The sequence below is a fragment of the Helianthus annuus genome, chromosome 1 (assembly GCF_002127325.2).
Source record: "Helianthus annuus cultivar XRQ/B chromosome 1, HanXRQr2.0-SUNRISE, whole genome shotgun sequence".
NCBI lineage: Eukaryota > Viridiplantae > Streptophyta > Magnoliopsida > Asterales > Asteraceae > Helianthus > Helianthus annuus.
In genome coordinates this window covers 126670425-126742513 of record NC_035433.2, presented here as the reverse complement: position 1 = coordinate 126742513, position 72089 = coordinate 126670425, and the positions used below count along the sequence as shown (strand labels likewise).

Below are 72089 nucleotides of genomic sequence, written 5' to 3'. Positions count from 1 at the left end.
TTTAAAGTGGATAAAGTATATTTGCAATCGCAGCTAACGCAAGCCTTGGTTTTAATTAATTATACCTATAATTTTCGACCCAAGTGAATATTTATCTCCGATTCCGTTGCATAATTCTTTTTCGGGGACGAAAAAAGAGTAAGTGTGGGGATGTTTGATGTACTGCAAAGTACATATGTTTATAGTGTATATTTCGGTCAGTTTTCAGTCGTTTAGAGTCTAGTTTAGGTTAGAACTGCGATACTGCTGACGTTAAGCTTTGATTTCAGGTCCCGTAGCTTAAAGTGTTGAAAAACGAGTAAAACCGAGCAGTTTGGAAGAAAATCCTGTAGCTTAAAGCGTCAGGAAGTCTGGAAATCAGATTAGAATAAAAAAATAATAAAAATCAGCTAGGGAGGCGCCGCGTCACGCGACCCCCCCTAGACGTCACGCGACGGGTTGTAATCTCCGGGAAAATTAGGGTTTTGATGTTTTGATTTCCAAGAAACTGAACACAACTCTGAATACGAATCAAGAAACCCTAGGACGAATTTCGGAGGTGATTTTGAGCATTCTGGAGTATTTTGCCGAACGGGAATCATCCGGTTGAAGCTTGGATCGTGAGAGTGAAGATCTTTCGGGTTTTATCTCCCGGTTTTCCTTATTTTCGCGTTTTCAATACTCTATGATGAATTCTTGTTTTAGACTTGTTTTGTTTGTTTTGAACATCATGATTCTTGGCTAAATTTTAGATACTACCTAGATTTGATGATGGTTTAATTTATGTTTGGATCTTTTAACGGTTTTTATTGAATTGATTATGGATTGACTTTGAAAGTAACGTGTTCTAGATTTTCTGATTTGGTGCGTGTACGTATTTACTTTTGATTGTGGATTGTTTACTGTTTCACATAGATTTTGGTGGATGTCTTTCACATAATAGATCTGTGTTGATTATTTGCATCCTTGCGGGTTCGGGTGATCTTTGGGTAAATCGGCCGATAGCCTTAGAAACAGTAATTAAAACGTAATTAGAAGTAAATAATCTGCTTAACTTGTCGCTGAGAGGCTCGAGTTAGTTATTAGGTCGTGGTGCAGTATATAGCTAATTTAGATTTTGAGAGAAGTCGACGTTAGTTCCCTAATTGCATTTGTGTCTAGTAAACCAAGTTAGAACATAGAACTGCCTTAGATTGTCGCGCTGAGAGGTAGATAGTCGTATTAGGGCACTTTTAGAGTCGTTAGAGGATTGAGAGGAAATCTAACAGTCGGTAATCATAACAGCCTTGTAGGGTTTCCTAGGTTTCTTCCTGAGAAGGGTCGGGAAGTCTTAGCATTGAAATACCTTAAGGTTTAGTATTTAACGATCCCGGCTCCATACAACAATAAAACCGTTAGAAGTCCATTCATAGGTAAACTGGATTCAAGTCTAGGTAGTCCTTAATCTCATCTGAAGTAAAACCCTAGTTTTCGTTCGTGTCTTAGTATAATTTCAATTTAATCACAATTTTAGGATTTTAGTAACCCCCCCCCAAACACAATATTTGTTTAGTCATGTCAGTGTCTAGTCTAAGTTTAGTCGTTAACGTAATTCATTAGAGTCCTTGTGGGTTCGACATCCGGACTTACTTTTCTGTGCTAGAGTCGACCGGTACACTTGCCGGTGAGTAGTTTAGTCAGGTTGAAGAGTCTAGATTTTTATTACTTGAGTCTTAATTTAGGGTAATTTAGTTTATTTAGTTGAACTACTTTTTCCACATCAGTCCACCTGACTTTCCATGTGTCAAACCTCCGAAAATGCCTAGCTGATCATGATCTGATTGTACCCCTCGACGATCTTCAGGTCAACGAAATGCTACACTTCGTAGAAAAGCCTGTCGAAATCATGATCGCCATACCAAGCAACTCAGACGCTCACGCATCCCTATCGTGAACGTCCGATGGGAAGGCAAACGAGGCGCAGAGTTTACTTGGGAACTCGAAAGCGACATGAAGGCTAAGTACCCACAGTTGTTCAAATGAAGATCTGAAGCGTGAAATTGGTAATCATGCACGGTGCTGTGCAGCTTCGAGCCTAATTTCGGGACAAAATTCCCTAAACAAGGGGAGGCTGTAACACTCCGTGTTTTCGAATGTCAAAGTCAAAGTCAAAGTCCAAGTCAACTTTGACTTCTTTGACTGTAAATAGTCTATTTTGTGTTTTATTTGTATTATGTGGAGTAAGTGTTGTCAATATAAGAAATCGAAGTAATCGAATGTTTAATCGACGCGAACCGACTTACGACTGTGAATAGTAGGAAGTAACAATGCGATAAAGTTAACCAATCATAATCAAGCTAATCGAATCATCAATCGAACTCGAGACTTGAACTATACGAATTTGGTGTTATATTACTTGTGTGTGTGCCTTGTGTGTTACCTGTGCGTGTTTACTTTATGCCTTGTGTGGAAATCAATCAAATCAAGCGAAACTCGAATCGAAACTTGAAACTCAAATCGAATGCAGTCGAAATCGAATTATGACGAATGGTAACGTAAGGATAGTGTGAAATATAGATGATTGTATGTTAGATATAGTGATTGGGACTAAAAGTAATTTGGATAGGAAACTCTATCGTACTCGTATCATCTTCAATCGAAATCGAAATATCGAAAATCGTTGCACCGAACACTCGAAACAGGCTGTTGATCGATCAGGCTGTCAGCCGATCGAACAGCCCAGCCGATCGGACGGACTGTCCGATCGAGCAGGCTGTCCGATCGGGATGCCTGGCCGATCGGCCAGCCCTTTCCTCTTTTGGAGCCTATATATAGGGGCTGTCATTATCATTCTTTCCACTTTTGGAAACTCTCTGACCGACCAGCTCGTGCTCCTCACCTTTTCTCAGATTTCTTCCGATTCCGGTAAGTTTTCATCCTAAATCTTATACTTTCTTGATCATTACATGCTCCTACACCTTTCTATCTTTCAAATCTTGATTTCTAACCGTAAAATCATCAAGATCTAAGCATTCTAGGATGATGTCATCATGGTGTTCTTCAAGAACATCATGTTTTAGCCTTAATCTACCATGAATAGCTCGGATCTAACTGATTTCCACATAAACAAGCTAAGATCTATCGCGGATCTAAACATTTACATGATGTAAAGGATTGAAAGGAGGATTTCCAACTTTCTTTACACTCAATGCCTTTAAACCGGTAGAAACGGAGCTTGAGTCAACTCACCAAACATTCTAGTGGATGAGTAGTTCAAGATTCGGATTCTATCGACGAGGTTCATCGATTTCGGGTAAACGTTGAGCTAACCGTTCCCAACAGTTCACCGGCCGGACTTGGGTGATTCCTGTCCGAGCAGGGGAAGCAAGTAAGAACGAAAGCTCCATGGTTCAGCTCGTTGTCAAACTACCTCAATATAACGTCAAATAATCAAAACAGCCAAGTGTTAGACGAACAGGCCGACCAGGTCGGGATGCTGGCCGAACGGTTAGGCTGTCCGAACGGACAACCCAACCGATCGGACGTGTCAGCCGATCGACCAGGCCAGCCGATCGGCTAGCATGTGGCCCCACACTTGACAATTTCATGAAGTATAGTATTGAACGAGGTGATGTCCGATTGAACGAGCTGTTTGATAACATTACTCATCGGATTATGAGATACTATGCTTCAACCCTTAATCGATTTTCAATTCGTTCGACGTATTGGAATGCCACCCGATCGAGCATGCTGTTCGATCTAGTGACATCCTACTGAGGACTACTACTGAAGTTCCTAACCGATCGGATAAGCCGGCCGATCGAACAGACCGTTCGATCGATCGACCTGAAAGGTAAGAACACTTCAGTGTTCTCAAATACTACAACGAAAACTTCAAAAGGTCAAACCATCATACACAAACACATCCTACTTAAAAGAAGAAACAATCCACTCGAACAGTCAGCCAATCGAGCCTACCGGCCGATCGAACAGACTGTCCGAACGGATTGTCTAGCCGAACGAACGACCCGTTCGATCGAACCTGCTGTTCGATCGACCAGGCTGTTCGACCCTCCATCACTTGTTTCCATTCTACGTGTATTCATCATTATGCTATCGAACTGTTCAGGCTAACCCTACTCTCAAGCGCTCCCTTCAATCCATCAACCAATCGCTGTGAGTATACTCGATCCCTTTTTGCTTTTAGCACTTTTGGGTGTTACATACGTTACTTATCAAAATCACAATCGAACACACTACTCAATTATTTGAACGCTGACCGATTATGCATGTATTACGTGACTAAATGAATGCTTGTTGATTGTGTTTACACGTGGAATGCTGTCTACCTGCCTTAACGACGTAGTACTATAGTTTGGACTCAGCACCCGTTCACACGGGGGTTGTTAAGGACAATTACTTGCATGGATTACGGTGGTAATCATGTATTGCAAACTGTCTCGGACAGTCAACCCGCAGTCATTGGTATCGATAGATCCATGTCGATAATTAACATGCTTCGTTTTCCTCTGTGTACGTGCTGGTTATACGTAAACTATTTCGAACTCTATATGCTGTTATCAAACTTGTTTGCTCACCTTTACATTATATGTATTGACTTTATTTTAACGTATGTGATAGGTGTTTAAGATGTTTGCTTGCTAGGAAAGCGAGGCTAGAATAAAGCTCTAGAGGCCCCCAACAAATAGTTGTCTGTCAGGAACGAGCAACTAGAGCATAGTTGTCTGTAGATCTTGTCAGGCTGGGTCTTTAGGAGCATTTGAACAATATCTATTTGTTTTAATTTAAATCTGAGTTGTCGGAACAAAATATTTGCCTAGTTGTTATCTGTAATAATATATTTTATTATTTGGGATACGGTATGGGACGTATCATTTAACTGAATAGTATTAATAGTTGTTGTGGAAACTTCTGGACAATCTGTTTCGCTCAGTGCCATGCTCCGATGATTCCGCCATCGGTTGGGGTGTGACACATTCAAACTCGCTCGATGAGCGGGATCGTTAAACCTAAGCAGCTATTTAATCTCCACACCACCACCATTGCACCCATACCCTGAAACCCACAAGTTGCCTTGTCCATTCCCGAATGGAACCTTGCCATTACCGATGAGCTTAGTGCACTTCTTAAAAACAAGACCTAGGAGTTAGTGCCTCAGAAACCGAACATGAATATTATACGTAGCATGTGCCTGTTTAAACATAAATTCAATTCTGACGGCAGTTTGGCGCGCTACAAGGCTCGTCTCGTGTGTGATGGTCGTCGCCAACAACCTGGCATAGACTGCGGGGAGACATTTAGTCCGGTTGTCAAACCGGCTACCATTCGGTTGGTCTTATCATTGGCATTGGCACAATCATGGACTGTTAATCAAAATGGATGTCACTAATGCGTTTCTTCATGGAAATTTGAATGAAACTGTCTACATGTATCAACCAATGGGATTTCGTAGTCCTGACTATCCGGACCATGTTTGTCTTATAAAGAAATCCTTATATGGCCTCAAACAGGCGCCTCGTGTATGGTACCAACGCTTCATTGATTTTGTGGTTTTACAAGGGTTCAAGCAAAGTAAATCCGGCATCTCTTTGTTTGTTTATCGCCATGGTCGTGACATTGCCTACTTACTGATTTACGTCGACGATATTATTCTCACCACTTCACCAGATGGCCTTCGTATGCGCCTCATGCATTATCTGGCGGGAGAGTTTGCCATGAAAGACTTGGGATCTTTATCATATTTTCTGGGTATTCAGGTCACACGTACCGGTAACAACATGTTTCTTTCTCAATCTGCCTATGCGAAAGACATCATTCATCGTGATGGAATGGACTCATGCAAGCCCGTTGCGATGCCAGTAGATATACAGTCCAAAATCAGTGCTGATTCAGGTCCTCTTCACGATGATCCTACCACCTATCGCAGTTTTGCGGGTGCTCTTCAGTACTTGACTTTCACCCGTCCAGACATTTCCTATGTCGTTCAACAAATCTGCATGCATATGCACTCTCCAACAGCGGCTCATTGGAATGCATTAAAAGAATTATTCGCTATATACAGGGCACAGTTGACTTGGGACTTCATCTTGGTGCAACTAACACGTCTTCCTTGCGGGCTTACACTGATGCTGACTGGGCGGGTTGCCCAGACACTACACGATCTACGTCTGGTTACTGTGTCTATCTTGGGGACAATCTGATTTCTTGGTCGTCTAAACGACAGTCTACTATCTCTCGTTCTAGTGCTGAAGCCGAGTATCGCGGAGTCGCGAATGTCGTTGCTGAAATCTGCTGGCTTCGAAATCTTCTGCTAGAGTTATGTCATCCTCTATCATGCGCTACTCTGATTTATTGCGACAACGTTAGTGCTATATATTTGTCTGGTAATCCGGTTCAGCATCAACGCACGGAGCATATCGAACTCGACATTCATTTTGTTCATGAGCAAGTACAGAAGGGTAATTGTAGGTCCCTCGGAGGTTGAGGTTTAACCTATTCCTTGTTATGTTCAACACTCTAGCAAGTGCGGAATCCAAGCTAGAGTGCAACCGGAGTTTAGATGAAAGCAAAGATTACAAAGAGAAAGATAGACACGCAAGATATCAAAGTTTTCTCTTGTATTTCAGTGGACACGGTTACAGACCTTGACCAAACTGAAATGCTCTCTATTACAGACCTGGGTTTCACACACAAAAGCTCTCTACACCTTGAACAACCTTACACAGAACTTGTAGAACTTAGTTGTAAAGTGAAACCCTCATGGGTATATATATACCCATACTAGACTGACATGCACGAAGGATAAATGTTCTGGTCGAAGGATCATCTATCGACCAGAAGTATCTTCGAAAGACTTCGAAGGATCTCAACATACCTCGAAGGATAGTATATCCTTCGAGGTCCATCAATATCCATCGAACCATAATCTTTCGAGGACATCTAGGTCATCGAAGGATACTATTCAACCTTCGATGACATCCTTCGAAGCATGACATCTTTCAAACACTAAGTGTTGAACTTAAAACACTAAGTGTTGATGTTTGGCCAAGTCAAACCAGGAGGATGGTTGACTTGGTCAAACACATATTACAACACATAAACAACATACAAAAGACGTAAACACAACCGACAAAAGACATCGTTTTATACATTACAAAACATAGACAAAGTACAGACACAAAGTGCACCAACAAACTCCCCCTTGGCTGTAGCTTTGTCTTGGTCTTCATGTCTTAAGTCTCTAACGCCCTTTCCACGGCTAAATGATGCGACGACCATGCACTTCCTGCGTTGATTAACAAGTTGAAGCAGTATCGTGCCATCCTTTGAAACTTCATGGCTTGATCTCGATCTTGAACTAAGTAATTGATTTCATGATCCTTCAAAATAATAATATCCGATCTGGACATATTTGTAATCTACATCGGATCGATTATCCTGAAGTTCTCCGAATTGTCTCTGAACAAGATCACAGCTTCACCGGTATCCGCATCATAAACCCAGCAGCGGAAATTTACAAGAAAGTCGGTCTTCATTTTCAGTAACGGAATCTTCTTCATCACCCTAGGAGGATCGTATACCAAGCGATAACGAGCGGTGTTAGTCTCTGGATCAAGAGTGAACTTGATTTGCTCGTATCTTGGGAATTGAGGCTTGTACAGAGGATCCTTCCAACCCAATCTCCTCTCTAACCTGATTTTCTTCGCAAAGAGATCCACCATGTGTTCTTTAGCTCGATTGATCACATCAAGCTGCGCCAACACTGCCACATCATAGTATGGAAGTGTGAGAATACTAAGGAGAGTCCTGAAGTATTGAAGACCAGATTCTCTCTTCACAACCATGCAATGTAAATCTTTCACAAACATCCAGCTGATGATGCGACCCCTAGCTTGATTTTTCTCCAACAACATGTAGTTAGCCTGTTCCAATGGGGCAAGCGGAGGAGGATTCCTAGCAAGGAAATCCGCTCGCCATTCATTAATAGTTCTCTCACGGCTTTCCTGAGCTGAAGGCGAATCAGAAGACAGATTTTCAAACTCTGCGGTCTTTTCAGCAACAAAGTTATCATCCAGAGCATTCATTTTAGCATCGTCCTCTCGAACATATACAGGACGTTCAGGATCAGAACTGATGAAGATTTCATCAATTGAGGAGAAATCAGTCTGATCCTGTACCAGTGGAGTGGCATCAATCAAGCATTCAGCAACGTCATCCAACTCAGTCAACCTTGATATCTGTTCATCTGTCATCTCAGATACAAACTCTCCCTCTTCCAGTAGTTCACCCGTGATAGGATGAAACTTTTGAGCACTTGAGGATTCAGGAGGATCTTCAGTAAAAGTTTCTGGTTCTAGGCTGATCTGTGAAGGATCTACAGACATTTCCAATGTTTCAGTCTGTTCAGTTGGACCAGTAGAGGCTGTAGGAGGAGCAGACGGAGTCTCTTGAGAAGTGCCAGATCCGCCTGCAGCACCGGATGCAGCTGCACCGGAGCCTGAGGCTGTTGTTTGATCTGGATTTGCAGTATCATCATCCTGATCATCCTCACGTCTTGGAAGAACTATCCCATGGGCTTTGCACCTTTCTTCCCTTTCCTTCCATAATATACCAACCTGTTTATGAACCCTACCGAAGTTTGTCTGCATTGGCTTAAAAGCATTCACTAGCCTTTCATCACGACTGCTAACCATTTCCCTTAATGCTTTAGCTGAAGTTTCCAAATTTGTACTATGCTTCTTCATAATCTCCACCTCCCTATCTCTTGCCCTGTTCGCCTCTTTTAACTTTTCTATTTCCTCAGCTTGTTCTTTGATCTTCATACTTTGAGCATTTACAATAGAACACAGCTTATTGTGAGCCTCTGCATCCTTCACCCTTTGTACACGATGTTCTTCAATCATCCTGGTGTTCCGACTAACGATAGAACCTAATTCACTGATTTGTCCAATCAGGAATTGGATCTTTTCAGCATCAGTTAGGCCAGAAAGAGTTTCTGCCAGTGTCGGTAGAGATGGTTCTGGTCCGGATGACCCAGATTGACCAGTAGCTCCTGTAGGACCGGAAATAACAAGAAGAGGTCTAGGATGAGTACCTGAGGCAGGAGTTGCAGGTGTCTGTTGATCAACAGACACCGTGCGTGTCCCAGAAGACCTTGGCGGAGAAGACATGAGATCCATCGTCTCAGAAGCAGTCAGCTGATCGCCAATTGGAGGTAACTGTTGCTCTTGCTCAGTAGAAGGTTGTACTGACACTGGAATAGAAGAATCAACAGCAGCCTTCTTCGATGCACGTATAGTTTGCTTCTTTGCCTTCCTCTTCTTAAGAAATCCAGGAGAAGTGAGCGTATAATCCTCATCATGGTCGGATTCTTCATCATCACCTGTCTTCTTTATCTTTACAAACCGGGGATTCCCGCGTTTGTCAAAGACTTTCTTCAACCCTGGAGGAGGAGGATTATCATCATCAGAGGATGAACCATCACCATCAGGACCTTCTTCCTCTTCAGAAGATGAACTGCTTTCATCTATTAAGTTCCTCGCCTCATCGATCTTGCCTTTACCCTTGTCAGTCGCCACAGAAGCAGACTGACCAGCTACATCACCAGTACCACCAGCACCAACACCAGGATCTATAGACACATCCTGAATCTCTTCAGCAGCAACGTTTATATCAACTTCAGCACTTGCTGCAGCAGCAGAACTACCAGCAGACCTTCTAGTTGCCTTGATTCCATGTTTAGCTGTGAGTTGTTCATCAGCCATAGCAATTAAAGCTGGTTCTTCATTATCAGAAACACTTCCTTCACGACGCCATCTGTGATTCTGCGGAGCCTCATAATCAGGAGCATTAAGATGACCGATCAGTTTCCTATCCGGATCCGATCCCATGTAAACCCCCATAGACTTGACGATTAGCAGTGTGCGTTCGTTCATCGGATTCACAGGAAACACATCTGCCGTAGCTTTAGCAAGATCAGGAATCTGATCATCTATCATCATTTGTAGAAACCGAGGGTATAACCAAAACTTGGTGTTAGTTCGCTGTGTATCTGACGGAAGTGGCCTCCGAGTGTTCTCCTTCAGATTATTGAAGATATACCGAGAAATGTTGAACGGCTTGTTCAGAATCAGCGCCGTAAACAATCCCGTCAAGTCAATAGGAGACAAATCATACCCAGAGCGCTTGTTGCTTAGGCAATGAATGAGAATGTGCAGAAGGAACTTATATCGAAGCGGTAGGAACTTCTTGTTGATTTGATTGGTAAGAACGTTCTCGCTGTACTTAATCCTTAACAATAACCCTCGCTGACACTGTAGCTCTATAGACGTTGGGTCTTCAGATTTATCACCAAGCTGCAAACGTTGTCTGATAGAGTTTTCAGTAATGACCACGGGCTTTTCAGCGACTACTGCCCTGATTATTTCCTGATTATCCACCGTTTCAACTACAGCTGTATTCCAGAATGCCTTGATGTATGACTGATAGGCGACATGCTGAGTTGTGATAGCGTAGTTGATTCGCGACCGATGTAGATACTCCATGATTCCATCAAACTCTGCACTGACACTTCCTTCAGGTTGTAAATACGCCACCATGTTATGTCTAGGCTCAGACATAGCTTCCAGCTCTGATTTCACCTTCTTTGTTGGCTTTGCCCGCTCCTTTTTAACCTTTGGTGCCATCTCTGTGCATCAAAAACGACACGTAATAAGAACAGGTCAAACAGTCAACATTGAGTTTCATACTTAGAAAAATTTTCAATTTCTTGAAAATTTCCTAAGTGTTGAAACTATCGAAGGATACACTGTATCCATCGAAGGATGAAATGTGGCACGAAGGATGATAATCTGCTCGAAAGATGTTAAACAGGCTCGAAAGATGTCACTTTTCTTGAAGGATACAGCCTTATCGAAAGATCATCTTTCGGAAGATCAAGAATTTGAAAGATGTCTTGATCCTTCGAAGGATTGATCAATCGAAGGATGATCCTTCGAGATGTCTAACCTGTTTCGAGATATCTAATATCTTTCGAGACTCACCTCGAAGGATGTTGTTCAACACATCTATCGAGGTGATGACTCATCATCATCATCCTTCTTCCGGCACTGTTCATCGGCGTATTTCCGGTGGGGTTTCAAGTTTTTCCGGTGAATGTTTAAACTGGATTCAAGTGTGTTTTTATATCAAACATAAACAACATTTCAATCCATTTCATAACATCAATATTTTAACCCCAAACCGAATCATGAACACACCCAAACATTTAACCTTATCAAAAACCCAAACAACCCCTGTTTTAATCAACCCAAACATTCAGTCGACAATGTTCAATCTAAACAACATAACATCCACAAACAGATACAGTAGCATCACATAATCACAACATCACTGACTCATAACCTAGACATTCAAAATCTTACATGAATAAAACAAGAACATTAAAGAATGAATCATGATCAATGATATGTTTATGAAGTTTTGTTTTGATGTTTGTTAATAGATTAGAGCATAAACATCCTACCAAGATAATGTTATCAAATCCTGATGAACGAACAAGTGATTTTGAAATTTTTGGCAGAGTTTCGAGAGGATTTTGAGGGTTTTTGAAAAACTGATAATGACAATGATGAAGAAGACACCTTTTTATACTCCACCTCGAAAGTCGAACCGCCTCGAAGAACTCAAACCGTTCGAAAGATGAACAGTTTTCTCGAAGGATTACTTTTTGTTCGAAAGATCCATATATGGTTCGAAGGATCCAGATATTTGAAGGATCTGGATCGAAGGATGCCAGATATTTTTGGATCCTTCGAAAGATATCCTTCGAATTACATCATCTTTCAAAGGGTCTGGTCAAACTCGAAGGATCAATTGGTCAAATCCTTCGTTGACCAGGTATCTTTCGACTGAAGCTGTTGACTTTCATTGACTTTCTTTGACCATCTGATCTTTCGAGGGCCATTGCTTCCTCGAAGGATCAGATTTCCCACCAACACTTGGATTTTTAGGGAAATTTCAATTTCCACCTTTCAAATTTTGAGGTTTTTCATGAAAGACCATTTTGAAAAGTTGTCCATTATGAAGTTCAGCAAGGTTAATTTTATGAAGTATCTCGGCTTGTCAGGTATCGGTTCGAGCACCAACATCAGTTAATCAAAAATAATGTTAAATTGAAAATCTTTTTGGATTTTGTGGTTTGATAAAATAAAAGGTAACAATTTTAAAATCCTTTGAATGTTATCAAACGACATCACCGCTAATGTCGTGCTGATATGCACCAAATGACAAAAACTGTTTAAAAATAAAGCAGTAAATAAATATATACAAACACAACAATATTTTTGCGAGTTTCTGGCGAAGAGAATCATATCAGCTTGCGGTCTTTTGTCAAAACACACTTCCTTTTAAAATTCTTTTACAGAAGCGGATAAGTATTCTACCACAATTACCGATATTGTTGTCCACTTAAACTCAACGATCAGGTGTAATCATAATACAATGAGATACGTTTAAGGTATGATTTATACTTACCGACCGGTGTTCATCCACTCACGACACATTCCCGTATCAAGGTATGCACGAGAATTCATCATACTGGGGAGTATACCGTTTATCATCCGTTTTTGACGTATATATATACAATGTGAACAAGTCACTTATTTGAGTTTGAAAACAAGCCCTATGTGATAGAATCACTTATTGATGAGGAACTTGATTTTCGATGCATGAGGGCACAGGAGCAAGTCCGTGAACAGGTCAGTACTTCCGTACAGCAGAGAGACGAACTTGACTCCCGGATAAATGTGATATTTTATCACTTATTTGATTTGGACATGTGATTGTTGATCACTTATTGAGGTCGAATGCAGTATGAGATATGTACACGTATGTATGGTATCATGGAAGAACTTAGACTTTGTCTTTTATAGAAACAACCATGATACCCAGATGATAAATAGCATAAACCCCGAATATCTCAGAACCTCGGCAATCTATCAAACGAAATTTCGGTACCAAGACCATATGCCAATGAACGGTTCCCACGCGGTTTTCAGTCTGTTATGTTTATATCTCCTGCATACTTTAAAATGATCGTGAGTCTACCGGTACATCATTAGTAGAGCTACTTATCATTTTCTTTTTCTTTTGATTTTTGGAAACATGTTTCAACCGACCTCTGATGTAATATCACTTTCTCTTATATTGCCAAGAAACTCATTTTGTTTTTTTATTGTTTTTGTGTTTTTCTGAATTTTCTCCCCCTTAAATGCAGAAAGTAAATAAATTAAAGACATATTTTTGTATTTTTGTGGTTTTTCAATGTTTTTGTATTTTTCTTGAAACTTTCTCCCCCTAAAATTCAAAAATAAAGAAAATGAAAAATATTTTTGGATTTTTGGTTTTTAGAAAAATATTTACAAAAACGATTTCCTGATGTCGGTTACTCTTGCTTCACCTTAATGCCGTTTACCAAAAGTAAATAATCAAATCTTGATTTATCAAATGCTTTGGTAAAAAGGTCGGCACGTTGGTGGTCGGTATGAATATGAACCACATCGATAAGTCTCTTTTCAAAGCAATCACGTATGAAGTGATATTTAATATCGATGTGCTTCGTTTTCGAGTGCTGTACAGGATTTCTAGTGATCTGTAAGGCAGCCTCATTATCAACATAAATAGGAGTAGTTAGGAATTCAAAACCGTAGTCCCGCATCTGTTGTTGGATCCATAGAACCTGGGAGCAGCAACTAGACGCAGCAATGTATTCTGCTTCACATGTAGACGTAGCCACACATGTCTGCTTCTTGCATTGCCAAGTGACTAGGCGATTGCCTAAGAACTGACATCCTGCTGTAGTTGATTTTCCATCTTTCTTGCAGCCGCCGAAATCAGAATCACTGAAAGCTTTAAGATCGAAGTTATCATCCTTAGGATACCATAACCCGGTGTCAGGGTAAGTCTTCAGATAACGAAAGATCCTTTTGACAGCAGCATAGTGAGAGACCTTCGGATTCGCTTGATACCTAGCGAGAAGACAAGTTGGATACATAATGTCGGGTCTTGATGCGGTGAGATACATTAAAGATCCAATCATAGCACGATAGAGCGAAGAATCCACAGCATCTCCTTCGTCATCCGGAGTAATTCCATGATTCTAAGGAAGAGGAGTAGAAATTGGCTTCGAATCGGACATCTGGAACCGGCTCAAGATGTCCCCGACGTACTTGGTTTGATGAATAAAAATTCCAGATTCGGATTGATTTACTTGCAAACCCAAGAAAAACGTCATTTCACCCATCGCACTCATCTCGAATCGATCTTGCATCACCTTTTCAAATTCTTTACACAACTTATCATCGGTAGAACCAAAGATAATGTCGTCGACATACACTTGTACCAACAGAAGATCTTCACCATTCTCTTTGATGAAGAGGGTACAGTCGATCAAACCCCGTCTAAAACCATTGCTGAGCAGATAGGTAGACAACGTTTCATACCAAGCCCGAGGTGCTTGATGAAGACCATATAACGCCTTGTTTAGAAGTAAAACCCTGTCAGGATGTAATGGATCTTCAAACCCCGGTGGTTGCTCGACATATACTTCCTCCTCGACTACTCCGTGTAGAAAAGCACTTTTGACATCCATCTGGTACACCTTAAATTTCTTGAAAGATGCATAGGCTAGAAAGATTCTAATAGCCTCCAGACGAGCAACAGGAGCATACACTTCATTGTAGTCAATGCCTTCAATCTGACTAAAGCCTTGGACAACCAACCTTGCTTTGTTTCGGACAACAATCCCACGGTCGTCCTTTTTGCACTTGAACACCCAGCGAGTTCCGATCTTTTTGTAGTTATCGGGCCTATCAACCAATTTCCATACGCCCAATTTCTCAAACTGCTGAAGTTCTTCTTGCATTGCCTCCACCCAGGAATCATCCTTCAATGCCTCTTTCCAAGATTTAGGTTCTTCTTGGCTAACGTAGCAGGCAAAGGACCATTGATTCTGTTGTCCCGATTCTCGTATCTCAGCATACAAGCCAGCATTTTCGTTGTTTCTGATTTGATTTCTTGTCCTTACACCACTGAGAACATCACCTATTATATTCTGCTGAGGATGAATGTTATGAATTCGGGTTTCAGTAACTTGAGGAACTTCAACATTTGACCTCAAGTTAGTGATATTTAAATTCCCGATATCATTCTGAAGCTGGTGAGTTGTAGAAGATGATGCATTTTCTTCTTGGATAATTGGCGCAGACACTGGATCCGTTGCTTCTGAAGTACCTTGAACCGGACGCAGTGCTTCATCATCATTTGCATCAACATACTCCTCATCTTCCGATGACAAATTGTAATCGACATCATCATTAAACACCTCATTTGAAACGAGATTGTTGACAGAAGAAGACGCTTGTGAGTCAACAATGATTGGATGAGCTAACTGAGAGCCAGTCGCATTCTCGCTTTCAGACAACATTTGAGCAATTGCATTATCATCATCAAATGTAGGCAGATTGAATGAGTCGAAAAGACCATCATAATCGAACATCCATGGTTCACCAGAAGGCTTCGGAGGATTAGAATATCTTTGGACTCTTACTTCACCCCATTCTTCAATCCTTTTGGTAGTCAGGTTCCATACTCGCAGATTAGGAGTAGCATACCCAAGGAAATAACCTTCGATAGCTTTGGCACCAAACTTCCCATCAGGCTCAATCATGGTACATGGTGCACCAAAAGGTTCTAGATATTCCAAGTCAGGAGTCTTCTTGTGTAGGAGTTCGAAGCACGTTTTTCCATGTCTTTTCACTGTGAGAACCCTGTTTAACGTGTAGCAAGCCGAGGCAACAGCTTCAGTCCAGAATCGAACTGGAAGCTGAGACTCAACCAACATGGTTCTTGCAGTCTCTATTAAGGTTCTGTTCTTTCTTTCAGCGACTCCATTTTGTTGTGGCGTGTACCGAGAGCTGTATTCATGAAGGATTCCTTTTGCAGTGCAAAACTCATCCATAACCCTGTTTTTGAACTCGGTACCGTTGTCGCTTCGAATTCGCCTCACCTTTAGAATATACAGATTTTCCAACAGGGTGATCAAATTCTTCAGAATTTCTGGAGTCTCGCTCTTGTGGACCATGAAGTCAACCCATGAAAATCTTGAGTAGTCATCAGTAACTACCAAGCAGAAAACTTCTCCGTGCACACTCTTGTGTTTGACAGGGCCGAAAAGATCCATATGCAAACGCTCGAGTGGCATGTTGACAGTGTTAACCTTCTTCAATGGATGAGATTTCTTGGTCTGCTTTCCCTTTTGACACGGCACACAGACATCTTGAAGTTGAAAGTGTTTCACATTGACACCTCTCACCAAGTTGTTTTTGACAAGGTGATTCATTTTTCTGAGGTGAATATGACCCATTCGTCTGTGCCAAGAGATTGTCTCCTTTTCAGTGGCTTTTGAAACAAAGCAAGTAACTTGTTTGGAATTCGTTACTGCTTGGCTCATATCAAGGACATACAAATCATTCACCCTTGGAGCTGATAAGAGAATCCATTCTGGGGGGATCTTGAAACCTGGCTTCAGCACATAACAACCGGCATCATCAAAATGCACAGTGAACTTCTTGTCGCAGATTTGAGAAACACTCAAGAGATTGTGATCCAATTGCTTCACATAATTGATCTTGTCGAAACTCACAATCCCATTAGAGATCATTCCCTCGCCGGTGATATAACCTCCCTTATCTCCCGCAAACGCAACATATCCTCCTCTTATACTTCGCACATCGAAAAGAAGACGATAGTCGCCAGTCATGTGCCTGGAAGCCCCACTATCAACAATCCAATGACTATTAATAGTTCCTCCTGGAGCCGCCTGCACATGCAATTAACACATCAGTTTGAGAGGGGGACCCAAGCCTTTGTTGACTTGGGTCGTCCTTGATCATCAAGGAAAGTGATCTCAATCACTTGATGATTAGGAAATAAAATTTCTGGTGCTCCCCCTGACTTAATTACCTGTTTTTGTTTCCAAGCTTGTTTTTGTTTACCAGTATTTGAATTAATTGATTTTGTATTTACTGGTTTTGCATTTGTAGGTTTAGCTTGAACAGGTTTCTCATTCTTGACCTCCGATTTTAAGGCCTTCTCAATTACCTTTTTGTTCTTTTGTTTTTCTTTCTTTTCCCTTTCTTTCAAGACACGTGGGTCTTGTTTCGGGGAAACCGATTGTTTTTGGTAATTGGTTTCTTGAGGAGCACTTGTTTTTCCTTTCAATTTTTGCAAGTATGGGCAGTATCTTACAATGTGCCCAATTGTTCCACATTCAAAACACATTCTCCGCTCTACAAACCTCGGAGAAACGTGTTGATGACCAGACGAAGAACCAGATACTGAAGTTTGTGATCTAGATGTGCTTGGACCTAAGTCACATCCGTTTGTGTGTTGGGTATAATTGTTTTGCTCATTTCGTTTCAAAATTCTAACTTGTTTTACAAATTCATTGTTAGATTTGTTTTGAAATGTTTCAAGTTTGTCCGTACCCGTTGATTCAACAAACTTCACTATCGGTTTTTGTTTCTTAACAGGGGCTTTCCTGTTTTGCACCTTTTGAACCTTAGGTTGCTCAACCTTAGATTGTGGAACTTTAGGTTGTGCAACCTTAGGTTGTGGAGCCTTAGACTGTTCAACTTTAGGTTGTTGAACCCTTGGTTGTTCAGTCTTAGGCGACTGAGCTTTTGGTGCTTGAACATTCTTGTTCTGAGCCCTCTTTTCTTGTACCTGGCTCTTGCCTTTTCCAGAATTCACTTGTTGTTTTCGCTCAACTGGCAGTTTTTGGTTCCCATGTTGTTTTCTAATTTGTTCACGTGGAACTGGTTCACATTGAGTGACAGTGACTTTGTTACCTTTGTTTCCCAAAAACTTATCAGTTCGTCCTTCAAAAATTTTCTCAATTAAATCTTGATTTACATTTTTGATTGGAAAATCTCTGTCAGAATAAATTTTGCTGTCTCCCTTGAGCGTATACAACAAGTTATTCATTTCACTGCTAGGTACACTGGGCTTCATTGCCTTTGGTGTTTCAGCCTTACTCGGTTTCACTGGTGGATCACACAAGATGTGATTCTCAATTGGAATGTCTGGTGTAACCGAGTTAGACTGTGGCTTCACAATTTCTTCAGATTCATCGTCTGAAGAGTCAGCATCCTCAATGATGGGAGGACTCTGTTCCTTTTCACACGATGAATTTTCCACATTCTCAGAAGCTGATTGTTCCGAGGAAGATGTACCAGTTTTGAACCCGAGGCCTGCAGCAAAGTCATCTCGCGCAAGTGGCACAGTAGGTTCAAAACGGGGCATATCCTCGTCATCAGGCAGTTTTGAATAATTGTGGCTCATTGAGGGAGGACATTTTTTGTATCCAATACACTTGGCGTCCCCCTTTTTCTTTTGAACACTGATGATGTGATCCAAAACAAAGCGGGAATTGGAATAACTGTCCAATTTCTGCTTAATTGCATCACATTCGCATCGAGCTGTAGCTAACTCCACCATTTGTTTCTCAATTGTGTCAATTAAATTATTATTAGCATGTTGTTTTCTCAAAACAGCCTTTTGTAATTCAGAAACATCATGTTTTAATGACTTAATTGTTTCTTTAAATTCCTTTTCATTTTTGGTTAAAAAGAAGTTAGCTTCAGATGCTTTAGCAAGATCAACAATCAATTCTTGATTGTGTTTTTGTGTGATTTCAAACAGACTTTCCTTTTCTGCATATTCTAGACATTTAGCACATTCAACAACAGCAGAAACAGAGTCAGGTTTAGAATCACATACCTGTGAGGTTTGTCCTTCAACATGAGCCATGAAGGCTGTAAGAAAAGAGAAAGATCCATCTTCAGAGAAAAATTGAGAAAGCTTCTCAGAAGTTACAGCAGCTTTCTGGCACAGAATAGACTTTCTCTTGCATAAAGCTTCAGCATCAGCCAATAATTCATCAACCTCCAGATCTAAAGCCTCACTTGATATATCACCAGTATCAAGTGATTCACCATCAACACTTCCACTGTAACCCGAGCTATCTTCATCTTCAGAAGATTCACCAGCAGACACGGGTTCTTCAACCTTTTCAACTACTTTGGCATAACAAGCTGTGCCACCATTACCTCCATTACCTCCTTCTCCAAGCTGAACACTCCAGTTACAAATCTCATCAGCTTGAACAACTAATCCTCTGTGGGGATTAGAGTTTGAGGATCCAGAAGTATTTCCTCCCACGGGAACTAATTGTCTGTCAGAATTGTTCTGTTGTTGCTGAGGCTGTCTTTGATTCCTGAAAGGATTCTGATTGCCTTGCTTGGGTGGCTTCTGACATTCCCGTTTGAAATGACCCTTTTCACCACAGTTGAAGCAGGTGACAGCATTTTTATCAAAACCATACTTGGTGTTGTTATTGCTTTCCAAGCTGGTTCTCCCCGTTCTTTCCATAAACTCTTTAGCTCTACGGATAGCACTAGCAAGAGCCCACTTTATATCCATCATCTCAAACTCTTCTTTATCAACCTGCTGATAATCTTCGTTGGTTAGGTTGATATTTCCAATCTGACCCGCAACCAACCCACAGTAGGCGCTAACCAAGGTGTTCAACATTTCCATATGTTCCTTGGCTATCTCAACACTGACTTTTGAAAAATTGGAAGTATCCAATCTGACAGTGTTCGGATTAGAAGTAGCTTGAAAGCTTGAAGAACTTCCATAAAATCCCTGCTGTTGTGGTTGTTGCTGTTGAGCTCTGTTAGGATCCAGGAAAGGCGGTGGAGTGAATTGTTGAGCTGTCTGCTGTTGTTGTTGTTGTTGTTGTTGAGATGAAGAATCTGGTCTTGAATACATCATTGTGTATGCCGAAGGATCAAATTGATTTGCTGTTGGAGGTCCGGTGTTGGAGATGAACGCTGTTTGAAGCTTAGCATGCTGAGAAGCTGGCTTTTCTCCAGTAATACCACCTGCAATCCCAAAATACATCTCGGGATTCTGAGGAGTGGTTGTTCTTTTCGCCTTGAGCTTTTCTTCAACATCTTTGTTTTCCAATTTCTGGATTAGCTCATAAATGGTAATTGTATCCAGAACACCGTTTTCCTTGAGAATCTCAAGATAACTGCTCCACTTTGCTGGTAAGGCATCAGCAAATCTCCTCACCATATCTTGTGGAGTGGCAGAGACTTTGAAGGCAAACATTTCACTCAACAGATGGTGATATCTTGTAGACAATTCTGATAGACCTTCATTCTCCATGCAGGTAAAACCTTCAAACTCTTTCTTTAGCAACTCCTGCTTGATCTTTCTTGATTGAGCATTTCCTTCACACCTTAACGTGAGCATATCCCACAAACTTTTGGTAGTCGTACAGTAGACGAATTGGTGGTATATATCTCTGTGAAGAGCCTGCGTGAGAATCATAAATGCTTTCTTTTCCAATTCAAACTTCTTCTTATCTTCATCAGACAGTGTGCTGTAAGTTTCTGGATTTGATCCTGCAACTTCCAACTCATTTTCAAACGAAGTGAAGAAACACATCCATAAGTCTTGACCTTGCCCCTGAACATAAGTTCTCAACCTTTCTTTCCACCATCCCCAATCATTGATGTGATTAAGCTTTGGCGGTTTCGTGCTTGTACCAGTTTCACTATCGTTCTGCATCATTGCTTGAATGCTGTTGCTTTGATTAGTGACCAATGCCCATTGATTTGCCGTTATCATTGCAGCTTGAGTTGGGGCAATAGCCTGCATCCATGCAGTTTTGTTGAACTCTGGCGCAGATTGCGTGGTTGATGATTGCGTAGATGATGACTGTGGAGTCAAAGTTGTCGTAGTCCACGCAGAAGGATCCCATTGACCATTTGTTCCCATTTTATAATTAATATATTAGGTGAAAATAAATTTAGAAAATTGATTTTCACAAACTATATTAAAACTTGAAAAATGACAACAGCCGAAGGATAAGGATCGAAAGACCTGAAATCACAAACTGTTAAATTCAAACAGATAAGACTCGAAAGATGGCCCGAAAGATAACACTGTTCGAAAGATCAACAGTATTCGAAAGACTACTGTTGAGTTTTCGAACAAAAACTTCGAAAGATTCCCCTACTCGAAGGATCCTTATCTTTCGAAGACAAACACTAACTCGAATGATGGATCTTTCGAGAAGATTCCTTGACTCGAAAGATGGCACACTGACTTCGAAGGATTGTTCGAAGGATAGTTATCTTTCGAATCTCCTGAATCGAAAGATGATCTGTCGAGCTCGAAAGATATCTTTCGAACACACTCTGACACACTGACACAAGGTTGACTGAAAAGTGACAGGTTGATGTGGTTGGTGAACCACCTTTCGGTAGAAAGGATGTTCTGCACAAACTTTTCACCAACTTTCACCAACTTTGAAAATTTTGCCAAAAAGGGAAGCTTCTTATCCACACCTAGCAACCGGAATATGACCGGAATATTTGCCGGAAAATAGCAAACCTTTCAAGACAAAATTTTAAGTTACCCAATCCTTCCCACACAACACCCGGTTAGTTTAAAACACGTTTTTTTTTAAGGCTAGAAAGTCCAGAAACACACTAAAAACGGGAGTTAAACCAAGAAAACTTTTGTCCAAAACACAAACCAAAGTCTTGCACAAACCCGGTTTTAACAAGGAAAAGAACCTTGCTCTGATACCACTTGTAGGTCCCTCGGAGGTTGAGGTTTAACCTATTCCTTGTTATGTTCAACACTCTAGCAAGTGCGGAATCCAAGCTAGAGTGCAACCGGAGTTTAGATGAAAGCAAAGATTACAAAGAGAAAGATAGACACGCAAGATATCAAAGTTTTCTCTTGTATTTCAGTGGACACGGTTACAGACCTTGACCAAACTGAAATGCTCTCTATTACAGACCTGGGTTTCACACACAAAAGCTCTCTACACCTTGAACAACCTTACACAGAACTTGTAGAACTAGTTGTAAAGTGAAACCCTCATGGGTATATATATACCCATACTAGACTGACATGCACGAAGGATAAATGTTCTGGTCGAAGGATCATCTATCGACCAGAAGTATCTTCGAAAGACTTCGAAGGATCTCAACATACCTCGAAGGATAGTATATCCTTCGAGGTCCATCAATATCCATCGAACCATAATCTTTCGAGGACATCTAGGTCATCGAAGGATACTATTCAACCTTCGATGACATCCTTCGAAGCATGACATCTTTCAAACACTAAGTGTTGAACTTAAAACACTAAGTGTTGATGTTTGGCCAAGTCAAACCAGGAGGATGGTTGACTTGGTCAAACACATATTACAACACATAAACAACATACAAAAGACGTAAACACAACCGACAAAAGACATCGTTTTATACATTACAAAACATAGACAAAGTACAGACACAAAGTGCACCAACAGTAATGTTCGCGTACTGCATGTTTCGTCTCGACATCAGATTGCAGATATCTTTACTAAAGGGCTGCCACGTGTCTTATTTGATTATTTTTGATCCAGTCTCAGCATTCGGCCACCCTTCGCTTCGAGTGCGGGGGTGTAATAGAATATTTATAGATTAGGAATTGATTGTAAATAATTATCATAGGATATCTCCTTATCAATAGGAGATTCTGTTTGTACTATATATATTAATGTTGTTCATTGAGAGAAGGCAATGAAATATTAATTCCTATAGAGACAATTGTTTTCGGTCGCGCAGCTGGCCTCTTGGTAATCGCCGCTGCAATTTAGAAAAAAGGTCAACAAACAAAGGGAAAAGGAAGTAAGAAAAAACAAGTGTAAGAATATTTACCAGGCGACACTTCAGTGTATAAGGTTCGTAGGCTCCTTTTTTTCCCGATAACAGGTTTACTACCAGCAATCTTCTTAGCATCAGGGGAAGCCTCGGATTTTGTCTCTTCACGAGATCTCTTGGAAGCATTCTTCCGGATTAACTTCTCAGGATCCGATTCTTCTTCGGCCTCTTCAGCATGAGCAGACGTCGGGGTCGCGCCAGATTCAGGGCCCTTAGAGCCCGCGCTCCCAGAGCTCCGCGCGCCTACCGCCACACTGCCTGGTGGTTTTCCACCTATGGCGTACAATTCCTCAAAGGAATCAGCTACATACACAAAGTCTTCTAGTCTACTTTGTCGAAATTGAGGAGTACCTTTCTGCGACGCAGCATCTGATGTCGCGCTGGCCACCTCTGTCTTTTTCACGGCCACGCCCCCAGCAGCAGTTGTTTTCTTCTTCGAGGCCCTCTTTGGTTTCTTCTCTTCAGGGTCAACACCCAGATTGCGCAACACACCTGCAAACAGGTCATGTGAAGGATTTAACTCATGTTCGGATGAGCTACCGACTCCTCGCTGGAAAGATAGACAATCTTTTTCCCAGCAGGAGTTATAGCCCTACATGGCCTAAGATTCCCCGAGCATACATAAAGTTGGGTCTGCTCTGTTCCAACCAGAACTCCTCACCATCGCGCAAGGGTCTCGCGCCCATAACACCAGCGAAAGTGGGAAAGCACTTTGATACAACGCCGTTTCTACATTCAGAAAAAGAAGTTGGCAACAAGCTAAGTAATTTTCAAAAAATCCCTTACAAAAGGAATACTAGAAGGAAATTTACCTTCACCATCAAGAAGCAAGACAGGCACACTCTTGCTGTCTTCAGGCCATTTGTCGCTCATTCCTGCAGCGACTAACACTTGCTCACCGAACACTCGATTCGGTAGCGCCATCAGGTTCTCGTACCACGCCACGCCGTGTGGAACCTTCATTTCTTCCTTGGGGATCGGCCCCATGCGTCGAAACTGCATCACCATTGGAATCACCTCCGCACGAATAAATAAAAACTTCATCCTCTAATCATGGAAACTCTTTGGAGGGCTGATTAAAATTTTCTTCACGCCACGCATAGCGAAAGAGAAGAATCCCATATTGCTTTGAAGTTGGTAAAACACTCTGAATTTCTCAACTGTCGGCTCTTCTATTTGAGACCGACAAACGAATTCGAAGTGCTTGACGCGCACCATGCCCATTGGGCTCATCTTTGAAATATGAAAACCGTAAAATTGAAGAATGTTACCCAAGAAATGGCTGATCGGTAGTCTGAAGTTTTCTTCAGACAAGAAGTCGGCAAATAAGGTAATATACCCTGGCGGCGCGTCCCACTCGTCGGCAAGTTAGTAACCCCTGACAACTTGCTCAAACAAGCCTTGATCTCACTTCAGTGGTGGGAAACCACCACCGACCTCCTCTACATTAACCACATCGTCGCCAGTCGACATATCGGTATAACAGATTCAAGAAACACGAGAAGAATGGTTGGAAGATCTGCAGATAATCGAAGGGCAGCAGGAAGAATGCTTGAAGATTCAAAGAAAATCTTTGAAGGTTTAAAGATCTTCAATGGAAGATTTGAAGATAAAAAGAGAGAAGAAGGAGAGATTTGAAGAAACAGTGATTTCCTATCTATCCTCATCGCCTATTTATACCCATCGCATTTAATGCGATGGATAACCGTGCCAAAGCAGCTGCGCGCGTGTCCAACCAGGAGTAGACACGTCAGACGGGAAAAGCGAAACAACGGTTACAACGCGCGCGTGGGCCTTACTCGCCTGACAGCAGACGAAACGGCGTGCCTGACACAGTGACAGCACAATCGTCACTATGTCAATGGTCAACTCAAACAACACTGTTATCACCAACTTGCACCAACATGTCAGTTGCTTTTTCAAATTTCAAGGAATTTCCCACGCAAATGTACAGATTGCTTCAAGAACAAGCTAGGAAGCTGTGCAGTGTAAGTAACAATATATTCGCACGCGCGCCAACTTACCTATCAAAGAAAATTTTCAAATTTCATGAATTGTCATGCGCAATGAAGCATGTCACTTCAACAGTAAACTAGATAGCTGCACCACATAAATTACAACACAGTACACGCGTGTCAGCTGGGCAGCTGCGCCACGTGCACTGTGACACATTGTATGCGCGACAGCTATTCTAGCTTCGACGATGCCTCATGAAGAGCTGAACAAAAGCAGCTTAACATCTTACTTTTCTGAGTCCAGAGCTTCACCCACTTGCCTCACGCATGAAAGCAGCACTGGATTGGGGGGACTTGAAGGGGTATGGTCCCAAATCCTGCCCCAACCTATCAGGTCGCGCGCGAGACCATACCCTTAATAGAATAATTTGGTAGCCTTCTCAACCTTGTGCCGATCAAACAGGTGTAACCTTGGTCGCGCGCGGGGTCAAGGCAAACACAAGACCAGAATTCACACTTAGCTCCTTGGATGAAAACCCTCACTTCCTGGATCCTACGCCGGCTACATGGGACACTCCTGATGGTCGCGCGGAGGCAGAAGCGCAGCTAATCTAAGGACTAGTACTGAAGGTACAAGTGGCAAAACAGTGGACCAACAAGCGTCCAACAGGTTGTATCCGATCATGTTCCACAATTGACAATCGTACAGGAGACAAGAAGGTACACAAAGACATTTACGTGGCACCAATCAGCGTGCGCCGACAACTGCACCATGTTCTCCACTTAGCCGCTGATGATAGAACAGACAACAAGGACAATGGTCAAGCCACGTGGATCCAGTAAGCGTGCGCCAACTCCCCTCTCGCCCAGAAGCACTAACGGTTGTGGCAGAGGGGACAAAACGGATATTCCTTATTGTCGATTACAGGCCCAAGGCCCATCAGCTCAATCTTCTTCCACACCACTCCGGCTATAAATAGGAACCTTCACCTACAGGTTTAAGGATCGACTTCCTTGCTCTCTCACTCCTAATTGCATATTTAAATCCTCAAAGCACATACTTATTCTCACGCCGGAGAGTGGTTACGAGGAGAACCCCCCTATTCCCCTCCTTGTAATGAGCTTAATGGGGTGTTTAGTTTTTGCAGGATAATCAGCATCACGACTTGGGCGAGGCAAAGAAGATTAACCTTATCTGTCGAGGCACAATCCCAAACTAATCGCTAGATTAGTTTGGTGTTTCTTCAACTCGTTACAAGGAGGAGAACAAGGGGTTCTTCTTGTAACTACCCTCCAACGTGAGAGTAAGTATCGGTTTTGAGGATAATAGTGTGTGTATTAAGTGAAGAGCAAGAGAGCAATCCTTAAACCTGGAGGTGAAGTTCCCTATTTATAGCCGAGGTGATTTGTGAAGGAGATGGGCTGATGGGCCTTGGGCCCGAAGATGACAATAAGGAATATCCATTCTGTCCTTTCTGCCACGACCGTTAGTGATTCCAAGCGAGAGGGGAGTTGGCGCATGCTGAATGGATCCACATGTCCTGACGACTGTCCTTGTTGTCTGGTCTGTCATCAGCAGCTAAGTGGAGATTATGGAGCAGTGGTCAGCGCACACTGATTGGTGCCACGTATGCGTCCTCGTGTACCTTTTTGTCTCCTGTACGATTGTCCATCGTGCATCACGATCGGATACAGCTTGTTGAACGCTTATTGGCCCACTGTTCTGCCACTTGTACCTTTCGTACTCGTCCGATGTTTACTTGCGCTTCTTTCCTCCCGCGACCCTGGGTACATCCCGTGTAGCCGGCGCAAGGTCAAGGAAGCCAGGTCTTTTGTCATAGGAGCTAAGTGTCAAAACTGATCTTGTCTTAGTCCTGACCTCGCGCACGACTTGGAGTACATCTGTTTAATCGGCGCAAGGTCGAGAAAGTTATCCATTTGGTTTAATTTGGGTATGATCTCGCGCATAATCTGAGGTGACTCATATAGTCAGTGCAGGATTTAAGATCATATCCCTTCAAATAGCCCAAGGCAACAAGAGGACCAACGACCCACATGTCAGTGGAATGGTGTATTGGGCACTAGGTCCCCACCATCCAAATACTACAATACAATAACTATTAATACACACTTTCTAAAGTCCCTTATATCACAACGTGAGATAAACAGAAGATCACTATTTCATAAACTTATCCTTATCTTTATTCATATAATTTAACTAAAGATCACCATTTCATATAGTTTTGTCGCTGTTGTTTCATTTCATATAATTTAACTAAAGATGACCATTCCATTTCTCTTAGAATATTAACATCATATTCTTTATCCTTATCTTTATTCATATAATTTAACTAAAGATCACCATTTCATAAACTTATCCTTCATTTTTTTTTAAAACCCTTCCACATTCAATTCCTTATAAAAATACAAAGATTTACTTTAATTCTCCTTAAATATAAGAATTTACTTTAATTTTCCTTAAAAAGTACATGGGTAAGGAATGAAATGGAATAGTGTTTTTAGATAGTTTTCTTAAATTTTAAGGTTGGAATAAGTTATAAGGAATGGGATCTGAATGTTCTTAGGGTACCCCCTAGGCTACTAATACTAGTTTATCCAACGTAAAAGGTAAGTATACTAAATAACATGACAATAACAATGACAATTTAAACAGTGTCAATAACTTAGAAGTCATAGCCCTTATACATAACAATGAGAAAACAAAAACAATAATGATGATACAATTAAGCGCGGGCAATAACATAAAAGCAATAACACTTATGCATAACAGTTAGACGATAGAAATGAAACAACAACGACAAAACTATATCGATAAGGAAGTAACATAAAAGTTAAAGCACCACTATAATTGCAAATAAGCAAAATGTCATCATATCAATAAACATAAGAACCCTTGCCTAGAGATGAACATACATACTCAAGGAAGAGTGAGCACTCTCTTTCTCCTACCCTAGAACCCATCAATTATGCATTGTCACCTCATTTTTAGACACACCCTAATACCATATCCTAGGACAAAACGCCCCACCCATTTACTTTATCCACCCATCACACACACTCACCACAACTACCCTAAGCAGGTATGCATACCCATGAATGGAACCCACATTCAATGACATAAGGGATGACGACAGTGTATCCACGTTAGTATGTACCCACTACCAGTGAGAGCGCACCTTCCTCCCTGAACAAGTGTCTAAAACTCCATATACCCGCTAGCGTTCACCCTTAATGTTGATCACCCAAACTTTTTATTCTTGATGTCCCAACCTCGACCTTCTTTTCTTTCTACACTTTTAAACTTGCAACCCATGAACGAGAGTCGAGAAAGGTGAGAGGAAGGAGGGATTTAGAAAGGACTCGAGACTCGGTGCCCCGCTAGAAATAAAGGCCCTCTCTCGGTGCCCTTCTTCTGTTAACCGATAATTATGCCCCACAATTATCGGTTCCTTATTTTGTATGATTTGTATTTATTTGGTATGATTTGTATTTCCGTAATTATCTCCCTTATGTAACTATATATGTTTGGTATTGTTTAATGAGAAGATCAGAGGTTTATACGATTTTACATGGTATCATCCTTCACCTAGGGTTTGTTTTCGAACACCCTCATCATCTGCCGTCCTACATCTGATCTCGATCAGGCGTTCACCTTCCTTCACTATGACCGGCAAAACGGAACTCGTTCCCACCGACCCCGCCGTCCACAAACCACTTCACCCAGTTTACACCGTCTCCAACATCCAAAACAAAGTTCGTACCCTTGACGGTACCAAAGTATCGTATGCCTTATGGGTGAAACTTTTCACCCTTCATGCGAAAGGATATAATGTGCTCTGTCACATCGACGGTACGCCGTCCCCTACCAAAGAGTCCGCCGACTTTGCCGAATGGGAGAATGTAGACTCCATTGTATTACAATGGATCTACGGCACTCTCTCGGATGACCTGCTCGTTCGTGTCATGGCCGATGAATCCACTGCCTTGGATGCTTGGAAACGGGTTAAACACCTTTTTGTGAACAACAAAGGCCCCCGGTCACAAGCCATCCAACATGAGCTGGCCAATCTTACCCTAGCCTCCATGCCGAGCCTTGATGAGTACTGTCAAAAAGTTCGCGACTTGACTGACCAACTTCATGCCCTCGATTTCCCGATGAACGATCAGCAACGTGTGCTCCATCTTGTTAAAAGTCTTCCATCGGAATTCGACACCATTGCCTCTATCCTAAACAACTCCCTACCCTCGTGGGAGGATGCCATCGACCAGCTTCTCTCTGAGGCTGGTCGCCTCAAAACCCGGGACGCCGTTGCTAAGCACCCAGCCGTTGCGGCTGCCATTCCATCCCCACATCCTCCTCCACACTCCAACACTACCCACCCTTCGCCCCACCACACAGACCCACCCAACCCTCCTACAACCCAACGCCATAACCGTCCCTATCACCACCGGCCCAACAACAGGCCCAACCGCTCCAATAATAACAACAGCCGCGGCCCACCAAGCTCCTCCACTCGTAGCCCACATACCTACCCAAACCAAACCCCACCGCCACCATATTACCCACCATATTGGGCCCCTCCTTACTGGACACCCCCACCGTGCCCATATCCCACTCAAGGTTGGGCCCAGCCATGGCATCCTCAGGCATCATCTCAGTCCTCGAACAATCGTGGCAACCGTCGGTCGGCTCAAGCTAATCTTGTCGAGGTAGACCCTCTCGAACCAACACAACTTGCTGACGCAGTTCATGCACTATCCGTGGACTCAGGTGACAGCAATAATCAGTGGAACTTTGACACAGGTGCATCTTCTCATGTTTCATTAAATAAAAATAATATTGACACGTTTTCCACGGTTGCACCAATAGCGTCAATAATCGTTGGAAATGGCAATAAACTTCCAGTTATGGGCTCGGGTCACTCAAACCTTAATTTACCTCTAAACCTTTACATCTTAAAAACATTCTTTTCAATCCCAACATTGTCAAAAACCTTATATCTGTTCGACAATTTAATATTGACAATTACACTTCGATTGAATTTGATCCCTATGGTTTTTCTGTGAAGGATTTCAAGGATGGCACGATCCTGAGTCGTCACAACAGCTCTAGTGACTTGTACCCGCTTACCCCTCCAATTTCCGCTACCGCTTGTTTCGCCACTACTCAAGAATCTCCTGTTTGGCATAACCGACTCGGTCACCCGGGTCAACCTGTCATGGATTTTCTTCGTTTGAATCATTTTATTTCTTGTAATAAACATAAGACTTTGTCTCTTTGTCATGCGTGTCAATTGTCGAAACATAAACGCTTGCCATTTACTGATTCAAGTACTTATTCTTTATGTCCCTTTTCTTTATTACATTGTGATTTATGGACATCACCCTTATTAAGCCACGCAGGTTATAAATATTATTTAGTCATCATCGATGATTACACTCAATACACGTGGGCTTATCCTCTTCGCTTCAAATCCGAAACTTTTTCTAAAATAACCCACTTTCATCACTTTGTTACCACCCAATTTCGCCTTCCCATCCAAGCCATACAATGCGACATGGGCGGCGAATTTGACAACACAAACCTTCATAACTACACCTCTCAGCATGGCATTCAACTTCGGTTCTCGTGCCCTCACACCTCCCAACAAAACGGCAAAGCCGAACGTATGATTCGTCGTTTGAACGAAATCATGTTTACCCTCCTCACTCATGCCTCTCTTCCCTCCAACTTTTGGGTCGAGGCACTTCACACCGCCACATACCTCCATAACATCCTCCCCACTAAATTAAACCAAAACCGCACACCGTTGTCCATCCTATACCTCCGGGAACCATCCTATGCTCACCTTCGCGTGTTCGGATGTATTTGTTATCCCAACACCTCCGCTACTCGTCCAAACAAGCTCACCCACCGATCCATCGCTTGCCTTTTTCTCGGGTACCCCGCGAACTACCGCGGTTATCGGTGTCTTGACCTTACTACGGGTAAAACTATCTTCTCACGTCACGTCACATTTGACGAGACCATTTTCCCGAAGGCCGATCACCACACCTCACCACCCTCTCATGACTTTTTGGACCCTAACCCTCTTCTGTTTGACCCAACCATGTTTGCTACACCAACCCCCAACTCCTCAGCCCATCACCATCCACCAGACTCCCCTACCAGCCTTCACACTCACCATACTCCTCCCACAGCTCAACCGGCCCAAACTACAGCCCAACCGGCCCACCCTATACCCTTACTGCACACCCCACCCACTAGCCGTTCGGCCCACACCAGCCCCACTCAAACCCATTCTGAGCCCACTCCTCACCCATTCCAAGCACAATCCACCCCTAGCCCAGCCTATTGCGAGCCTGCTTCGCCCCAACCAGACCCTCCCGAGCCTGTTTCACCGAGCCCCTCTCCACCTCATATGCCTGACCCACCCCCACCTTCCACTCACGCTATGCAAACCAGGTCCCGTTCTGGTATTTTCAAACCTAAGCTTCCCTTTTCCTTAACTACTCGTACAATGTCTCCACTACCCAAATCCCATCTCACCGCTCTTTCTGACCCAAACTGGAAGGTTGCCATGGCCGATGAGTGTGAAGCTCTATTGGCCAACAACACGTGGGAACTTGTCCCTCGCCCGACTGGTGCTCCGGTCATTCGATGCATGTGGCTTTTCAAACATAAGTTCCATGCTGACGGTTCATTGGAAAGACACAAGGCTTGGTTGGTTGTTAATGGAAAAAGCCAAACCATAGGTGTTGATTGTGACGAGACATTTAGCCCGGTGGTTAAACCCACTACCATTCGAACGGTTCTCAGTCTTGCTGTTTCGCGCGGTTGGCCGACACACCAACTTGATGTCAAAAACGCGTTTTTACACGGTCATCTAAAGGAGACTGTCTACACGTTTCAACCGCCCGGTTTCACTTCCTCCACATATCCCAAATATGTCTGCAAACTTAAGAAATCATTATATGGTCTCAAACAAGCCCCCAGGGCCTGGTATCAACGTTTTGCAGGATACTTACTTCGCTGTGGATTTAAGAGCAGCATCTGTGATACCTCACTCTTCATCTATCATCATCGGGACCAAATCGCATATCTACTTCTATATGTTGATGACGTTATCTTGACTGCCTCAAGTAATGACCTGCTGCAACACATTATTAAGTCCCTCACTACTGAATTCAAGATGACTGATTTAGGGACTCTACATCATTTTTTGGGTATTGCAGTTGCCAAACACGCCAACGGGTTGTTCCTTTCTCAGTCCACGTATGCAGCCGATATTCTGTCCCGTGCAAACATGTCAAGCTGCAAACCAGCCTCCACCCTTGTCGAAGTCGGCTCAAAGCTCAGTGCCGACAGTGGTTCACCGTTTTCTGATGGCTCTTTATATCGGAGCCTAGCCGGAGCTCTTCAGTATCTAACCATCACTCGACCCGACATTGCTTGTGCTGTTCAGCAAGTCTGTTTATTCATGCATGCTCCTCGGGAACCCCACTTCCAGTTTCTGAAACGGATATTACGCTACATTAAGGGCACCCTTGACCAAGGGTTATTACTTTCCCCATCATCCTCAACGGACTTGACAGCCTACTCCGATGCTGATTGGGGTGGGTGCCCCGACTCCAGATGGTCCACATCCGGCTATTGCGTATTCTTGGGCTCCAACTTGATTTCCTGGTCTTCTAAACGGCAATCTACTATTTCCAGGTCCAGTGCAGAAGCGGAATACCGTGGCGTGGCAAACACCGTTGCTGAACTTAGCTGGGTTCGCAACCTGTTACTTGAGCTATCTGTCCCCGTTCGTCACGCGTCACTTATATATTGCGACAACATCTCAGCTGTTTACCTCTCCGATAATCCGGTTCAGCATCAACGGACAAAACACATAGAACTGGACATTCATTTTGTCCGCGAGAAGGTGCGTCTTGGCGCTGTCAAAGTACTTCACGTCCCTGCCGATTACCAATATGCAGACATCTTCACGAAAGGTTTACCGAAGCATCTTTTTCAAAGGTTTCGATCCAGTTTATGCCTTCGGCTTCCTCCGGCTCAAACTGCGGGGGCGTGTTAACCGATAATTATGCCCCACAATTATCGGTTCCTTATTTTGTATGATTTGTATTTATTTTGTATGATTTGTATTTCCGTAATTATCTCCCTTATGTAACTATATATGTTTGGTATTGTTTAATGAGAAGATCAGAGGTTTATACGATTTTACATCTTCAACCCAACTCTTCTTCCTCTTAATTTTATTTCTCTTATTAAGTTTCTTTTTCACTAGGCCCTTACTCTTCATTACTTAAGAAGCACCTTCACTCTTTTTTTTTTATTTGCACTTGTTGCAAAGAGATATATAAATGCAGTCCATGTTTGAATCAATTTTTGAAAAAATAAAGATAAATAAACATGGTCACAATAAAAATGCTAAAACAAAATGAAGTTTTTCTTATTTCACCAAAAATGTTGCGGTCATCAAATAATAATAGATATAAAATGATTCATGTGAAAGAAGTTATAAAAGTGTTTTACACGGGTTTCTCATAGTTTCTTTCAACTTTATTAAATAATAATAAATTTGAATTCAAATGTAAAAAATAACACAGTATTTTAGATTTAATACAACCAATTTATGCTTACAAACAAACATATGTTTTACATTGAAACATGTTTAAAAAACGTTTATGAGATATTCAAGAAACCCGTGAGTAATTTGAACATATTTGTCATGTATACAACTATAACAATACTTAAATCACCTAATGTCATCTTTTGTATTTATTATTATAGTTCCTGATATAACTAATTTTCTCATCCAATACCAAAAATATAATAAACTTAATGCTTATGGTTATGCTAGCTACAAAATCAAAACAAATAAAATAACAAAATTAATATTCTAGGTGTGTTATACCTCTATGATCATCTCAGAATAAATTCACACATTTAGTCATAATATACGTGAAATCTTTAATTAGAATTTACGTGGTGAAGATCAACAACGAGATTAATATCATTGGCGTAGCTTAGTGTGAAGTGAGGGTGCATCAAATGGCTTATACTCATGCCTTGTGAACACTTGTGTCTTACATTCATTCTTTTTTTAACACCAAAGGCCCGAGCATCGGGATCACTCTGGCTGATCACCCTTCTGTCCGAAGAACAGAACATCATGACCCGGCCCATCCTCCCAGGAGGAAACCAACAACCGGGAAAACTCTCTAGATCAACCCAGAACAAAATTTGTCTTAGGCGAGACTTGGGCTTCAACCCATAACCTCTCATTTGGAAAGTTATGGAGCTACCACTAAACGATAGTATGAGTTTTACATTATGAAACATTTCCTTCTACTCACATTTAACCAAATTGAAACACATGGGTTTAGTTTTAACTTAGAATGTTAATAAAAAAAAAATCAAATAAAGTTCTAGATCTTGATATTCAAGTACTCACCTGTCATTCTTCTGACCAGTGAGTGAGTGAGTGATTATAGTACAACAACAAATGCACAGTGTACAAGTATATATGTCAGGAAGGTATAACATGTAATGCAAAAGGTACAACATAGTAGAGACAAGAATGTAAGTGCCCAAATTCTGATGCAGAAAAACACAGTGGTGCAAAGATGAAGGTAGAGACAAACAACTATCGATTACCAAACCAGAGCATGTGCATAATGCCTTAGTGGGTCCCATTAGCATTTACTTACTAAAATTTCAAAACATTCCATTCCCTCGTGTCCATCTTAAATTTGTTTTTAACTTTTAAAACAAACAAGTATATGTTTTTGTTCTTTTTTTAGGTTCAAGATTTAAAATTTTGAATTCCTGATGTTATACGAACTTGAAGTGAAATTCCCGAGTTTGAATTTAGTATAAACGGGTTAAAGTTAGTTTTAAGTCAAACCCGTAAACATATATAGTTAAACAGGTCAGATTAAAGTCATTCTAGCAGAACTAAAGTATTTTATGGTCCAAATTCAAATAATAATGAAAAATGGACCGTAAAGATTTTATACACATTTTTGGTTGTAAACTTGTAACTTTAAAATATTGATAGACAAAAAATAAAGGAATAATGGATTTTAATAATCCCGATTATTAGCTGTTGGCCGACAACGGTCTCAACTTCTAAAATAACCAGTGTGGTCTCACCTTTTCACATATTGCACATCACTGAACATTTATTAACAGAACTTGATTTTCTTTTTGTCCTCTTTTCTTTTTTTGTTAGTAAAGGTCTATTGGTTTACAGTATGTTAAAACGTGGGACTGCCACTGGCTAATAGTTGGGATTATTAAAATCCATTATTTCAAAAATAAATATGTTTATTTTTTGTTAAATGGGTTGTGTTGTGTCCAGATTTTTGTAAATTTTTCGGTTCATATCCGTTCAATCTGTCAACTCGAGAACATGACCCTTTTAACACTAATAAGCTCTTTTATCTTGGAAAATGAGGGTTTTCTTGATTTTTTTTTTTTTTTTATTTCAATTGATTCGCTGAGATATGCATATACACTGTGATTCTTGAAACTTCCATAGTAAACAGTGAGGTAAAAGATATAATGCAAAAGGTACAATTTAAACAGGATGTTTCACTTTATTTGCTAACCCCAATGATGATACTAAAACTTAGGAAAAACACACAAATGTAAAGATGAAACAAGAAACAAAAAAACTCATGTCACCAAAGTAAATGCATGTGGGTCAAGTGGGACCCATTACCCATATCTTATTTTATTTATATTTTTGCACAGTTTGCTAATTGGCTCTATTGTCACTTTCCTGTTCCATATTCATAAATAATAATCACACACACTCACTAACACCTTCAGTCCCATCTCTTCCATGTAACTTTCAAGAACAAAACTTAAATGGGCTATCTTCAATTTTTCATTTTTGCATTAATCTCAGTGTCTTCATTGAGATCTTGCAAAGGCATTGATCATGATGGTAGTAATGATAATAATGATGATGATGTTATAGGACTTATAGCATTCAAAGCAGACATTATTGACTCATCATCACATCTATCATCATGGAATCAAGATGACATCTCCCCATGTTCTTGGAAGTTCATAACATGTAATCCGGCAACCGGAAGAGTCACCGAGCTGTCGTTAATCGGCTTAAATCTCTCCGGAAAGATCGGTAGAGGCCTCGAAAAGGTTCAAAACCTCCAGGTACTAAATCTAGCTCATAACAACTTTACAGGAAGCCTTAACCTTCAGTTGTCATTACTAAACAATCTGGAAAGCGTTAATCTTTCGCGTAACGGGCTTTCTGGTAACATCCCGCCTTTTTTAACCAACTCTAGGAGGTTAAAGTTTCTTGATTTGTCGAAAAACTCATTATCTGGCCCGGTTCCTGATGAGTTTTTCTTAAGCTGTTCGTCTCTTCGAGTACTTTCGTTGTCCGGAAATAACATTAACGGGCCAATTCCTAACTCGGTTTCTCAATGTACCACTCTTAACCATCTTAATCTTTCCAAAAACCGGTTTTCTGGTAGTCCCAACTTCGCTGCGGGTCTTTGGTTGTTGACCCGGATCAGAACGTTGGATCTTTCGCATAACACATTAACGGGTCGTGTACCAGATGGCGTATCAAACTTGCATTACTTGAAAGAGCTTTTCCTACAAGGGAATCATTTCTCAGGTGGTTTGCCTTCTGATTTAGGATTATGCTCACATTTAAGGAAGTTAGATTTGAGTAATAATCTGTTTACAGAATCAGTTCCAGTATCTATTCAGGGTCTTTCGTCTCTAACTTATTTAAATCTAGCGAATAATGTATTAACCGGCGATTTTCCTGAATGGATCGGGGAACTAAACGGTTTGGAATACTTGGATGTTTCGGGCAATGGGTTGACCGGAACACTCCCGGAGTCAGTTGGGGGTTTAGGGGTACTCACTTACATGAGTCTTTCGGGTAACAACATAAGTGGGAATATTCCTAAGTCGTTGATCTACTCGAGTAAGCTCTCTGTGGTTCGGTTAAGAGGGAATAGATTCAATGGTAGCATACCCGAGGGTATGTTTGAGCTCGGGTTGAGCCAGATTGATCTTTCGAGGAACCAGTTGACCGGTTCGGTCCCTCCTGGTTCTAGTCGGCTTTTTGAGACTCTTGAGTCTATGGATCTGTCTGCAAACGGGCTAACGGGTGACATTCCGGCTGAAATGGGACTTTTGTCCAAGTTGAGATACTTGAACTTGTCATGGAATAATTTTGAGACAAGAATGCCCCTGAAGCTTGGGTATTTTGAGAATCTAACGGTGTTGGATCTACGAAATGGAGCGTTTCATGGGTCACTCCCCGCTGATATATGCGACTCTGGAAGCCTACAAATTTTGCAACTCGATGGAAATGATTTAACGGGAACGATACCTGAAGAGATCGGGAAGTGTTCATCCCTCTACTTGCTGTAAGTCTTCCTGTAGCATCTTTAAAACTAGAGGTGGTAAAACATGGGCGGGTTGAGTAACAGGTCAAAACGGGTCACTTCTACTACGTGGGTCGAAATACACACATTTTGGTTGACCCAACACATTTTTTGAGTAAATTGTAATTTTCGTCCCTGAGTTTTGGCTACTTTTGCGACTTTCATCCAAATGTTTGTTTTTTCGCATCTGGGTTCTCGTGGTTTCAAAAGCTTGCGATTTTCGTCCCTAAAGTTTGGCCCTCAGGGACGAAAATGACAAGATTTTGAAACCACGAGGACCCAAATGCAGAAAAACAAACCTTTTGATGAAAGTCGCAAAAGTGGCCAAACCTCAGGGAGGGACGAAAATGGGAATTTACTCTTTTAACTTAATTAAAAAGTAGTTAGTTTGTTAAATATGATTACAAAAACGATAGAATATAGTCGAATCTTATGAATAACACGATTTAGGAGACTGTATGCACTACCAATACACTTTTTTACCCGTTTGACCTGTTTTGACCCGTAAATAAGTAAATCTGATGAAACTTCCATACATATTGAGACCAAAAGCCTAACTTGAGCATAAATTTGTGATATACGCAGGAGCATGTCCCACAACGATTTCCGGGGATTTATTCCAAGATCAATGTCACGTCTGAAAAAACTCAAGATTCTCAAACTAGATTCGAACCAGCTAAGTGGCGAGATACCACAAGAGCTAGGCGAATTAGAAAACCTGTTAGCGGTAAACATATCCTACAACCGACTACAAGGAAGGCTTCCCGATAGAGGCATATTTCCAAGCTTACAGGCAAGTTCTTTAGAGGGTAATATGGGCATTTGCTCACCATTTCTAAAAGGACCATGTAAAATGGATGTCCCAAAGCCTTTAGTTCTTGACCCGTTTTCATACGCGAATCAAATGGGAAATCATGAAGGGGGAACGAAATCTTCGAAAGGTTCTAAGCATCATAAGTTTCTTAGTACGTCGGTTATAATCGCTATTTTAGCGGCTGTTTTGATCTCCATTGGTGTGCTGGTGATAAGCTTACTCAACATTTCAGCAAGAAAACGGCTGCAGTTTGTTGGTAACGCGCTTGAGAGTTGCTCGAGCTCATCTCGCTCTACACGCAGCCTAACGATCGGGAAGCTTGTTTGGTTTGATTCCAAGATTGCCCCTGGTTGGGTTGCTAACCCGGAAACATTGCTACACAAGGCAGCTGAGATCGGGAAGGGTGTTTTTGGAAATGTTTACAAGGCTTCGTTAGGCGAAGAGGGTAGAGATCTTGCAATCAAAAGCCTTGTTGTATCGAACATGATTCAGTATCCGGAAGATTTCGATCGAGAGGTTCGAGTTTTAGGGAAAGCAAGACATCCGAATCTCGTGTCGGTGAAAGGATATTACTGGACTCCTAGCTTGCAGCTTCTAGTGACGGATTACGCGCCTAATGGTAGCTTGCAAGCCAAGCTACATGAATGGTCAACGTCGAGTCAACCTCTTTCGTGGACGAAGCGGTTCAAGATCTTGCTAGGGACAGCAAAGGGTCTGGCCCACTTGCACCATTCGTTCCGCCCGCCTATCGTTCATTACAATCTCAAACCTAGTAACATTCTTCTAGACGATGACTTCAATCCGAAAATATCGGATTATGGTTTGACTAGAATCGTGGCGAAACTTGACAAGCAAGTAATGAGCAACCGGTTTCAAAGTGCATTAGGATATGTGGCTCCAGAGTTAGCTTGTCAAAGCTTACGCGTCAATGAGAAATGTGACGTTTATGGCTTCGGGGTCTTGATTCTTGAGGTTGTTACGGGTAGACGGCCAGTTGAGTATGGAGACGACAATGTGTTGATACTTGAGGAGCAAGTTAAGATGATGCTAGAAGAAGGGAATGTTCTAGAATGTGTTGATGAGAGCATGGGGCGGTATCCGGAAGAAGAGGTTTTGCCGGTTCTTAAACTGGCATTGGTATGCACTTCTCAGATACCTTCGAGCAGGCCTTCGATGGCGGAAGTGATCCAGATATTACATGTCATCAAGACCCCTGTTCCTCATCGAATGGAAGCGTATTAAGAGTGTTACAATTCTAACTTTAATTATGTATAATTGTAGTACTTTGTTGTTCTGAGAAATTAATGTTTTGTTCAGGGTGGTTTTATTGATTACCTAGCTTCTTTTTATCTCTCTTGTCACATTTTCTTTTTTCAAAGGTTGGCCATAAGGTTTGGGATAGTTGTGCATCGTATAGTCTCTGCGTTTATACCTTGAAAGCGCACCATTGACACGCCCTGCAGTGTGTTACAAAATATTAGAGGAACGTTTATATCACAACTACACGCACTCTAGTATGTACAAGTAATGTGGCAAATAATCAAAACAAGAACTTGACTACTATCTCAACAAATATAAATCACATTCATGTTACATTATGTATGTGTAAACAATGACGGTGCGCGCATTCTACACAAACACTAGAAGAACTGAGTTCTTTCGGAACAAAAACCATTATTAACTTTAAATTAATTGTACTATTTTAGGTCTTCTTTTGGGTGGGAATTGTGAGAGATGAATTCTAACATGTTAGGATCTCTATCATTGATTGAGAGATTATTATTAAAAAATGTTTTATTAGTTTCTATTTAACTAGTGGACGAGCGTGCTGCTGTGAGAAGGCTAAAATTTGTAAGGCTCGGTTTTGATGATTTGTATATTAGTATTCACCCTGCGAAAAAATACTAAGCTGAAACAACGTCACGATAGCAAATCCGGAATTTTATAAAACATCATATTAAATTATTAAATTAAACGTTGTAAGGCTAACTAGAACAAGCATAAAAAATCGACGAGTTCGAGTCATGCAGCAACTGATTCAGTCAGTTTAAATCAGTTTCATTCATGCACCAACACACACATTCATTCAAATCAGTTCCAAATGAACTCAAATATGTAGCAACACACACATTCATTCAAATTAACAATTCCAAATGAATTCAATCATGCAGCAATTGGTTCAGTCAGTTTGAATCACTTTCATTCATGCAGCAACACACTGAAGAACGTCATGTTAACCAAGATCATCCGAGTTACTACCAATGGGCCTCTCGGCCGGTTTATGTTTATTTGTTTTTAGTTTAATTAGTTATGGGTCAAACAATGTTATGTTATGTTTATTATTTGGGCCGCAGGCCACATGTATGGGTCGAACAGAAGTCTTATATCCAGTCCATTAGATTAGCGGTTAACACAAGGGTTTGGGCCGGAGCTTTTATGAAACGTCACGTCCATTATCATCAAGTAACTACCGAGCGGTTATTGTGGAACATCACAACTGTTTGCGAAACGTTGTGACTGGAAACGACGTGACCCTTCATCGCTATAAAAGCCGGCTGCCAACATCCTTGTTATTTGGTCAGTTAGTTTGTAAAATCAAGAACGTGTGTTTGCAAGTTATTTATCAAGTTCTAGTTTGTTCAAGTTCAATTCGGTTAGTTTGTTTTGCAAATCAGTTTCGTTTCAATTCATCATGAACACTTGTGAATGTTGTGGATTGTTCAAAACCGATTGTGTTTGTGGTCACAATACCATCCGTTCCGATTGGTCCTGGGTTTCCGATGACGATGATACCAACATTGGTATCAGAGCCAAAGGTTTAACAGGAAACGGAAGGGATTGTGATCAAGAAGAAAACCGGGTTCGTGGAAACAAAGGGAAATCGGTGGTTACCGATTATGGTGATGATGTTTTTGTTCGTAGTGGAGACTGCGGCCGGGCGGCGGAAGTGGATGAGTACGCGCAGGGGAAGCCAACCATGCGGACCGGGGTATCACCAATGAAAAGGTTTCCAAAGAAAGTATTCCAAAAGGGTTTCGTGAAGAAGTACGGGAAGAAATCTAATGCACCAGTGGGTAGGCCAAGAAAACCGGGGGTTCGGTGTTTCAAGTGCAAGAAGTTTGGCCACATCGCGTCAATTTGCCCTAGTAAGTACATTATATTATCACCATTGCCAGTCGAGTGTGATTATATTGTGAAGGATACTTGCGGGGGTAAATGGGATTCAATCTGGGTTGTGGATCCCACGTTTAAAACGCATATGACGGGAAACCGTAATTTGTTTAAGTGTTTCAGGAGACACTTTGGGGTTGTAACGAATGAAAGTAAGAAAGACGTTTCGTTTGTACATGGAATTGGTGAAGTAAGAGTGCCGGTGGACGGCAAGGATAAGACAATCCCGTGCGTAAGTTAAGTTACGCACCAAAACTTGACAGGAATGTTCTAAGTTTAGAACAACTCTTGTTTCAAGGGATTGAGACGGTTACTATGGGTGAGAAGTGTGTTTTGAAGAAGATGTTTGGTTGTCGATCAAAGGGGTTCGACATATACGAAGACAAGTCGGAGACCGACTTGGAACAAGATTATCTTAATGCTTTCTACGATAATCTTGGGGTTGATAATGGCTACAAGAAAGAGAAAGAAGAATTTCAAGAGTGTCTGGGGGATTATTATGAACGGGAATTCGAGAAGTCGAAAAATAAAAAGAAAGTGTACGATGAACGTCCAAACGCTAGGAAGGTTGTGTACTCCAAGAAAGCAAAGAAGGCATTATTGATCTACATTGAAGGCGAGAAGGATAATCCACGCCAATCAAGGCAAATGCTTCGGGAACGGGCAATAACTCTCTCTCAACTCGAGGAGGACGTTGTTGAAAGAGGGTTGATCATGGAAAGTTGCGTTGAACCAGGGGATCTTATCACACTACACGAAGAAATCAAGAAGCACCCAAGATTCTTCGACGCACCGTTCGAGGAAGTTTTAGTTTGGTTCATCACGGATTTTCTAGGGATTGTTTGTGAGAAAGCAATGCCGCCGGAGTTAATTGATGGACGTGATCTCAGTCTCATACTACTATACCGCATCGTGAAGCACAACGGTGGGTTCGATGAGATAATGGAGAAAGACATGTGGGGCGATATATCGGTGAAGTATGGCTACGACGCGGATGACGCTTACGAGATGAAGGTCGCCTACATTTATTATCTAGAGTTGGTCGAATGGTATTTCGATTACATCAAGAAGGAGCGTGCAAGAGAGAAAGTTGGCATGGCCGAAAGCTCAAGCAATTGCGGATGGATCGATGATTCAAGCGACGATGACGTGGTGGTCAAGATCGAGGTCACCAACAATCGTAAGGAGTGATCGTGATCGAAGGGCTCGGATGTTCTTGCTTAAGGGGGAGAATGAAGAACGTCATGTTAACCAAGATCATCCGAGTTACTACCAATGGGCCTCTCGGCCGGTTTATGTTTATTTGTTTTTAGTTTAATTAGTTATGGGTCAAACACTGTTATGTTATGTTTATTATTTGGGCCGCAGGCCACATGTATGGGTCGAACAGAAGTCTTTTATCCAGTCCATTAGATTAGCGGTTAACACAAGGGTTTGGGCCGGAGCTTTTATGAAACGTCACGTCCATTATCATCAAGTAACTACCGAGCGGTTATTGTGGAACATCACAACTGTTTGCGAAACGTTGTGACTGGAAACGACGTGACTATAGATCCCAGGAGACCATGAATTCAACCCGTCAATCAAGAACAAAATAATAATCGAACAAAGAACAAGAAGAGAGGGATTAACCCTAATATGCAATTGTATTAATATATGAACAACAGAACCTGGTTGTTACAAGATGTAAGATACAAGATTCCAGGGTTTAAAAATACAAACTAAAACTGAACTATTTATAGACTTCAATGGGTGCGAGTGTAGAGTCGTGTCCTTTCACGAATAGTCACGTCTCTAAACATGTGGTTGAGAATGATTCTGAAGAGTTGCGTCTCTTGATCCAAAAGTCACGTCTCTTCTTGTCTTCCTTGTGGCCGTCGATCTAGAGGTGTGTCTCCAAGAGACACATCGATTCCTTGAGTGGTGGTTACAAACTTCTGAAATGACATAATCACCCCCCGAACTTTATAACCGCCTTGTAACCTCCATCTAAATAACTTTAAAGTAGTGCATAATCAACCCTTGCACTTCTAGTCAAACTTTGATCACACAATTAAGGCCAACATTCACCCCCCTAATTGTTGATCTAAGTTTGATTCTTGAACTTTGCATGCTTCTTCCTGGGCAAACTATAATCCTATAATCCTGGTGTCATGCGTCACACACTACACCAAAAAACTTTGCGGCCTCATCCATGTCTACATATGACTGTGCAAACCATTATGTTCCCGCTATGATTCCATCAACAATCTTCAACCCTGCAAGTCCTTAGGGAATTCCGACACGAACACCGTCTCTTGCGATTGATCTTTGTGATGGCATCCTCTCTTCTTCTCTGTATCTTTTTCTTGGGCAATCTCTGAACCCAATATTTTTTAACTGTATGCGACTTCGTGATCAACTTCTTGGGAAATTTCATAATGGGTGATTTTCACGAACTCGTGGATGGCTTCCCCTGCGCAACATTCTTCCCTTTGTTGCAGCCCCGGCCGCACTTTCCACCGCTCGTCCTTTCATCACCAAAACCGGCACCAACCGATTTTCCTTTTCCCTCAGATGATTCTTCCGAACCGCATAACCCTTGCCTTGATTGAAGAATTGAATCCATGATCTTGATTCTTTGAGCCTTGGCTCTGATACCAATATAGATCCCAGGAGACCATGAATTCAACCCGTCAATCAAGAACAAAATAATAATCGAACAAAGAACAAGAAGAGAGGGATTAACCCTAATATGCAATTGTATTAATATATGAACAACAGAACCTGGTTGTTACAAGATGTAAGATACAAGATTCCAGGGTTTAAAAATACAAACTAAAACTAAACTATTTATAGACTTCAATGGGTGCGAGTGTAGAGTCGTGTCCTTTCACGAATAGTCACGTCTCTAAACATGTGGTTGAGAATGATTCTGAAGAGTTGCGTCTCTTGATCCAAAAGTCACGTCTCTTCTTGTCTTCCTTGTGGCCGTCGATCTAGAGGTGTGTCTCCAAGAGACACATCGATTCCTTGAGTGGTGGTTACAAACTTCTGAAATGACATAATCACCCCCCGAACTTTATAACCGCCTTGTAACCTCCATCTAAATAACTTTAAAGTAGTGCATAATCAACCCTTCCACTTCTAGTCAAACTTTGATCACACAATTAAGGCCAACAGTGACCCTTCATCGCTATAAAAGCCGGCTGCCAACATCCTTGTTATTTGGTCAGTTAGTTTGTAAAATCAAGAACGTGTGTTTGCAAGTTATTTATCAAGTTCTAGTTTGTTCAAGTTCAATTCGGTTAGTTTGTTTTGCAAATCAGTTTCGTTTCAATTCATCATGAACACTTGTGAATGTTGTGGATTGTTCAAAACCGATTGTGTTTGTGGTCACAATACCATCCGTTCCGATTGGTCCTGGGTTTCCGATGACGATGATACCAACACACACACATTCATCAACTTGTAGCAACCTTCTTTATCAGCTTACAGCAACCAACCTCAATCACTTCTGCACTTACCAACTCAATCAACAAGCAATGCATTCATTGATCATCCATTAACTAATTGACGACGGGCCAATAGATTGCTCAACTTGACCCGTCTTGGGCTCCTCTCATGTAGGCCCAACTGATAAGGCCCAAATGGTAATACTTGCCCATTAAGGGATTCTCCCATACAAAATGGGCGGGAAAGGAAATGTTCAGAGAACACAGAGGCATTAAATGAATGATAAGAAAAGAATCTCCGGCTGGCACAGTACTTCCGAGCCGGTTTCAATAAATGAAGGCAACAATCCTACCGTTGGGGTTCAGACACGTGTCTGAGCCCCCCAAAGATAGTCAGAATCCGTTGGATCATCTCGGTACCACTCCATTGAAGAGATAAGGACTCTTGGCTATATAAGAAAGGAAAAGAACGATCTTTTGCTCAAGTCCAAGGTATCTCACTTAATGCTTTATTCCCTCATTTATTTCCGACCATAATCCCTTCACAATAAATATCCACATTTGCATTTGATTCACACCACGGAGGAACATTCCGGTGATCACATTCATCGGAATAAGCTTCTCTTTTACTCTTCGGCAATTTTACTTACTCTCACGCCGGAGCTTGGTCACGGATCCCCCCTCCGGGGCCCTCCGTGACGAGGCTAACAGTTTCCTTTTTTGTAGAGAATAGAAGCTGGGATATCACGACGTCAGCGAAGACCCTTTGAACGTCATCCAGGGATTTGCGACATGCATTCTGGGCCAAGGACAGTGATGGCAAAAGCAATGAATTCGGGATTTTATTGGCCTAGGATGTATGCGACAGCGTCAGAAGAAATTAAGAAATGTGACAACTGCCAGGTCCATGCACCCATGACACACCGCAACAAGCACCCGATGATACCTGTGTCCACATCCTGGCCGTTCCAGAAATGGGCCATCGACATCATCGGGCCATTCCCGGAAGGCCCAGGAGGGGTTAAGTACGTGGTGGTTGCTATCGACTATTTCACCAAATGGGTCGAGTCAAGACCCCTGGCAAAGATTACAGGAGAACAAATGAGGCGATTTGTGCTGGACAATATCATATGCAGATATGGAGTGCCAAAGGAGCTAGTAAGTGACAATGGAGTCCAATTTGCGGGAAAGCTCTTTAAACGGTGGTGTGAGCAAATGCACATACACCAGGTGTTCACCTCCGTCACTCATATGCCCAGAGCAACGGGTTAGTGGAAAGGTCAAAAAAAAGCATGATCAAGGGGATGAAAGGGAGGTTAGGAAGGAAGCAAAAAGGGTGGCTGGAAGAGTTGCCTTTCGTTCTATGGGCATATATGACCACTCCCTAAGACTGCAACGGGGAAACCCCTTTCAGCTTGACCTACGGGACGGAAGCTGTCATCCCAACTGAGATAGGGTCCCCAACCGCAAGGATGAAGCTCAGAGAAGCTGAGAACGAACAAGACCTCCGGATGAATCTAAACTTGCTCGAAGAAAGAAGAGAAATAGCAGCAATAAGGGAGGCCAAGTATAAAAAGCAGCTTGAAAGCTATTATAATGCCAAAATGAAGAAGCTCAACCTCGTGCCTGGAGACTTGGTCCTGAGGGCAAATGAGGCCAGCTTGTAAGAAAGCACCGGAAAACTGGGGCCTAACTGGGAGGGGCCCTACCGAGTCACTTGGGCGAATGGCAAAGGAAGCTGCAAACTGGAAACACTTCAGGGCAAGGAAGTCCCAAGGACCTGGAACCTTATGCAGCTCCGGAAATATCACATGTGAAAGGCAAAAACACCTTCAATGAAAAACGGCTTAGAAGCCACTTTTGTAAAGGTTAACTACTAGCTAGGGGATTACCCCAAGAAAGACATTTTGTAATATCTTGTACTGGAGGACAAAGTCCCCAAGAAACATATGGTAATGAACAACCCACTTGTTCCTTTTGATAAATTACAGGTATTGTATTAGGGCAGGCGTGCCTAGAAACTACAAACCTAATGACAAACAACACACGTGTAAAAAGGTGTATCCAACACGCCAAACGCCCGGTTGTGGGATAAAGCAGGGCCTAGCTAGCCCAAAGAAAGCGGACAGACAAGTTAGGAAACATAATCTGCAGTTATAAACTTGTCCAAGGGTTGTCCTCGTACAGAGAATCCTGGTTTACAAAACGAACCACAAAAAAAAAAACTTTTGTAAGCAAACTACAAAAAAGAGCTAACACATACGCACTAAAGAACTTTTTGTGTATAAACTGCAAAACGGATGTACATAAATACAACAGGGGATATTGTTAACCCTAAAAGGAAAAAGCAAATGTACAAGCGACACACTAGCAAACCTAGTAAACAGACTAACAAAGTTTTTGTAATCATACTGCAAATAACCAAAAGTCTTCAGGCAGATACAGGGCTGGCTCCCCGTAATGACACCTGCAAAAAGTAACACACCAAAGACAACAAAAACAAATCGACAACATACAGTCAAAAGTTAGCTAGCAGATCATATGTTAGATACTGGGAGGACCCCAACATAAACGCCCTCCTCCATACATCAAAAGTCAACAGTGTTTAGGGTGCATAGGTGTTTAGTTACAACCATATCGAAATAGTTAATGTTTTGAGACTACTGGGAATCATCCCCAGACAAAGACTTCGGAGAAGAAGGACCAGCGGGAGTCAGCAAGGCTTTAAGTTCATCAATGGACATCAAGGGGCGCTCAAGGATTTTCTCAAGAAGGGCAGGGGTCTTACCCCCGAACTCTTTCTCCAACTTAGACAGCCGCTTCTTGGCCTTGGAGTTAAAGAGGGGTTTCCTTCCTGCTCAAACCTTGGGCGGAGTAAGCGTAACCGTCCTTCAAGCCTGCTTGATATCCCACGTCCCGGTAGGCCCTGTAAATCTGCTCAAGACTGCTTTTAAACTCCTCAGACTGAGAGACAGCAGTAAGGAAGGACCCGAAGCCTTCAGTAATCAGCCAATACTTCTCCTTAGCCAACTTCTGGTTGTCATCCGAGGTTACTCCCCACTCAGCATACATGGTGTCTAACTGCTCTTGAGACACGGATCAAGCTCCTTCTGATGTTTCAGCTCGGCGGCCAGCTCTTCCTTTCCTCAACCAAAGCAGCCATCTCCCTAGCCCAGGCACGTTCTTTTTGCTCCAACATGGCACTAGCTCCCTGAGGAAAAACGACAAAAAATGTGAAGAGGTAAATAAATAAAAAAAAGAAGGGAGGGAGGGAGAGGAGAAAGATTATGCACCTTCTCCTCCTACAACTTGCGTTCAACATCAACCACCCAACACCGAAGTTCAGCAGCAACGGTTTGAGAAGTCTGAAGATCGCTCCTAAGCCCCTCATTCTCCCTCCTCGGTTCATCCACTCGCTGCAGCATACCAACCCCCCGGAAAAACCCTTCACAAAGGGACATGCTATACTGATCATCAAAAAGATCAGCCCTCAGAGCAGAATTCATAAACCTATGGGAGGGAGGAACAGCATGAGCCAAGAAGTCTCGGGCAGTCTCGGGAGTCCCCACTACTGAAGACTGGGTGATCTTCCACTTGGGAACGTATGGGACTGGAAGGGCATCAGCAAACAAAGGAGCCAAGGGAGATCGAGAGACGAAACCTTCCAGATGAGAAGGTTTGCTGGTCCCAGTGGCATGGAGGGGAGAAACCTCAAAGGCTGGGGTAATACGGGCAGCGCTAACCTCAAGAGTCTTGTCCCGGACTCGAGAGGAGGAAGGGGCAGTAGGAATCTCAATCGGAGCATTAGAACTCCCCTGCTCCAAATACATGAAAAAGATCATCAGAAATCCACCAGAACAAAACCAACCAAAAAACAGTAAGGATTTAAGAGGCTATTACATTGATCAAGGTAAAGGGTAAGAAGAGAACTTACCAACAGGGGCTCACTCACAAGACTGGATGATCGCAAATGTTTAGACAAAGAACCTTTGACCCTAGTGGGTTGAAGCTCAGAGGCAGCCCTCATGACAGGAAAAGCTTTTTGGCCACTAGCACTCCGGAGTCTCAGCCGGATATCACGAGGAACAGGAACTTGCTTAGGACTGCTGGGTGGGGCTGCTTTTCGTTTACGAACCAATCGACTCTCCAGGTCTTCATCATTATGATCATCACTGGAACTCTTCACTTGTAGGGAACCGAGGGGACCCTTTTTGTCACCAGAGTAAGCTTCCTCATCCCTCTCCTCGGCAGCAGAATCCCCCACCTGGGCAGATCCCTTGATAACCTTCTTCTCAGCACCTCGGCTCAGACACGGCTCAACTTTATCACCAACCATGAATTGGACATCTTTGCAATCTCCCTGAAGTAAACCCCACAAGGTCATTTCTGCACAAAAAGGGGCTAAAGATGACTACATGAAACTCATAAAAAATTCTCAGAAAAAGGGCATAAAACAAGGAAATACCTTTCTTGCCTACAAAGGCCTTGGGCCTGACTGGATAAGAAGGACTCAATCCCCCCATAGCCAAAATCCCCTCTGGAAAAGTAAAAGCCCTTGTAGAATTCTCATACATGCGTTTCCACTGAACAATTTCATCGGCAGACAAAACAGGGATGCTGTCTTCAATAGCTGCTTTAGCGTCCCTCATTGGTGGCGATTCCGGCATCATGGCGGCAGAGACAAAAATAAACCGACTTTTCCACTCCTTGGGGTAGGTTGAAGTTAGCATTAAAGAATAGCAGGGCTTAGATACGCTGTCTTTCCGTTTGGCAAAGGTAAACCAGTCCCCATCCGAAATCAACTTGTAAAACATGCAAAACAGAGAAATCGACCACCGGAAACCGCCACACATGACAACTCAAAATGCACAACCCTCATAAACCCTAATGGGTGTAACTGTGAGAAATGAACCTTAAAGTGTCGTAACAGATCTACCTTGAAAGACGAAAGTGGGTAACAGACACCACAAGAAGAAAACGACAGAGTATAAAGAACAATCCGGTCAGGGGTGCACTCCACTGAGTCATCGGGACCAGGCAGAGTTGGGGAAAAACGCTCCGGGATCTTATAAGTCTCAACAAAAGACTCCAGGTCCCTCGCCGTCAAAATGGAGCGAATCGTAGAACGGCCAATACGGCTCATGATGAAACAAAGTGGTGATCGGAGAATTGTGATGAAAGAAAGAAAAGGGGGAGAAATGGAGAAAAGTGGAGGATAAAAGAAATCTAAGAGGCGGTAGAGGTTTTTAAAGAGAGTAACTGACGCGAAAGGGGAAAACTGTCACATCACCATCTTTTCAAAATTTAAAACCACCCTGCACGTGTATTAAGGGGATTAATCCCCCGCCGTTGATATCTGACGAATAGTGACCCTCGAAAAGAGAGGGGGCGCGTGATGATTAGCTAAGGTTGGGCCCACATTCTTAGCCGAAGATAACTACCCCCATGAGCAGTTGTGACTCAGCCCTAGATCATGAGATTTGAATCTCAGAACCAGGGACTAAAGATGACTTGATGACGGGCCAGTAGATTGCTCAACTTGACCCGTCTTGGGCTCCTATCATGTAGGCCCAACTGATAAGGCCCAAATGGTAATACTTGCCCATTAAAGGGTTCTCCCATACAAAATGGGCGGAAAAGGAAATGTTCAGAGAACACAGAGGCATTAAATGAATGATAAGAAAAGAATCTCCGGCTAGCACAGTACTTCCGAGCCGGTTTCATTAAATGAAGGCAACAATCCTACCGTTGGGGTTCAGACACGTGTTTGAGCCCCCCAAAGATAGTCAGAATCCGTTGGATCATCTCGGTACCACTCCATTGAAGAGATAAGGACTCTTGGCTATATAAGAAAGGAAAAGAACGATCTTTTGTTCAAGTCCAAGGTATCTCACTTAATGTTTTATTCCCTCATTTATTTCCGACCATAATCCCTTAACAATAAATATCCACATTTGCATTTGATTCACACCACAGAGGAACATTCCGGTGATCACATTCATCGGAATAAGCTTCTCTTTTACTCTCCGGCAAGTTTACACTCTCACGCCAGAGCTTGGTCACGGATCCCCCCTCCGGGGCCCTCTGTGACGAGGCTAACGGTTTCCTTTTTTGTAGAGAATAGAAGCTGGGATATCACGACGACAGCGAAGACCCTTTGAATGTCATCCAAGGATTTGGGGATTCGACACTAATATATACAAAAACACTAACCAACTGATAAAAAGGACAAACTCACTGATCATCCATTAACTAATATATACGTATAATTCATTGATCTTCCAATAACAAACCGAAGGACTCAGGGTGCAACAAAATGTCAACCTCGGGGACTCAGATTACCAAAAAAAAGTTATGGGCACAACATGCGAAAATATGTCAACTACAGGGACTAAAGTTGCAGTGTACTCTTATAAAAAAATAGAGTAAACTGCAATTTGCATCCCTGTGGTTATATGATGGGATCACTGTTCATCCCTCACTTTTATTTTTCGCAATCTGAGCCTCTATGGCATGATTACTTATGTGTAATTTGGTATGATTTCAACGAGGACACAGTGGGAATTCAGTCGGTATCGCACACTATGACAATCGATAAAAAAATCCCAAAAAAGTAAAGTTTTAATTGACTAGAATGATATCTAGTATCTACATGTGTTTTGTCCGTTGTGTATGTGGCTCGGCTCTGAACGTTAAAATGTAACGACGAAAAAGAATGTCATAATTTAAACAAAATGTGATTGTACACCGATATGAACTGCGCGAAAAAAAATCACGTCGAAATGCCAATAAAAATAAGCATGTTATTTCATTTTGAAATCTAAAATAAATATCAAAACCATTATTTCATTTGGAAAGCTAATATAAATAATAAAATCATGCAAAAACGAAAAATAGTAAATTAGTATAAAATAATCCACTAACATGAGATATCTCAATGTAAAATTATTTTAGCATCTCTATCAAAATATAACACTCTCAAAAGAACATAAAATTGGTGATTGTCAATATTTTGATTTTGGACCATTGTAAATTTGGAGCATATAAGTTAAAACAAAAAAAAAAACATGAGTTAATATAAATTAAAACTAAAAGCTTAACAAAAAAAAAAGTAAATTACTTTTTGAGTCCTTGTGTTTTATAGGTTTTAACTAGTTGAGTCTAAAAGCAAAAAGTTTAACGACCTGAGTCCCCATAAGCATTTTCTTTAACCATTTGAGTCCAAATTTCTAACACTGTTAGAATTTTTTGGTTAAATATTGTTAAATAACCAAAATACCCTTATAGTTAAATATTGTTAAATAACCAAAAATAAAGTATTCGTAGATCTCTCTCTTTTATATATCCCAGATCCCCAAATCCTATCAGTTATTCAGATTCATCACGAAGGATGTTGATTCGAATTTGTGATTCAGAACAAATAGTTTCGATGAGATTCAGAACAATAAATAATTGATTCTTTTGGCTTCACTCCTCCCATCACAATCAACAAAAGCTTTGGCTCCATTGGTGTTCGCACAACCGCATCCATCTGGTTCGCACTCTCCTCCCTAATTATAGGGCTGTTCACGAGCCGAGCCGAACTGAGCGGACCTTTGCTCGTGCTTGGCTCGTTTGCAAACCAAACCGAGCAGAGCGGCTCATTTAAAACCGAGCCTTAAATCAAGCGAGCGTTTTTGGAGCAGTAAATATTCCAAGTGAGCATCGAGCGAGTTCGAGCAATTTGGACAACCTTGTCGCCGAATTTAAATTTGCTGAGAAAAACAGTGACAATGTTTAGTCTCAAGTTTTTATGTCTTTAAAAACATGCACATTTCATGGTATAATATTTTTCTTATGAATAGCAATGTTGTGGCCGAGAAGGCGATGATCATATTGCACAAACAATTACGTTGAGAGCAGGAGACGATCGACTTAGGGTAACGACATGAAACATTGAGGCGATGAGCATCCGGTCGTTTATTGGTTTAGAGTTTAATTTTTAGATTTGATATTAATTTTTTTATTGGCTTGGTTGATCTAGTACGTATAGATAGAGCTGTAAATTTATATATAGTGGACCAAAATCTAATATAGTGGTATATATAAAACTATAAATTTAATTTAAATTTAAGTATATATGTATCGTGTTTATATATATATAGGTGTGTGTATAAATATATATGTATAATTTATATTTGTGTATATATATGTGGATATACATGTTTAGGGGAGGGTTCATTGGGGAACACTAAAAAAGTGGGGAACTAGGGAACAGGGGCATTTTTGTCCAAAAAAATCTAATAATTGACACGGTGTTTCAAACAAAATTACATCCCACTTTCAAACCCTAGCTTCTCTCAACCACCGCCGACGCCGCCACCATCTCCACCACCACCGCCATACGGCACCAGCATCAGCAAAAGCTAACATCAAACACTGCCGGAAACAACCACTCCGACTTAATAGAAGCCCTAGCATCATCTCTGTAAGATTTAATCTCTATATTTTCTGTACGTTTCATTCTTTTCATCGATTCTTTGCGATCTAATTTCTAAATTTTGCTCTTAACTTGATTCAGTTGTGTGTAATTTCATTTTTCTTTTCATTGCAAATGCTTTTTGTTGTTTTTCGTCAGATCTGTACGTTTTGGTGGTTTGCTGTTAGGAATACATCATCTAAATTGCGTTTTTAATTATCATAAAGCTCTCTTCGTGTTATCTAGGTCAGATCTTGCCATTAACTATCAATAACTATATTTTTTTTTTTTGAAATTGAAGTTAATTTTTAATAGTAGATATTTATTTGAAATAGTTATATATATGACATGTTAGTTTGTAATTATTTAACATGTTAAATTGAATAATTTATCTGGTTATATGAGATACAACATATCAGATTTTGCTATTAAGTTGATTCAGTTGTGTGTAATATCATTATTCTGATTCCAGTTAACTTGACTCTGATATGTGAGTGTGTGTGATTTGATTTTAAGTTTATTATGATGCTCGGAAAATGCATGATGGTTTTATCGATGTTGTATGTAATAATGCCTCATTTTGAATTGTATTTTAAAGTGTATTAATGCTGAATTCATCTGGATTTCACAACCTTCGTCTAGAAAATGGATGCCAAACGCCAGCGTAATTCCTCATCACCGCCGGTGTCAGCAGATCTTGTCGCCGTCGTTGCTGCTAGCATGAATCGAGTTCATAGGAATTAGAGATGATATCGGACTTGTTTCTTGCTTGTGAGAATAATAATTTACATGTAAAATAAATTAGATAAAATCAAAATTAGTCTTTTTGCTTGTGTTTGAGTCTTTTCGCTTTTTTTTTTGTTTTGGTGTGAGTCTTTCCGAATGTGTGGCTTCTATAAAATTTTAAACTATTTATCGCATCATTAGATCAAATCATAGTCTGGTCTCTAGTCTTGGGTTGTTGTTTTCCTATTGCCATTATGGTATTCTCATGGTGGCTTATTATATACGCAACGCCTGGGTTTCATTACTTGGGATGAGTGAGTCTTAGTGAGTTCTCGACCTGCAACAAGGGGGTTTTCAATGTGTGTTTTGGTGTGGGTCTGGGCTTACTAGTGTTCTGTACGACGATTATTTCTGAAATTGGTTGTGAATTGCTCTAGAGTATGTCATTTGGGTATCTTTTTCGTGAGGTGTGATTTTATTTCTTTTCTTGGGGCACTACTAGAAAAGTGCATGATTTCCTACGGAAATTTCCTACACAATTATTTTTGTCACAGATTCAAACACGTTTGTGACAAATTTCCTACGATTTTTTTTTCCAAAATTCTATGTCAAATTTTTGACGCAACAATGACAGAAAATAAAAAAACCCTAATTAATTGACAGTTGTGTCACAGATATGTAAGAAATAATCTACAAAAGGTTGATTATTAAATCATTTCCTACAAGTTTGTGACAAAATATTTATTCTTTAGTTAAATTAAACATTCCGTCGGAACTGCGTCACAAGTTGCGACAGATTTCCTACAACTAAGTCATATTACTTAATTTTATTAAAAATAAATACAAGGATATACACTTCTATGTCAATATATAATAGTAAAATTAGTATAATAATTAAAAATTATTATATTTCCTACACATTTGTGACAAAATATTTATTTTTTAGCTGATTTAATCGTTTCGTCAGAATTGTGTCACAACTTGTGACACATTTCCGACAAATAGTTTATTTTTTAGTTGATTTAATCGTTCCGTCAGAATTGTGTCACAACCTGTGACACATTTCCGACAACTAAGTCATATTACTTAATTTTATTAAAAATAAATACAAGGATATACACTTCTATATTTATATATAATAGTAAAATTAGTATAATTATTAAAAATTATTATATTTCCTACACATTTTTCATTTTTGACAAAATATTTATTTTTTAGCTGATTTAATCGTTCCGTCAGAATTGTGTCACAACTGGTGACACATTTCCGACAAACAGTTAAGGATATCACTTCTATATTTATATATAATAGTAAAATTAGTATAATAATTAAAAATTATTATATTTCCTACACATTTTTGACAAAATATTTATTTTTTAGCTTGTTCCGTCAGAATTGTGTCACAACTTGTGATGCATTTCCAACAAACAATTTATTTTTTAGTTCATTTAATCGTTCCGTCAGAATTGTGTCACAACTTGTGACACATTTCCGACAAACAGTTAAGGATATCACTTCTATATTTATATATAATAGTAAAATTAGTATAATAATTAAAAATTAATATATTTCCTACACATTTGTGACAAAATATTTATTTTTTAGCTGATTCCGTCAGAATTGTGTCACAACTTGTGACGCATTTCCGACAAACAATTTATTTTTTAGTTGATTTAATCGTTCCGTTAGAATTGTGTCACAACCTGTGACACATTTCCGACAAAAAGTTATTTTTTATTAGATTTGTCACAACGGCGTAGGAAACAATCATGTAATAACAAGGATATACACTATATATTTATAAATAATACTAAATTTAGTTTATTAATAATAAAATAATTATATTTCCTACACATTTGTGACAATATATTAAATACCTAATGTGTATATAAATATAATATAACTTCATAAAATAACCGAATGAGGGCTTAGCCCGACCGGTCACGTGTTCGTTTGTTGTGTGGGGTGTCGCTGGTTCGATTCTCGTCTGGCCGGTTCAACCTTTTTTTTGTTTTCATAAGTGTACATAATTGGTCCCTGGTGTTTCGGAAATGGACTAGGTAATGGAATGGACGAGGGAATGCAATGGATCATTACCATTCCATGTCTTGTTTGGTTACCATGTGGATGGAATGAATTATTATTGTGTATTGTTCGGTAGGCAAGAAAAACGGAGTAATAAATTTAGCGGTGAGTGGTGGTGGTGGTCGGTGGCAGTGATTGTGGGTGGTTATAGGTGGCGGTGGTGGGTGTCGGTGGCGGTGATGGGTGGTGGTGGTGGCGGCGAGTGGCGGTGCGGCGGTGACGATGAGTGGTGGTAGCGACAAGGTGGCCGTTGGTGGTGGGTGGCAGCAAAGGTGGCGGCGGCGGTGGTTTGTGGTGGCGTCGACGATGGTGGTGAGCGATGGCGACGAGTGGCGTTGGCAGTTGATCGCAGCTGTGGGTTGCTTTATCTCACAGGTTTGCTTATGAAGTAACCAAGTTCTCCCATTGCTCTTTTAATCAAATTCATTTCATGGTCAGTCAAGAGGTTGCTTTCGTTTTTGTTCCTGAAGTAAGCAAGTTTTCCCGACTCTATGTTTGAAATCATTTGATCAAATTCATACCCTACAAATACAGGAGATGTAGTTCTCATCCAGGTGCTTAATCAAAGTTTTTTAAGAGAATAGAGCAGGCTAGAACATGAGTCTAGTCAAACCTTCCTTTGGTGATTCAGTTCTTGACTTCATGGTGATATTGTTCCAAAGAGTTAAAAAAAACCCAGTATTAATCTTCTATGGTTGGTGCAACAGGCCTTTGCAGGATTTTAAGCGTTATGGAGGCTCCATTGATATATAATTTTCCATAGAATCATGCGAGCTTGTAAACTTAAGAGGTTCATTTGTCTAGGCTTGTCTCCATTTCATGTGTTTTGATTTTGGAGTATATGGTCTTTTTGGGGTTCTGATGCTACTATCTACTTGTTGGGCTGTCTCTATGTAATAGTTAGTCCTTATGAATAAAAGTTAGTTCTGGTTGTTTACTAAGAAGTTAATTGGATAGTTTTCATAAAATTTTGTCTGGGATTAATTGTTTATTTTGATGTTATTTAATTTATTAAGATGTGGTTATTTGCTAATTCGACTTTGTTCATCTTTGGCCCAAATTATTTGTCGTAATCTCCAACAAAACACCATGTGTTGTGTGCCAAATTTTGGTCTATTGAGAACTTTTGGTTTTGGTTGGTAATTTGGATAAGTAGGTGCTAGAAAATAAGGTGTGGATAGAAGGCAGTGTCGTTGTAACCGACATTGTACATACTATCGAGCTGCATCACGTTCCATTGCTTGCCATGGGAGCTGCATATCATAAGCTATATTCAAAGTATAATATTCCAGTTTGCTATGTAACTCATCTTGTGTTTTTTTCCTTTCATTTTATGTTAATATATGACATTAATGAACTGAATTCGTTAATATTGTAGGGATATGACATAAATCAAGTCTAACAAAGCAATATGTGTGTGTCAACAAGTAACAATCTCATGTCAGATGTGGTTTGTTTGTAAAGGCCACCTCATTTATATAAGGTATTTTTGCATTGCTAAATAATATGTTTCATAACAAGTTATTTTGTCCTTATCAAGTAGGTTAAACAAGATCCTAAGCATACTTGGTCGTTGATATTCTAGTATGTTCTTTTATATTGATTGATTTGTCCTATTTTACTTTTACAAATCAGGCGGGGTTAGATATGCTTGAGACAACAATGGTCTCATTGAACCCAACCCTTTCTATGTGTGTGTACATGAATTTATGTTTTATATACTTTCTTTTTATGTTTTCCTTTCATGGTACACGTTGATTAAACTTTGTCAATCTTCCAAACAATCGAGTTATAATCTTTTGCTTAAAGTCAGTTTTGTAACGCAGAATCTGAACAAGTGTTTCACTTGCTAATTCTTCATGGGCAAATAGATTTCAAATGCGAACCTTGACCTAGTGTTTCGGTGCCAAGATTCTTGTATGCCAGATGTTACAGCTAAGCAAGTGAAGGGACATAGTGAATAAAAATATCTATAGGATTCTATGTTGTGTTATGGGTAGGGATGAGCATTTGACAATCATTTCCAATCTATGCATTGCATGTGTTAACTATTCTGTAGGTTTCTTTGCTCATCCTTTTTTACTTTTGAATAATGTTTTTGAATGTGTATCCCCTAAAGTGGTGGCTCAAGTGGGGCTATTCCGAATGATTTTATATACTTACTGTAGAGAATTACTGCATGAATGGGGCTAAACGATGCAGGATATCACTGCATGATTTCGTCATTAATAAAACTTAACAAGCTTAAATAAGTTGAAGATCTATACAGCAAACGGGAATCCACTTCCGTAATTGGCGATTCACGACTCCTGAATTTGATCCTTGCAGCGTATATCAACAAAAATGATATCAAAATGGCGGAAGTGTTTTTTGAAAAACGGGGTGTCGGGAAATGAATTGTTCCAAGTTACACTTCATTTAAATAAAAAAAACAAATTCTTAACATGTTAAATATTGTTTAACATAATAAAATATTTTCTTAACATGTTAAATATATTTTATTTGTTTATTAAAAAAATAATTTTTTTAGATTAATATGAAATATAGTTTGATTTTTCAACTTTATGTGTTGTATCTAATACAAGCACAACAAATTATATTGATTGATTATTTTAATTATTTTTAATCACAAGGTACGTGTTGTGTCACCATGATTTCCTAGATCACGAGTGATTTGGGTGAGATCGGAGATACATCACCTCGTAGAAGGTCAGGAGCTTTCCCGAGAATATAACATTGTGAATATTTATGACATGTTAAATAATATAAAAAGACGAAACATTTGTTTATAAATAAAAAAATAAATTCTTAACATGTTAAATATTTTTTTAACATAATAAAATATTTTCTTAACATGTTAAATATATTTTATTGGTTTATTTAAAAATAATAATTGTTTCAGATTAATATGAAATATAATTTGATTTTTCAGCTTTATGTGTTGTATCTGATATGAGCACAACGAATTATAGATTTATTATTTTATTTTTTATTAATCGCAATGTATGTCTTGTGTCACCATTTTTTTAGATCACAAATGATCCGGGTGAGATCGGAGATATATCACCTCATAGAAGGTTAGAAGCTTTCCCGACAATATACCATTGCGAATATTTATGACACGTTAAATAGTTTAAAAAGAATAAACATTTGTTTCTAATAAAAAACAAATTCTTAACATGTTAATAAAATATTTTCTTAACATGTTAATAAAATATTTTCTTAACATGTTAAATATATTTTATCGGTTTATTTAAAAAAAAATTGTTTCAGATTAATATGAATTATAATTAGATTTTTCAACTTTATGTTTAAAAAGAATAAACAATTGTTTCTAATAAAAACAAATTCTTAACATGTTAATAAAATATTTTCTTAACATGTTAATAAAATATTTTCTTAACATGTTAAATATATTTTATTGGTTTATTTAAAAAAAATTGTTTCAGATTAATATGAATTATAATTTGATTTTTCAACTTTATGTGTTGTATCTGATATAAGCACAACAATTTATATTGATTAATTATTATTAATCGCAAGGTACGTCTTATGTCACCACGGTTCCTAGATCACAAGTGATCCGGATGAGATCGGAGATACGTCACCTCGTAGAAGGTTTAGACAATATACCATTGATAATATTAATGACACGTTAAATAATATAAAAAGACTAAATATTTGTTTATAACTAAAAAATAAATTCTTAACATGTTAAATATTTTTTTAACATAATAAAATATTTTCGTAACATGTTAAATACATTTTATTCGTTTATTTAATAAAAATAATTGTTTCAGATTAATATGAAATTAAATTGATTTTTCGACTTTATGTGTTTTATGTCATATAACACAAAAAATTATATTGATTGATTATTTTAAGTTTCATTAATCACAAGGTATGCCTTGTGTCACCATGGTTTCCTAGATCAAAAATGATCCGGGTGAGATCGGAGATATATCGTAGAAGGTTAGGAGCTTGCTTGACAATATACCATTGTGAATATTTATGACACGTTAAATAATTTAAAAAGACTAAACATTTGTTTATAAATAAAAAAACAAATTCTTAACATGTAATAAAATATTTTCTTAACATGTTAAATATATTTTATCAGTTTGTTTAAAAAAAATGTTTCAGATTAATATGAAATATAATTTGATTTTTAAACTTTATGTGTTGTATCACAAAGAATTATATTGATTAATTATTATTAATCGCAAGGTACGTCTTGTGTCACCATGGTTCCTAGATCACGAGTGATCCGGGTGAGATCGGAGATACATCACCTCGTAGAAGGTTAGGAGCTTTCTAGAAAATATACCATTGAGAATATTAATGACACGTTAAATAATATAAAAAGACTAAATATTTGTTTATAAATAAAAAAAATAAATTCTTAACATGTTAAATATTTTTTTAACATAATAAAATATTTTCTTAACATGTTAAATATATTTTATTGGTTTATTTAAAAAAATAATTGTTTCAAATTAATATGAAATAAAAATTGATTTTTCAACTTTATGTGTTTTATCTCATATAACACAAGGAATTACATTGATTGATTATTTTAAATTTTATTAATCACAAGGTATGCCTTGTGTCACTATGGTTTCCTAGATCACAAATGATCCGGATGAGATCGGAGATATATCACCTCGTAGAAGGTTAGGAGCTTTCCTTACAATATACCATTGTGAATATTTATGACACGTTAGATAATTTAAAAAGACTAAACATTTGTTTATAAATAAAAAAACAAATTCTTAACATGTTAATAAAATATTTTCTTAACGTGTTAAATATATTTAATTGGTTTATTTAGAAAAGTTTGTTTCAGACTATATGAAATATAATTTGATTTTTCAACTTTATGTATTGTATCTGATATACGCACAACGAATTATATTGATTGATTATTATTAATCGCAAGGTACGTCTTGTGTCACCACGGTTCCTAGATCACAAGTGATCCGGTTGAGATCGGAGATACATCACCTCGTAGAAGGTTAGGAGCTTTCCATAAAATATACCATTGAGAATATTAATGACAAATTAAATAATATAAAAAGACTAAATATGTGTTTATAAATAAAAAAATAAATTCTTAACATGTTAAAATTTTTTTAACCTAATAAGAAATATTTTCTTAACATGTTAAATATATTTTAGTGGTTTATTTAAAAAATAATTGTTTTAGATTAATATGAAATATAAATTGATTTTTCAGCTTTATTTGTTGTATCTCATATAACACAACCAGTTATATTGATTGATTATTTTAATTCTTATTAATCACAAGGTATGACTTGTGTTACCATGGTTTCCTAGATAACAAATGATCCGGGTGAGATCGGAGATACATCACCTCGTAGAAGGTTAGGAGCTTTCCCAGCAATATACCATTGCGAATATTTATAACACGTTAAATAATATAAAAAGACTAAACATTTGTTTATAAATAAAAAAAATCTTAACATGTTAAATATTTTTTTAACATAATAAAATATTTTTTTAACGTGTTAAATATATTTTATTGGTTTAATATGAAATATAATTTGATATTTCAAATTTATGTGTTGTATCTGATATAAGCACAACGAATTATATTGATTAATTATTATTAATTGCAAGGTACGTCTTGTGTCACCATGGTTTTCTAGATCACGAGTGATCCGGGTATCGGAGATACATTACCTCGTAGAAGGTTATAAGCTTTCCCGACAATATACCATTGCGAATATTTATGACACGTTAAATAATTTAAAAAGACTAAACATTTGTTTATAAATAAAAATACAAATTCTTAACATGTTAAATATACTTTATTAGTTAATTAAAAAATAATTGTTTCAGATTACTTTATTATACTTATACTGGACTAAACAATATGAGAAAAGATGGATATAATTAATAGAAGAATACACCTTTTGGAAAATAAATGGTTCAAGATTAGAAAGTGAGAATTCATTTTTCAACAGTGTTTATAACAGCCCAGCGTAACCGCATCATAATATTGTCCGCTTTGGCAGGCAGCACGCCCTCAGCGCCCGCCTCTAACGGGTTTAAAACGCGTCATGATGGTGAAGGTATCAAGCCCCTTATAATGAAGCCTTTGTTCCCCTTCACAACCAATGTGGGATGTCACAATCCACCCTCCTTACGGGGCCCAACGTCCTTGCTGGCACACTAGTCCAGTCCCTGGCTCTGATACCATCTGTAATAGCCCAACGTAACCGCACCATGATATTATGATAGCAATACATTTTTTCATATAAAACAATTTAAATTTAACATGTTAAATTGTATGAAACTAAATATAAGATAAAAGCAATCGAGTTTAATTCCAAACAACAAACAATATGAAAAACCCTACAAACAAATAACCACTTTGACATATATTTTATTAATGATGGGTCATAACTTAATATTATGATAGCAATACATTTTTTTATGTGAAACAATTTAAGTTTAACATGTTAAATCTGTATAAAACAAAATATATTATTAAAAAATTCAACTTAACATGTTAAATATATTATTGTTTTAGTTTTTGAATTTTTTTATTAGAAAAAGTTTTACATGTATTTATATGCAAAATCTTCGAAAAAATTGAAAAAACATACATATCATGTTAATTTAAAATTTTATAATATATTTAAAGAGACTGTTTAAAAATACACAATTAATAAATTAGATAGGTAGACAAGAATTTCGGTTTATCAAATTGAATTTTGAAAGACACAAGTTTTTTACATGTAAAATTTTATAAGGAACTAAATTTTACAGAATGTTAATTCTAAATGCATAATGAATATCGAGAATATAAATGAAGAATAAAAAGGCAAGGAAACTTTTTAGTGCCATGATTGATAACGCATGAGCTTGCATAAGCATATAAATTTTCAATGCTATTATTGATAACTAGCAGCCTTTTTAGATAGCCCTTTAATGAGCAAAAATTGGTCTGAAGGCACATATAAGTAAACTAGGTTATAACCCGTGAATACTCACGGGTTGTTAATCTATCTTTGTAAAAAAATAATACATACATATATATATATATTAATAAATGAAAAATTGCATGATGAATAAGGTGGATGGATAAATGATAAGAACATCTATATGAGTAAAAATTAATAAAATGTAATACTGAGAACAACAAACTTCTCTTTTATTCGTTCATAATCATAGCGTAAAGAACACTAAACAATTTAAGCAGCACCTTCTTCATTAACTTCTTTTTTAACTTCTACTTTAACACGTCCAAGATGTCGTTCAGGAATACAGACCAAAGCTTCTGTCCATCTAAAAACCATCATATCAAATTTTGACTCAGAAATCATATCGAAGATAATAAAGTGTTCATCTTCAATTTTCATGTCTTCTTTAATGTGATCCCATCCGGTGGTCATATAAAAATTGTCACCATGTTTTTCCATAACAACCAACCATGTACGGTTAGGAAAAGAGGTTATAGTAACATGTTTCATAGGTAGTATGTTCTTCAACTTATGATGAACAAAAAATCTATCGATAAGCTGCAAGTACAAAAAAAATATTTTATATTAAAGAAAGTTTTGTAAAATTTGTCAAATACCACTATAGTACAAACATAAAAGAAAAATACCAAATGATCTTTATGTTCAGAGAATTGTGATGTTTGGCAATGTAAGAAATCACCTTGAGCAAGTGCAAAATCTTGATAGAAGTATATCAATCTAAAAGTTAGACTACATTCGTACTGAAACATAAGCAATGAATTCTTTGGTAATAGTAGTGACTGAATCATATTGAACCATCCGTCGTGAAAAAAAAGTATGAAGAACCTGCTTTTCTAATTTTGACATTAAAAATTCTTTCATCAACTGTAATAATTTGAACCATACCATCAGTAGCTAACTTGAAATCAGCTACCCAGTTGTGGTAACTCCTCGGTAAAATCTATATGCAAAGTAAGAATTAATACAAACATATAATAAAAAAATAAAAATAATTATAACATCAACATACCCAAGAATTCATCTTGTTGTTTGATAGAAAACGTAAAAAACAGTTAAGCATCTTCACTGATAATAAAACTTTGAATTGGATGAAGATGCTTTAGGTATTATTTATATTTATAAGAAAAAGTTATTTAAAGACAAATAATATGTAAAAACATGGTTATTCTATTTTCCATATATAATGAAAATTGTTAAACTTTTATTATACATATTAAACAAATTTCTTTAAATATAGAGATACAAATCTATGATGCAATTATCATTAATAAGTAAATGTAAATAATTACTATAATTAAAAATCAACAAAAAAATGCAACCGTTTGTATTAGAAGATTATAAAATAAATAAATGAATGTTAACTTTATAGGTAATAGATATTTCATCATTACAATCTACATATATCAACACATCCATCAACTCACCAATCTTCATCATCTCTATTGCAATAAAAAAAGTCTCCCTTCACCGTCGTTTGGATTCCGGTAAACTTCCTTCCAAAATCCAATTAGCTAAAGGTCGATTTTTTTGTGAAATTCAGCAACTAAACATGTTTTAGTTAGTATATGCAGAAGATGCGGTGTTTTATATGAGACTAAATCAGTGTTAGACATGAAATTGAATTTTAGGGTTTAATCATCTTGAAGCTTTGATAAATTTGGTATGTTTGTCATTTAATGTAGATATTTCGTGTGATTTACATTGTGGATTAAATATTATATATTTAATGAAAACGGTATATTCGGATTTTGTAATGAATCATAAAGGAAGGAAAACATATATGTTATTATAAATTCATTGATTAAAACGAATTTTTTTTAGTTGTACTCAAATAAGATGATATGAAAACAGTTCATTTAGTATTGTATATATGGATGTTGTCTGTTGTGTTATTGAAAGTATGTATACAACATATTTGATGTAGATTATGAATTAGGATTAGGAATAATGGAAATAATATCGACATTATATCAGTATAAGTTTTCAAAATATAAGAATGATAAAGGCATATTCACAAAAGGTGTTCGTCTAATGGTCCTTAACACATATTTTTTTTTATCATTATGAACATATATGTATTCATTCAAGTTCAATAGTACATGTTAATAACAAATGTTGGTATATTACAGGTATACAAAAATGAGCCCATCATGTCTCAGTGTGTTAGAAGAGCCATCATCGTTAAAACTGGTATGCTATAATGCTTACAAAATTATATATATCTTCTATTAGAGAACATGTAACAAATAAAAATAATTGCAGGTGCTGCCACTTGACTTTGTGAAGAATGTATATGGAGATTATTGGCAAAGGACAAAAATAATGATACATCATCAAAGTCAAAGAAGTTGGCAAGTATCATTGAGAAGTGTAAGCGGGGAATCCGTTGGGGTAATGTCGTAAGGGATCTTGAGTTGACAAAGAGGACGTTCTTGCTGTTAAGGGTAATCGAAGATAAAAATATTGAAATTGATTGTTTCTTAGAAAACATATGTGGTGAATCATTTGTGACAGTAAACCGTTACGGAGTTCTAAAGATAATAGTAAGTATACTAACATGTTTGATTCAATATTTATTTTGTTATACTTGTCAACTAAATGGTATACATATATATCTAACAATAAAATGTTACATAACTTTTCAGGTGATTCCAAAAGCTTATATCACAAACTGTTACTCTTACTCCCCAGTCAACGATTGTTATAACATATATGTAGCAGGTCAGACTTGGAAAGTTGAGACCGACAAAATCAATGATAATTATGTTTTTACAAAAGGTTGTCCGAAATTATTTGATGATCTTGAAATAGAAGAGTAGGATATGCTGTTGTTGATGAAGATGGACACCGTTACATTTGAGTTAAAAATTTATCGTAGAGGAGTTGAGGTAGTTTTAAGCAAGAAGGAAGAAACTGAAGATGACTCTCTGCTGGAAATACCTAAAGAAACATACTATGAAAACGTTAACTTTGTAAGTATTTTGAATTAAAGTAGCATGGTTTACTACAAAATACGACTTAGTTACGCATATTATTGTATAACAGACCTTGTCTGAAGACGAACTATCAATAGATCAGTTGATTTCCGAGGTAATAAGTTTACATGTATATAGATTGGAATACATTACAATAAGATTTTGTGGATTTTATTAATTATCATACACAGATGCATGCAGCTGCTAACAAAGAAGAGGTGAATAAGAACATTGGTGGAAAACAAAAGTCGAAGGTAGGAAGAAAGAGTTTGATGATGGAAGAGAGAAACAACCCAAGAAAAGAAAATGTAATTATTTCAAACATAATAATAGATCAATAATTTCATTCATATATGTAGACATATTTAGTTAATGATTGTTGGTTAATGTTATTTAACTTTAATCATTGTATTAACAGTTTAAAAAGAAAGGGAAACAGATTGCGACATATTGTAATCCAGACGATAGTAAGCGGTTGATATGTGGAACAGAAGTGGAAATGCCAAACGTCTCAACATTTAGACGGAGAACTCGCAGTCGGTTGGTATGTATAGAAAAAGTTAACAACAATTACTTATAAATATTTGTTATACATTAATGGATAAAATATACTACTCTAAATATAATGTGTATTTGTAATAGTAAGGTTAACGAAAATGGAAAGAGATATGCTAATGCATTGAAGATATTGGATGTTGAACCAAAACGTGTTGCAAGGACAAATAATGTTGAAAAAACTGATAATTATGAATTCACAAAGAAGGGAAAATACCACATGGTATGCTTTTTTACACTAATCATTCATTAAGAGTAAAAGTATAACAATCATAAGCCTGATTTAGCTGTTAATTCTCATATACATGTAGAGAATGCCTGTTGATGTTGTAAGAATTGCCGGATTCAAAAATAAAGTGCATGAGTTGAAAGTGAAGAACATGAATGGAAAAACCATCAATATGAATCTTAGGCGTCAGAAGAATGGAGATGGTGTAAGGTATGCAATCGAAGGTTGGTCGATATTCATGAAGGAGAATGGCCTTTGTGCGGGTGACACAATGCATTTCACATTTGTAAGTTCAGGAAATCTCATGATCTTATCACACGTGGATGCAGTTAATGCAGGTTAACAGGTAATCTTATAAGCTAATGTTGAAGGTGTTTGTGAAGACGAAATCATGAGTCTTTTGTACTACTGATTTTATGTATCTTTTTTTTGGACATGCACGTTCTCTTCTTATCATGTTCAATTTTCGTCGTTGGTAGTTTAAGCTTGAAAACAATTAGTGGTATATTATCATGACAGATACCATATTTTTGAATATAACTAACAACGGTATCGACTATAAATGCTTGTTGATTATCGATGTTCAAATATATATATTTACAAATTAAGATGTGGTTGTTTATATGTGATTTGCATTTATTATATAAGTTCTAACTCATATTTACTAAACAATTTAATGTAATCTTAAATGTTGAAGTAAACAGTAAAGATGAATTCCATAAAAAAATCAATGAAGAAAAATAAAAGTTGGAAATTACTATTAAAATACTGAAAGTATAAATTTAAGAATATCTCTTTGTAGACTACATTGGTAATTTTATTAGTAATGTTCCCATCACTGTCTAAATAATAACATCTTTAAGCCATCCATACTTTTGAATCTTGAAAGCGTCACATATACTTGTCCGTGAGTCTTCAATATCTATTCAAAGAACCTTGAAGATGTTTGAAAGTGTGTAAAGTATCTGTATTTATAGACATAAGCTATAACTTATTTATGTAATTAATAATAAATATTACTAAAATCAGTTGCAATCAAATTAATGGTCTGAAATATGGAAACAATCTTATATTTATAAGTTTGGGAAATTAAAGAGAATGTGTCAACACTAAAATCGAGTTGCTATAATTACGATATTTCTTAAAATAACTATAGAAATGTAACTGAATTGTATAAATATTTAAACAAATGATTAATGTTCATTTCATGAAAAGAAATTCATTAAGGTCAAAAGTAAAATGTAATTTTTCATTTTCTTATTTTTATATTATCGGATGATTAAATTATGATACAATAAATAATAAATGTAGTCTTATAAAATAAGAAACATAACCAAACATGATTTCCAACCAAAAATAGTAAAGAATAAGTCAAAATGTCATAATATATAGGGAAACCATAAAAATGTATTCAAACATCAAAAATTAAACAAAACAAAATTCCAATAGTCTAATAACAAATAAATTGTAGTAACCACCATTTGCAAAATCTCGTTTATCAATTCTTGCCTAAATCTTCGTCAAGATCATTATTCTCAACACACATGCGAGGCTTACTTGCTGCCGACACCAATCCCTCTTCAATCACATAAACATCACCAAGGTTACGCTTCAAATCAGAAGATGATTGCTTCAAGTCACCCACGTAATCCTTTGAAACAGGTGTGGAGTTATCCCCAGTGTAAGAATCACCATCCTAAAAAAATAAACAATTTATAATAACACAACTATTAAAAGTATATATCAGTATATTTTTAAAGTTAAACCTTAGAGCATTCACCACCAGCATATTGGAACTACTGACTCATACCAAAGGAATCAGAGACATCAAGCTGTAAAAAAAATCGAAAGCAACAGACAAATTGTTTAAACATCTTTTAAACGGTTTTGTAAGTGCAAATATATTAATAAAACAATCACTTACCTGGTCAATTTTCCATTTTTTATTGAGCTCATCCAAGATGTCAACATCAGTGGTAACAACTGATATTCCATAATTCTCCACACCATTGACAATATTAAAGTCTGTTACTTTGATCACGAAAGCACACTTTAGGTTAACCAACGTTTCAAATTTAACAGGGTATTCTCTTGGAAGCTCATTTGTCGTGAGTAACTATATTAAAAAAATCTCATGTGTGGTTAGAATGTATATATAAAAATCTAATTGAATTAAATATAAAGTAGTACTAAATAGAACCTCGTCCTGAATTTCTATAAGTTCCTTTGCAGTTTTCCCAACAAACTTCAATGCCTCATGGTCAAACAATGTAAGTGTTACCGTACCGGTTGAATCTTGAACCCGAATTGGTATCTTAAACCTTAAGAGCGTATTTAAATAATTAAAAAACATAGACGAATAGATAATAGAATTATGAATAACAAACACTTTACCTGGACAGCGGGAAAAATTCTTTTCCTTGACAATCCTTGTTGGAACATTGATACACCTTCTCATCTCTAACATCACTTGTTCCATGTTCCTTATCATAAGTTTCAAACTTTTGCTCAAGTTTGGACTTGCAATGGTTACACCCATCATAATACCACATCTTATCAGAACGAATCAGAGACATCAAGCTGTAAAAAAATCGAAAGCAACAGACAAATTGTTTAAACATCTTTTAAACGGTTTTGTAAGTGCAAATATATTAATAAAACAATCGCTTACCTGGTCAATTTTCCAATTTTTATTGAGCTCATCTAAGATGTCAACATCAGTGGTAACAACTGATATTCCATAATTCTCCACACCATTAACAATATTAAAGTCTGTTACTTTGATCACGAACCACACTTTAGGTTAACCAACGTTTCAAATTTAACAGGGTATTCTCTTGGAAGTTCATTTGTCGTGAGTAACTATATTAAAAAAATCTCATGTGTGGTTAGAATGTATATATAAAAATCTAATTGAATTAAATATAAAGTAGTACTAAATAGAACCTCGTCCTGAATTTCTATAAGTTCCTTTGCAGTTTTCCCAACAAACTTCAATGCCTCATGGTCAAACAATGTATGTGTCACCGTACCGGTTGAATCTTGAACCCGAATTGGTATTTTAAACCTTAAAAGCGTATTTAAATAATTAAAAAACATAGACGAATAGATAATATAAACGACGTACATTGTTGAATCAACAATAATAGAATTATGAATAACAAACACTTTACCTGGACAGCGGGAAAAATTCTTTTCCTTGACAATCCTTGTTGGAACATTGATACACCTTCTCATCTCTAACATCACTTGTTCCATCTTCTTTATCATAAGTTTCAAACTTTTGCTCAAGTTTGGACTTGCAATGGTTACACCCATCATAATACCACATCTTATCAGAAACGATTGCTACGATAGTTCCAACAATAACCACTTTCTTTGGCCGTTTAAAGAATTAAAGAAATAAAAGTTCATTAAAATTTTGAAAATAGTTGAAATATAAAACATCAAATGTTAAGGAAAACCTCTATGATTGAGCCAAGCAATTGGTGAAAAAACATCATTGTTTAAAAATTCATCTTCCACAGAACACATCATATATGACCCAGCATGGCTACTTGACTCAGTTGAAGCAGCAAGTTTTGAAAGAAACCTATAAAAAATTTTGAAGAAACCAAAATGTGTAATTAACAAAAAATACAAACAAAACGTAAAGTTGATACAATTAAAAAAATATAAATAAATAATCAGACTCACTTTTCCTTGAACGATAGCATCTCATCAAAATTGTCGTTAATGAAAAGCCGTGAACCATCAAAATTATTAGAAATCCCCCATTTACCTATTTTTAGGTAAAAATAAATTAAACAATCAATCAAATATATATAAAGGAAGAACATCTATCTATATTGTATGGTATAAATTGTGTAATTGATAAAATACCTTTATATGTCTTAACAGCACCAAAATGGACAACAACGACAACATGTGCTTCACGAATTTTACTAACCATGTAAGAATACATGTTCTTAGCGTAATCATCCCAAAGAGTTAAATCGATCTGAACATCTCTACAATAGCATATAAGAAAAAAACACAAGTTTAACAAAATTTTATAAAAATTATAGCATAATATGGAAAAAAAAACAAATAAACTAAAATTTTAAAACTATATTACTCGAGATCTTGAAGCTTAAGATTGAGATGTTTCCCTTTACTACCATCCTTTTTGTTAGTGTCCTCAATCTTATAACAAACAACAACGTAACCAATGAAATCTAAGAATAAAAGAAAAAAGATGTCAGCATATATAATAACATAAAAACAACTAAATAAAACGTCAAAAAATATTGTGGTATATAAACTTTGTAAATATAAATGAACACACCTACTGTCGTACCCTCCTTCATTCTCTGTGAAACAACATCATCGAAATCAACAAAATTGAAAATGTACTGCGGTCCTTCCCATTTACTACACTTTTCCACAAACGTGTGATAGAAAAAAGATAGCTTCTGATTGTTAGGAACAATCTTGAACGATGCAGTGTTCGCAGCAAGTGATGACCGTTTTATCATAAGGCATTCATCGACATTTAGATGTCTCTCAAAGTTTGGAAATAGCTTATGTAAGCAAAAAGCTTGAATCTTGGTACCCTGAGGGTAAATAAATAATAACACGCAAAGGAAATGTTAAAATGAACTCACAATCAGTTTAATTAAACGAAAAAAGATTTATGGTATTATAAATATGTAACAAACATAATACAAATAACAAAACGAAATAAATCAAAAAATTACCATTTCATCCATCAGTGTCATATCAATACGATACGCCTCTCTTTCATTATCTCTCATCTTCTTTCTCCACAAACTAACAATCTTCACCTTGATAGTGTAGTTTGTACTAAGAGCATCGATATCGTTCAGCAAGGTGATGTCACCTTGGTTTTCCATTGTAGCTATGAAGACAACAAAAAAAATTAATAGACTGTGGAAAACAAAATAATATGACTTTAAAAACAAACATAGTTTACCTATCCAATGTACATTAGCCAAAGAGAGGTTGTTTTTTTGTAAATGGAATAATGATTGAAGAACAAATGATCTTTTTATATAAATTAGAAAAGATAATATTTTTAGTAATATATGATGAAAAATTCAAATCACAAAAAATCATTTTTAAAAATACCATAATTAAGGAAACTGTATAGTTTTTAATTAGATAAAACAAATTAACATAAATACAAATTTATAAAAAGAGAAACTGTATAATCATATAACTAATCATATTCATCAAATAAAAAGGGTTGACTTTACAAAATTAACTAATCATATAACTAAGATCTGTTAATAATTTGAACTAATACACTTACCATCTTCCATCTCAATTAGAGCAGCTATATGTCGATCAAACTTGTAGTCGTCAGTATCCT

General features: G+C 38.5%; 1 protein-coding gene across 1 annotated transcript; it reads left to right on the top strand.

Moving 5' to 3' along the window:
- The first annotated feature begins 35623 nt into the window (after positions 1-35623).
- On the top strand, positions 35624-39421 carry LOC110876143 (probably inactive leucine-rich repeat receptor-like protein kinase At3g28040). The gene is made up of 2 exons (XM_022124323.2): positions 35624-37240; positions 37844-39421. Exons 1-2 carry the CDS (start codon positions 35694-35696, stop codon positions 39312-39314), a joined length of 3018 nt encoding a protein of 1005 aa, XP_021980015.1. The 5' UTR covers positions 35624-35693; the 3' UTR covers positions 39315-39421.
- Positions 39422-72089: the final 32668 nt, after the last annotated feature.

Excerpts from the sequence above, each read along its gene's own strand:
- LOC110876143 (XM_022124323.2), top strand. The coding sequence starts at position 35,694 with ATGGGCTATCTTCAATTTTTCATTTTTGCATTAATCTCAGTGTCTTCA. Across the intron at positions 37,241-37,843 it reads TGTTCATCCCTCTACTTGCT|GAGCATGTCCCACAACGATT; the intron begins GTAAGTCTTCCT and ends TGATATACGCAG.